At 36.0% G+C, this 72,089-nt stretch overlaps 2 pseudogenes across 1 annotated transcript; one reads left to right on the forward strand and one right to left on the reverse strand.

The window, feature by feature from the left end:
• The first annotated feature begins 12,030 nt into the window (after positions 1 to 12,030).
• On the forward strand, positions 12,031 to 12,772 carry LOC143616568 (ubiquitin-like protein-NEDD8-like protein RUB3; annotated as a pseudogene).
• Positions 12,773 to 12,966: 194 nt separating this feature from the next.
• LOC143616569 (long chain acyl-CoA synthetase 7, peroxisomal-like) lies at positions 12,967 to 19,835 on the reverse strand (annotated as a pseudogene). The gene is made up of 21 exons (XR_013150679.1): positions 19,598 to 19,835; positions 19,399 to 19,477; positions 19,252 to 19,323; positions 19,078 to 19,159; positions 18,902 to 19,007; positions 18,754 to 18,830; positions 18,630 to 18,674; positions 18,460 to 18,546; positions 17,733 to 17,822; positions 17,572 to 17,651; positions 17,269 to 17,362; positions 16,763 to 16,851; positions 16,600 to 16,688; positions 15,181 to 15,310; positions 14,971 to 15,089; positions 14,665 to 14,788; positions 14,492 to 14,578; positions 14,128 to 14,231; positions 13,963 to 14,048; positions 13,633 to 13,893; positions 12,967 to 13,332 (listed from the first exon to the last, which is right to left on the reverse strand). The product of XR_013150679.1 is annotated as a long chain acyl-CoA synthetase 7, peroxisomal-like (transcript).
• Positions 19,836 to 72,089: the final 52,254 nt, after the last annotated feature.

Below are 72,089 nucleotides of genomic sequence, written 5' to 3' on the forward strand. Positions count from 1 at the left end.
AGTAAAGCACCAGTTAATTTGAATATAATATAATATATATAAGAAAGCCCAAACTGTTCTTGTGAGATAAACAATTAAGTCATAGCATTTACACAATTCAAACATATAATAAAGAAATGGCTAAACTGTTGCCATGCGAATTGGGCATTGGTTACCAAAAATGAGTTGTCGGTGAAACCATTGTCATGCGATTGGACGCCGGCCACTACGACAGTCGTATGATCATATTACTATGATGGACCTCTCCGAATGCGGTAAAAATAAAGCAAGTAAGCAAATTGCAAGTTAGGCATAAACTGATATACACACAAGGATAACAGATGCTAATGTGGAATTATGGATAATAATAATAATAATAATATAATAATAATAATAATAATAATAATAAGAAGAAAAAGAAGAAGGTACTGTAAATACGCATATGTCCCCAGAAGATTAAAATGAGTAAAATAGGGGAGTGAGATACTCACCTTATCAGATAAGCAAACGAGAACGAATTCAATAAGAAATTAATTAAGCGTCGCGCTTTTTGAGAATTACCGACGAGTAATCCTAATAAATAGTAATAACTATGGATTAATATGGATTCCATAATTAATATAAATTTGAGACTGAATGATTATCGGTGGTTTGTGAAATAATAATTTATTTAATTTTTAATGTATATATAACGACTATTTTTAATTAAAGTTTTTAAATAACAAAAAATAGCATCTAACTATTTATTTAAAATATATTTGTTTATAAATATACTTGAATAAATAATTATATTTCAAATGTTAAATAATAATATGTGTTTTTAAGTATTTAATTTAAATTAAATATACATTTAATATATATATATATATATATATATATGTTAAATAAAACCTTTAATATATAAACTAATTATATATACATACATATATATACACACACACACACATACATATATATATATATATATATATATATATATATATATACGGTTTTATGAGACGGACCAAAAAACGTAACTTAAACGATGCCGGTTAGTAAAATAAATGTTTATTTTTGAGTTATTATTAATTATATTAAATATTACACCTAAAAATCAACAAATACCAAAAATCAACTAAAAAGACGGGCTAGGGGGTTCGAACCCGCGCCCCAACCGTCTTAAACCCATAGAACATACACACCCTAGCCAACAGTGCTAGGGTGGTGTTAGTTGGTTAACATATGAGGTGGTTTATTATATACAGAAACAGATTAAACCATACTTCAATCAAGAACCCTAACAATTCAATTCGTTAAATCGTTTGACGTTTGATCAAATTGACCAAGGGCTATTGTTAAACGATTAGAGGCGACCCTAATGCATAATTTAATTACCTTAATCAGTGTGTTATTGATTGTGAACGTGATCAAGCAGGCGACAGCTAAGGATAATCAAGAACACAATGATTTTGTTGATGATAATCCAATTATTTAGGCAGATTTGCATTTTGGTCCATGTACTAGAGACGTAGAAACAAAATAGGTTTAAAGTATTGTTTAGGGTTAAAATTGTATATAATTAAAAGTTATATTGATAAATTAAATGAATATAACAAATATTAATAATAAAGTGATAATTACCCAGTCATAGAAACAGATAGGGTAATAGATATTAAAACGATAAGCGAATAGTTTGGGTTGTTACATACCAAGCCCTTGGAGCTTGCTTGAGTCCATTGAGGCTTTGTTTAACTTGTAGACATAGTCTGGATTGAAAGCATCTTCAAACCCTTGTGTTTGTGTAACATACACGTCTTTTTGAATGCCATCCATAAAGGAAGGCAACTTTGACATTCATTTGGTACACTTTGATGTTATGAGTGGTTGAATATTAAAAAAATAGCATGATTGCTTCAAGTCTTGCGGTTGGGCAGGATGAAACACATGAGGATAAATGTCATTTATAGTGTTTGATTACTGATGGGGAAACAATTGTTAATGGTGCAGTCATTGGGGGTAAACAACTGTTTCGAGAAACAACTGATGAACTTCCAAAAGTGGGATGAGGAAGTTCATTTTGAAAATCAATTGATTGAACATCAGAAGTTACAGAACCTTGAATTCCTTGATCAGCAGTTTGCACATGATCAGTAGCTTGAATGAAAGTGTTGATGGTTTCTATAGTTGAATCTTCAAAGAAATATAGATCTTCAAATTCAAAACCTGCATCAACAAATTCATTAGTTTTCGGCTCATATCTTAAGATATCCAGATTAAACTATTGGGTTTTAACAAGATTATCAAAGTCCATATAACCCATTATATGTAAAAACGCAGCGGATAATAAAGTTTTAAATATTGTTAGTTTGATAAATATAAAACCGATTTTATATAGATTAACCCAATGCCCGGATCCATATACAAAATACATGCTATCAAAACAACCATAGGGTGTTTAGCATTCTACCTTCAAGTCCGAAAGATAAACAGGATGAAGGATATGAACGTCTAGAATCCAAAGAAGGAGTCCTCAAGCTTGTATACCCAACGAGCTCCAACAAAACACCTTGATTGCTAGGGTCCTTACACTTGATGCAAGAACAAAACCGATTTTGTTGTTCTTCTTCTTGTTCTCGGCCTCAAGGAAGAAAGAAAGAAGAGAAGTGTGTGTAAGAGAGAGTGTGTAGATATTATTCACCCAAGAATAATCATCTACCAATGGATGACCATGCATGTCTTGAAAGAAATAAAAGGAGGAGAGAGAAGAGGGAGGAATTTTCCCACCCAAATTTCAAATCCACTTTTTAATTACTTACAATTATTTACTTATAGTACTTATGTTATAAAACATATCATAAGTAACATGCAATATGTTATTTAACCAATTTAAATAACATCTCTCAAAATATAAATTATCCATATAATTTATTTAACACAAATGCAAATATTTAGAAAACCAATTTCCAAATATTATAAGTGTTGATAATCATTACTTAGATCATATCTAATAATAATTATCATGGTGTTTGTCTTGCTTGTTATTGGGTATGACCCGACTTGGATCAATACGTACTAGCCACATCAACTCTAATATGTGTCTTGGGCAGATCAATTCCAACATAAACAAATTAGCATAATCATTAGGAATTTTTAAAATAGGCATTCCATTCAATTTAACATTTAATGTTTCTTCTATAGCTTTCTCTCTAGAATTGAAAACACTATAAGCTTTAAAAGTGAAGAATAGCCTAGAAAATAATCACAATATACCTTGGCTGTAAAATTTGATATTGAATCTTTCAAATTTAAACTAAACATGGACAACCAAAGGCTTTGAAAAAGGAGATTAATGGTTTAATTTTATAAAGAATTTCATAGGCAGTTTTCTCATGCCTTTGATTTATTAAAATCTTGTTTTTAACATAACATGCAGTGTTAACTGCTTCAGCCAAAACATTTAAAGGTAGCCCTGAATCAGCAAGCATGGATATAGCAGCTTCAATGAGTGTCGTGTTTTTGCCTTTCTACTACTCCATCATGCTAAGGCTGCCTTGGAATGCTGAGTTGTCTAATGATGCCTTTGGAGATATAGAAAGTATTTAGAACTTCATTCTAACATTTAGTTCAGTTGTCACTCCTTAGGATTTTGACTGGTTGATCAAATTATTTCTCCATTTGTACAATGAAGTTTTTAATATTTTCAGTTGTTTCATCATTTGAATCCAAGAAGAATGTCGAAGTGAATCTTGAATAATCATCTACAAGCACAAGACAATACCTTTTCTTTCCAATACTCAGTATTCTAACTGATCCAAAAAGGTCCACGTGTAAGAGATTAAAACAAGCAGTAGTTTTGGATTCTTCAATGGATTTGTAAGAAACATTGTTTTGTTTTCCTTTCAAACATGCAACATAGTTTTTACCATAGGCATATTCTTTGTTAGGTAGACCTCTAACCAGTTGGTTCTTGGTTAGATTGTTAGTTATTTTCAAATTAACATGTCCCAATTACTTCTACCAAAAGCATTTTCCTTAGTTCATGGCCAATTGACGAAAACATGTTGCAATAGGAATTTTGTTTTCCTTATGCATGTCTACAACATAGACATTAATGCTTATATTTGCAGTTAACAAAGTGTATTCTGCAATCAGTTTTTCAATTTGCTTAGCCAAATTAGAGTTGACAATTTTGCATGTTTTCTTAGTGAAGAAGGCACTATACCCTTTATCACATATTTGTGATACACTTAACAAATTGAATTTCAATTTGTCAATTATATATACATTGTCAAATGTTAACTTACCTGTTTCTACTTTAACTGAGCCTAATACATTTCCTTTTTCATATTTCCAAAAGATACAACTCCCCTTCCATGTTTCTTGAATTCAGAGAGATGAGATTTGTTTACTGTCATGTGCCTAAAGACTCCACTATTCACGTATCATAAACTTCCAATGCATGCGAAAGCTCTCTGCACATAAAACGAAACTTAATTAGAAGGATTAACCCAAGACGTGTTGGTCTGGGTTGCTCATCAGAAGAAGATACACCATTTTTTGTTAAAGATTCTTAAAAAGAATTATCAACTGTTTTTGATTTTCCATTAACATCTTAATCTCAGCACTTTGTGAAACTGCTATTTGATTCAAAACAGTTGTTTGTTGTGGTAAGATCTTATTTGGTGGTGCATCTGTTACTTGAACAATTCTTGAGTTTGGGATGTTCTTTAAAGCCATAGAAACAGGTGTTTATTCAAATTGAACTTTCTTTTTAGGTGTAGAAATTTGACTTTCATGAACACATCAGGAGTCGCAATAGTTTTCTTGTGATAAACAACCTTTAAAAATTTGTAATCTTCAGTTAGATGATTGTTTTTTCTTGCATACATCACATGGATTTGGAAACAAAGATTTCTTTTAACCATATTTAAATTTACTTTTCTTGGACACACATAATCTATCAACAAATATTGTTCCTGGTGACTTGTATCCAAGTACAAAAGTTGGATGATGTTCAACTTGATTAACCTCTGAATCATTGCCCTTGACTTAAGTTACAACTTATCTTGGAACAAATGCGGGTGCAGTTGCAATTAGTCTATTGGATTCGATTCTCTTGGGATACCAGTTGTTTGAGTTGAAACAACTGTTGTGGTATTCATGTCAGTTGTTTTGATTGAATCATCAGTTGTTTTTGAAACTGCTGATTGGCAGTGGTCAACACTTGAATTTTGACCAGTCAATTTTGTAATGGTAATTTTTTTGATCCCATTCAATAAGTCATTTGTTTGAAGTCAATTTCCAGTTTTATCTTGAAACAAGAATTTGTTTGCATTATTCAAGTTTTGAGAAATAATTGAATGGTTATGATAAAAAAACTGAGTTTTAACCACTTGGATCAGCAAATGAAAGTGGTTTGAATCCTTGTGATGCATCAGTTGTTTGATACCAGTTCTCTATATCATCTTGACTAACAAGTTTTAGTGAAACAACTGATGAAACTTATTTTTGAAATATTGCTTCTTCTACTTCAAGTTCATCAACACAATTGTAAAGGATAATTGGAGTATAATTCTAAGGTTTTTCAATATGATTATATCCAATACCAAATTTCACATTGCTGCTGGGTTGTTTGCTCAATAGCATTTGAGAACCCTTACTGGTTTCAATCCATTTGTGGCAGTTTACTTGACTTTGTTCTAATGATTTCTTGCACTAATTGCATTTGTTTAACAGGTTGTCATCATTAGCATATTTATCTGATAAGTCATGTTTTAATTTCAAAAACTTTCATTTAATTTGACATTCAAGTCATCTTTAGATATTGAAACTACTTATTCAAGTTCTACAACTTGATTTATCAATTTTAACTTAGCAAGTTTTATGTTAGCAAATGCAATAATGCAATTATTTGAACACAATTTTTGACAAATCTCAGAAGTTACCTCATCAACAGCAGTTATAAGTGCTTTGTCATCAGCAGTTTGTATATCAACACTATTATATCATTTGTCATAAGCACTTTCACGATTTCATTATTAAAATCATCTTTCATTTTCTTTTCATCATTTGATTCAACTTCCACAACCACAAGAGCAACATCTTGTGTGCTCATCTCTTCAGGCAAGTTGATCCAATTTACAAATTCTTGTGTAATAACTTATTAGAAAAAATTTTAAACTATTAAGGTAATACAAAATTATAATTATCTGATATTCCCAAATTATAAAAAAATATATGCTCAAAGAATAATTATTAATAAAACTGAAAAATTAAGCTGCTATCGGTAACCATACAATAGAATTGGGCCAAATTAGCAATTTGTATTTATCTTACTATAACGCATAAAAGAGTTTCACATGGCATCATTTTAGGGTGTCCATATGGATGCCAACTCATTTGCATGTCACATATTTCATTTCCTATTAATGTCAAATCACCCGATTCCATTATATAAACCTCATCATTATAAACCCTAATAATCATTTTTATTTATCTCTCTCTCTCTCTTGCGGATTGCCCACCTCTGCCGAATGTCTATTCCATTTTTCTAACAATGTAGTTTTTATATTCTAATGGTTGAATCTCATATATTATTTGTTATTGTCGATGTCAATTCATTATCTTTGTCGTTTTTATTTGTATTTTTTTTAATTATTCTATGATTATTATATAATCTAGTTAGGTTTTACATCAAAATCCAAGATCCAATAGAAATGTTGAAGTTTCTCTAATTGCTCTATCTTCCATACAATGAGTGGCTTATTTAGATTGTGATTACAATTGGTATATGATTTAATCTGTTAATTATTCCGGTTACATCCATTGGTAATTGTTACTAAACCAAAATATACGTTTTTATTTTTTAATTTAGCTTATGGCCGCCAAACTTAGTAAAATAGCTAATTTCATGGAAGGAGTATTTGCTGCAAAAAAAGGTTTGTTTTTGTACAACAATGGATGTTAAGTTACAATTATTTATGTATTTATGTATGTTACACAATTCATGTAATTTAAATCATTTTTATATAATGAATCTTCTATTGTTGTTGGTCAAATTCGATTTAATATATTTCCAGAATGCAACGTTATTGGTCAAATTCCATCTAATATAAGAGGGTAAAAATTCGATTTAATTAGAAAACTTCCAAATACAACTTTTCATTTTTATATTTGACTATTTTGTAATTATGACTAAATGTCAAGATTAATATATGAAATAAACCACCAATTTTAATGTTTCAAAAATTAAAATCATTTCCATAATTTTTCGAAGTGTTTTAACTAACCTATTTAATTTAACTTTTTAGTTATCGTTATATTATTTTGTAAAATTAGTATAACAAAACTTTATTCTTTTGATATTTTTATTAGAGTTAAGTGTCATTTTAGTACCTTTGGTTTGGTCATATACACAACTTTAAAACATATTCTTTATTTTGTGCAAATGGCTACCTCAGTTTCAAAAAAACTTGCATTTTTAGTACTTTTTTCTAACCCCGTCAACTTTTTATGTTAAGTTAGGGATAATTTGGTAACTTCGTTTTTTTCTTTGTTTATTTCTTTTCTTTTAAACGTTTATATCTTGTAAACCCTAATTCCCCAAATCATAACATCAAAATCCAAATCCTAAATCCCCAAACCCTTTCTCCATATAATCATAGGGTTTGAATTTTTATGATATTTAGGGATTTAGAATTTGGATTTTGATGATATGATTTGTGGATTTAAAGTTTACAAGATATAAGCGTTTAAAAAAAAGAAAAAAACAAAGAAAATAATGAAGATATCAAATTATCCTTGACTTAACGGAAAAAATAGACGAGGTTAGAAAAAAATGTATTAAAAATGCAAGTTTTTTGAAACTGAGGTAGCCATTTGCACAAAATAAAAATAGGTACTAAAGTTGCGTAGTTGGCCAAACCGCATGTACTAAAATGACACTTAACTCTATTTTTTTATTATTCATTGTAATCAATCTTCTATTTGAAATTCAAATTAATTTACATGATCATTATAATTTACATTTAATCTCAGAGAACATTATTTCACCAATGTGAACGATATTTAAAAAACTCTTATAGTTTTCAATATCATCAAACTTTACATTTTCATATAATACCCATTTATTTATTTGGGTTTTATATAATACCCATAACTTATGCTTAATATTGATAACATATCTAAACCCATTTTTAAAACGGAATTTGACCTATCTTGATACTAAGTTTTAATTTTTTTTTATACTCTCCAATCTCAACAGGTTTTCATTCTTAATATTTTACCATTTAATTTTGACACAAGTACAAAATTTAAAATCAAATCGGTTAATTTGAAAACTTCAAAAATTATGAAAAAGTTTTTGTTTTTTGAAACATTAAAATGATGGGTTTATTTTAGAAAATAATTTTGGCATTTATTGCAAGATTAATAAGTGGGCAAATATACAAAATGGAAAGCTTGTTGAGAGTGGAGAGAATCAAAACATTTAAAAGTTTGTTAAAAGATTGGTCAAATTCTGAATTTTAAATGGGTTTACATATCATGAATATTAAGCATATGTTAAGGGTATTATATAAAACTGGAATATATAAATGTACATTTTCTTATTAACAAAATTTTAATTTAACTTTTATGTTAGATATATTAAATCGAATGTTAGGGTTCACTTTTATAAATAATAAAAACAATTCTAAACAGTAAAGTTGTGTTCTACTAATTTAACTAAATAATATAACGATAATTACAAAAGTTAAAATTAAATCGATTAATTATAAAACTTCAAAAAAGTAAGGAAATGATAAAAGTATTATTTTTTACATTTAGGCATAATTGAAAAGGGATTACTCCATAGAATAGTAACCAACTTTGAAAGTTGTTCCAATCAGGTCATTGAACTTTCATTTTTGTTCCAATCCTAGATATTTTACCTGGATAGCAGGTAATCTAGGTTTTTTTTTTAATTTTTCAGTGTTTTTACTTTACATAATAACTTGAAAAAAAAATGTAAAATTCCGAAAATTTGAAAAAAAAAAGTTCGGAAAATTACAATAAACTGCAAAAATTGAAAAAAAAAATTGTTCAAAATCTTTTTTGGAAAATTGCAATAAATTGGCAAATGGGATGTGTTGGGTTGGGTCAAAACGGGTCATGGGTCGGAACGTGTTAAGGTTGAAACGGGTTTGGGTCGAAACATGCAACTTAAAAAAAGGGTTGTTTTGGTTCGGGTCAGAACGGTTAGGGTCAACAGGTTCGGGTTAGAACGGGTCAAAACGGGTTTCGGGTCAGTTTTTTTTGGACCAACTAATTTTCAACACGTTACAGCTCGTTTTAACAGCAAAAGCTCGTTTAGGCGATTTTTTCAGTTCGTTTCAGCACCCAACAGCTCGTTTAAAGCGATTTTTCAGTTTGTTTCAGCACCTAATAGGTCGTTTAAGCGATTTTTCAATTCGTTTAAGCACCTAACAGCTCGTTTAAGCGATTTTTCGATTCGTTTCAGCACCTAACAGCTCGTTTAAGCGAATTTTCATTTCGTTTCAGCACCTAACAGCTCGTTTAAGCGCGTGCTGAAACAAGCTGTTAGGTGCTGAAACGAACTGAAAAATCGCTTAACGAACTGTTAGGTGCTGAAACGAACTGAAGAATCGCTTAAACGAGCTGTTAGGTGCTGAAATGAAATGAAAATTCGCTTAAAAAAGTTGTTAGGTGCTGAAACAAACTGAAAAATCGCTTAAACGAGTTGTTACGTGCAGAAACAAGCTGTTAAGTGCTGAAACGAACTGAAAAATCGCTTAAACGAGCTGTTAGGTGCTGAAACGAACTGAAGAATCACTTAAACGATCTGTTAGATGCTGAAACGAACTGAAAATTCGCTTAAACAAACTGTTAGGTGCTGAAACGAACTGAAAAATCGCTTAAACGAGCTGTTAGGTGCTGAAACGAACTGAAAAATCGCTTAAACGAGCTGTTATGTGCTGAAACGAATTGAAAAATCGCTTAAACGAGCTGTTAGGTGCTGAAACGAACTGAAAAATAGCTTAAACTAGCTGCTAGGTTCTGAAACGAACTGAAAAATCGCTTAAACGAGCTGTTAAGTGCTGAAATGAACTGAAAATTTGACCCTAACTCGTTTCAATCCTAACCCGTTCTGACCCATAACCCGTTTCGACCCAACCCAACCCAACCCAACCCATTTACCACCTATACCTGACAATATAACTAAGCAGATTGTAATTTATTGCAATTTTCCAAAAAAAAAATTGAACATTTTTGCATTCTTTTTTTCAATTTTTGCAATTTATTGCAATTTTCAGAACTTTGTTTTTGCAAATTTTCGGAATTCTAAAATTATATTTCGCATTTTTACTAATTTTCGCCACCTTTAAAAGTTTAAAAGTTATTATGCAAAGTAAAAACATTGAAAAACTAAAAACAAAAAACCTATATTACCTGCTATCCAAGTAAAATATTTAGGCTCGGAACAAAAAAGAAAGTTCAATGACCTGATTAGAAAAAAAGTTTTTATCATTGACCTGATAGGAACAACTTTCAAAGTTGGTAACTATTTTGTGGAGTAATCCCCTAAACTAATTAGTAAAACTAGTAAAAAAAAATTGATTATAATGACTATGTTCATCTTAAATTGAAGTATAAAATTATATATACAATAGAAATAAATAAAGGTACATTTTATTATAAAGATCTTTTAAATTTAATTGTTGTTTTAGTTATTTTAAAAGACTTTTTAGTTAGATGTATTAAGTTAAATTAAAATAATAAAGTTGTATTCTGCTAACTTTATTAATTAATTCTACTTTTGATTGAGGATGATATGACAACATTGTTATTGTATAATAGGGAAATATGTTCTAGTTATCCTAATTTCTTATGCAGGAAGCATACCTCAAAAAGATGATTAATAGTATGTTCATTGGGAGCATACAAGTAAAGCTATGAACATTAATTTTTTATTATGTAACACTCATGGGGTGATCTGTTAAAAATGTGTTGAATAACCATCAAGTCGTTTAGTCATTCAGATAGTGACTGGCGTTTTTTTAGCTATGCATTACACACCTCATGTGGATCTAGCTTTCAACAGCGTAGAACACATCTACCTACACAAGCTCGATCAGGAAAGCATATGAACTTGACTGAAGTGAATGACCAGCCCCGGGCCGGGGTAAAAGAAAATTGCGGCGGATCAACCCACTCGTAGGACTGGTTCACCATTCATTCAGAGGGCCCGAGCCACGGAATGAATCGAGGAACTAAGGACGTTTCCAATACCGATAGAGACATTAGAGTGATGAGTCTGAAGCAGATCGAGAAAGTTGATCACGTCTTTTATTAAGTTTTTCTTTTACTTTTTATGTTGATATAACTAAACTTGATAAAGATTGTGAGTCGTGCGGGTTTGGGTGAGGATTTATTTTGAATGGTACAACTGATGTTCAACAATAATTTTCCTAATGTCTTTGTCTTTTGACTTATCGTGTTATATATTTGTTTCTATTTTAGTGATTCTGTAAGAAATAAGACATTCTGGATGTTGCAAAATTTTTTGGGCATATAATACATGACTTCATTAGATGATGAAGTTTCTATTAATATGTCTATTTTGTTTCATGGTTTAAGCTAAAAAAAAGGTTTTAAGTTGTCATTTTATATTGTTTGCCTTTGTATGATTTTTTTTTTCAATAAACAACAGTGTATACCTTATAATTAATGTAATATTATTCGTTATTAAAAGTGATACATTTTTTAAAATATTTATTTTAAAATATTTAGCATACATATATATGATGTTTTTTAAAAAAAATTTCACATGTGTAACACGGGGTACTAAGCTAGTTTATATAATATAGTAAGGAGAACCACATATTTTCTCCTAAAATTTACACTAGTGGCACGTGCTACAACTGAAGTGCCGAAGGACCACAATTCCTTGCATTTTCTCCATATTCCAACCATCAGAATTGGTAAAACTCTTTCTCTCAAACACACAAACAAACAACACACCAGATTGAATGCTACATCTTCTAACCCTTTGTTCTTGAATTTCTTATCTTCATGGATTTGTTTTTTGATGCCGACAAAGGCATGCCCTTCACACTTGAAGTTGGCTACTTTGATACCACTCAAGAAATCAAACAAAAGGTGACAAACTACCATGGCATTCCTCTTCAACAACAAACCCTAAAATTTGACACCAAAACCCTACCAGACGATCTCAACATTAACACGCCCGACATCTTAGACGGCTCACGTCTTAAGCTTATCACTGCCACCACTGATCTTCAACAGCCACTGTCGAAGAAACCCATTCACCACCTTCTGCCGACAAGATGAAAATCATTGTGAACCCGTCTGGTGTGTCAATGGAAATGGACAAGAATGATTCAGTTCTAAGAATTAAAGAGAAGATGAATGAAATGGAAGGGATCCCGTTAGGCAGAATAGTAGTTTATGCAAATGGGATTGAATGGCATGATCACAAGAGTTTGCATGAGTGCCAACTTGTAGATGGTTCGGAAGTGGATATGACACATGCACTGCCTCCTTGTGGTATAAACATGAAGGTGTATGTCATGTAAAAATGTGGGGAAAAGATTGCACCGGAGGTGAATCCGTCTAGCAATGTGAGCGAGTTGACAAAGGAGCTGGAGAAGGTAAGACATCAAGGGGTGGGATTTAAGTTACTTGAAGAAGGATATTTCTTCATATACAAACAAAATGTGATGGAAGAAGATCACGAGTTGGACAAGATGATGTCATTGAAATCTTTAATGGGTGTATCACCGTTGGATCTTGAAAACACATCATCATTTAACTATTTACTTAGGGGCCGACTGACTTTGGAGCAACCTTACAAGCTATTATGCGACCTGGAAACGCGCATGGGTTCAAGTCACAAACACAACCCTTAAATAAATGCAGATCAGATGCGTGCATCAAGCCAAAAGTTGGTCCGACTTACCCTGGACGCAAGTGAGGGCATCGTGCACCAAGTTCGCTCATTTATTTTACTTTTCCTTTATCATTATTTCTAATAAATTTTTATATTTAAGGTGATTTAATATTGAGACTAAAAATGTGAGAACCTACAAGATCTGAGCTATGATTTGGAGGATGATCAAATAACTCTCTAAAAAGCATTTTTTTTTAATTCCCTTTTAAACAGCAAAAATAAATGCGAGTGAATTACTAGAAACAAAAAGAGAAGGTTCACTAATAAAAATGGTCCTTTACAAGATAGCATTCAAATGTAATTCAACCTCATAACGGTTTAAGGGTGGGATCCGTTGTTGAAAGCTCTGCATACATGTTCGATATTTCCTTTGCAACATACGCCTTTGCCTGCGGTCTCTTCACCTGAAACAAATACATACCCCAACTCCTTCAAAATTTATTTCTCTTTTATTTGCTTGTGATGAGTATTGGATTATATGATTATTTAAGGTTTATTAGTATGAGCCCACGGCCCCAGTTAAAGTTTTATTGAGTGGCTAAGAGACTTTGTTTATGATGATTGCTAAAGATTGTCTTACTATTGTGTAAAGATCATAAGAAACACTAGAAACCTAAGTTGGACCCGTGGGCTCATACTAATAAACCCTAAATGATAATATATTCCATTATGTAAAGATCTAAGATAAACAATGATAACAATACCTTGAAGGTTGGACTAAGAAGACCATTCTCCACAGTGAATGGCTCTGGCACTAAGGTCACAGCTTTTGCAAACTCAAAGCCTCTTATTAGCTGCAGAAAACAAGATACGTATATCAGATGTGATGAAAATATATTAAACTCAAAAGTGAGACTGAAACTAATTGTCAAAATCACCTGAGCTTCTCTGGCTACAGCGTCCATTTCAGCTAAAACAGCTGCCTTTGCCCTTGGATCATTACATAATTGTCCTAAATCATCATACTGCATAAAACGCATTTCCATAAATCTTACAACCAAAAACTATTTTTAAAGCAGTAGAGCTGAAAGTACCTTTATGCCCTCAGATGCCGCCCATTCCTTCATTACGTCTGGATCAACAGATATGATTGCTACCAAAGATGAGTTCAAGCTGTCACCTATATCAGACATGAACAGTCAGCATTATAAAAGTAGCTAACGAGTGTTTTGATAGCAATATGATGATTAGTTTCTTACCATACACAAAACACTGAGCAACAAATTTACATTTAGCATATACATTTTCAATTTTATCAGGTGCTATGTACTCTCCTTGTGCCAGCTTAAATATGTTCTTTTTCCTGTCACAAACAAAAATAAACTTTGAATAGATTATCAAAATTCAGTGCACAAACACCATCATTGCAAATAGAGGTGTAAACAGGCCTATTATTTATGTAAATATAACAACTTTTATTTTATAGAATAGATATATAACTACGTGATATACATTATATGTGGTATTATCTTATTAAAAATAACAATATATGTTATGTTGGATATAAAACTATAATCACAAATACATACTTCAAATTATTTAAGAGTTCATAATGAGCTTTACCTGTCAATAATTTTAAGGCGGCCTTCAGGTAACCACATACCAATGTCCCCTGTATGAAGCCAGCCCTCATCATCAACTACTTCTCTTCTGCTCAATCATTTCAAACTTCAAATCAGTTAAACAAACCAACACAGTTTCATTTTCCAAAACAGAAATTTAAGTTAGTTACAAACGTTTGGACTTCATCTTTGTAGTAGCCTTGAAAAACACTAGCCCCCCTCACACAGATTTCTCCTCGAGGGTTCGGTTGATCATCAGAAGCGTAATTCATTTCAGGAACATCAGCTAGTTTTACTTCTGAAAAGATGCTCAAAATTGAAAAAAACAGAGTCAGTTAGAAAATACTGTCCTCAGACCCTACCATAGCTTTGCTATTGGTGGGATATACTGAGTACGATGATGATGATACGATGATGAGTTAGAAAATACTGCATTTGCTGGTTTATTATAAAAAAGAATAGGAAAAAGAAAAAACTGACCGCATGAAGGATTAGGAGAACCAACATGGCCAGTCAAGTTATCAGTATCTTCCATGACAGTTATGATACATGCAGTTTCAGTCATGCCATAACCTTCAATAACTTGGCACCCAAAGCATCTGTAATATTTAATTCAATAATGACAAATGTTAACGATTATTAGTTAGTAAAGTAAAAGATAGTATGAATAGAATAGATTATTTAACTTACACTTTTAGAAAGTCCATGATATCAGGAGATAAAGGTGAAGCACCTGAGCCCAAGAAACGAACCCGGCCTCCCATTTTTGCCTTTATTTTATTGAATACCAATCTATCCCAAATTGGTGATGGCTTTCGACCTACACATACACAATCATATTCTTAACGTCTCAAACTTTTAACACTACCTTAGATATGATTACAAATATTATACTATTTCAACAGTAATAATTTCTTTTTTAAATAAGTGATTTGAGACGATTTATGTTTAATAAGCAGGCCTGATTTTGTATTTCGTTTGCATCTCTTGATTGTTATTAGCATTATCATCATAATTATTATTTTGTTAGTGATTTAAGTTCCAAGTAGCTAGAGTTTTGTTATAATCATAAAACCTAGAATCCTAGATAACTACTGTCGAAGCACGAAATGAATCTGACCTGATCCATGACGATGTTTTCACAGATTTTGAGATGAACGAACCATGTCTTGATCTTCTTCTTCTTCTGCTTGAGACCTGCAATTTTAAACCTAAAATCCAGGTCTGTAATCTAGATCTAGATCTGTAAATCAGATCTGGATAGATTTGAAGCTCGGAGCAGATTTAAAACCATCACAGATCCGGAGACTTGATCATTCGAGTCCGGCAGTTTCTTTTCGCACAGATCTGGAAGCCTCTTTTAGATCTATGGATCTTTTTGAGCTTTAATAGAACAAGCCTTGAAGCCTTTTTCTGTAAACTTCCAGATCTGGGTTTTTTCCTGGGAGAGATCTGACAGCCGAGATGAAGATCGAAGGGTAGTTCGTTGCCGTCCCACGGATGGCGCCAATGTCGAAGCACGAAATGAATCTGACCTGATCCATGACGATGTTTCCACGGATTTTGAGATGAACGAACCACGTCTTGATCTTCTTCTTCTGCTTGAGACCTGCAATGGTTTTTCGGGGGTGTGGAGGTGACTGCTAAGAAATCCTGAGGATCTCTTGTTTACAGACACAAAAAAGTGGTGGTGGCTCTTATTGAGCATGGCCCTTGAATAAGGAGGTGGAGACCTCCTTATATAGAGAGCCTCATGGCCACCATCATGGTACCCTAATGGGCCTAGCCCAGTTAGGGTTACCTCCACAAAACCCCCTCAGCCCAATAACATTGTATTAGTCCACGTAATAAAATAAGCCAAACATAATAGATTTAGGGTCGTAAAACCGGGTTTTAGTACCATACCCCTACAACTACATCTTAAGATATTAAAGATTAATTGCAAGTCTTTTTTAAGCTAAACTGCAAATTCGATAGGTACTGTGATATGCTCCCTATGTGTATATATTTACAAATTTTGATCAATGAAAGCTGAAGAAATATTTCATGATCTTCAACTATCTTTAAATGCAATGTTGCTAGTATAGACATATAGAGATGAAAGCATACCACTCATTATTGCCTGCTTCTTGGAATTGTATGCAGCATTAAATAATCTTTGCTTTAAAACCCCTGACGTGTTTACAGCATTCACAATCCTATACGAAAACAACACAGCAAGCTTTAACATTTAGAATAAAATGGTTTAATTGTGTATTTGAAATGGGTGTACCCGGCATATATGCTACTGTAAAGACGAGGAACACTGCAGAAAATTGTTGGTCTGAGAACTGCCAAGTCGTCCATCAATTTTAAATTACCCTACACACAACACAGACAAATAAGAAAAAGTGCCAACATATGTTTACAAAAACTTTATTATAACATAAACAATCTAATCTGTTTTAGTAAAACCAAAAGACTGCCTGTTTAAAAGGGTTAAACAAGTTTCGTGTGAGTTTCGATTCGTGACAGAAACTGTCACCTCCTCATTTATGCATTTAAATACACTTGTGATAACTTTCAACCTGTTTGGCCCCTTTGACCCATTTTCTTTTTAGCTAAATCCATTAGATCCACTACAGATAAAACATAATCCTAATAGACCAATGTATATGGATCAAAATTGGCATCACTAATGCACACCTATATATATATATATATTTAACATTTATGCAACAGAAGGAATAGTAGATCTCAATTATAAAACTAAAATCAAGCAACAAATGTGACACATACCCCTTGGTAAAAACCAACAGCAAGACCACAGTATACTGACATAATTTGATTAGCTCGCTCGTAGATATGCGCCAACGGAAGATAAGATATATAACTGTCCAAAATAGCAATTAAAATAAAACAATTAATAAAGCAAAAGGCTGTTATGCATTTTAAGTACATTGAAGCGACTTTCGACCCGTTTTCATTTTAACAGGTTAGAATTCAACTTTCACCAATCAATAATTTAACTCATACACAGATCTAACTTGCCAAACTTAATAAGCAATGATCAATATATTTAGTAATGAAATAGAAGCACACATGTCTGATGAGTAGAACTTAATCATCAGGGTCGAGGCTGCAACACTTGCAATCAGATTTTCATGTGTAAGAACCACACCCTGCACATATAGCATTAGTAAAATGATATAAATTTTTCTCTAGTCAAGCCAGTAAATATAAGTAAAACTAAAAAACGCCACCTTCGGTGTTCCAGTAGTGCCACTTGTGTAGCATATCGTAGCAATTTCAATTGCTTTTGGAGGACAAACAGGTTTCAAATTACTATAACCCTACATGAAAATCAATTGCAAATAATATTAGAAAGGTTAACACTTATTAATCATCAGTTAAACAATAAAAGTTGCGGAAATGGTCCCCATTGTATGAGAGCATATTGCAAGTTTTTGTTCCAAGATATAAATATTGCAAACTTAGTCCAAGCGTTTGTGAAAGGGTTGCATATTTACCCCCCACCGTTAATTCGAGTTAGTTTTTAATAAAAAATGATGTCATGTGCCATTCATGTGAGGGTAATTGTGTCTTTTCAAACATTCCATTCATGTGAGGATACTCTTATCAAACTCCAGAACTCCTAATGTCGCCGTTACCACCTTTGATTATGCATTAAACCTTCGATTTTGCACTGATAGAAGGTGATGAAGTCGACACTAGGAGTTGTGTAGTTTGAAAGAGTATTTTATTAGGGTTCCAAATTTGAAAAGACAAAATTACCCTCACACGAATTACATATTACTTTTTCGTTAAAACTAAACAGGAGTGACGGTGAGGAGTGGGGACTAAATGTGAATGTATGGACTAAGTTTACCATTTTTAAAATAAGGGGACCAAGCTTGCAATATGCGCAAACCACGGGGACGATTTGCACAGTTTTCTAGTTAAACAAATATAATAAAACTTTGAACCAACCTGGCTGACAAGTTTTGAATATGATACAAGTTGAACACCCGATGTTGCTGGAAGTGAGGGAAGGTGTTCATCAGTCCCTCCAACTACCTGCCACATGGATATCAGAACTTAATATTATTAAATAGCAAAGTGACATTTATATCAGCAAATGATTGATTTAGAAAACATACCACTATTATGCGTACACTACCAATTTCAGATAAGAAGCTCAACAACTGCAAGTTAAGAAAACACTCAATTCTTCAAGGAAGAAAGTTTCATACAAATGTGATCTTGGATATAAATCTAACTTACAACATTCAATGTATTTGGCACACAAAAAACGGCCTGCACATCAGCATGATTTATGATATACTTAACAGCATCAGGGCCTACATAAAGCAGGAGTATTAAACGATTTACATTTAATTTGATATTTATTTACCAAAGCACACTTACACACCAAGAGTGTCATATAAAGGCACCGAAACATATGAGTATGCTGAACATGCGTGATCAACAACCAGCCACTCGGGTCTGTTTATAAAATAAAGTCCTACACGTGCTCTCTGCACCAAAACAACCACTCAGTATATATGAGAATAAGTAAATTAAGAGAAAAAAAACAAATGTACATACTTTTGATAATCCATGATACAGGAGACCAGATCCTATTGCAGATCGAGCTGTGGCTGTTTCTCCATATGTCATCCACTTGTACCTTCGGGTACAAGTTTAATATGTTAATAGCTACTTTAACCACCAATACCGGAAGTATATGTATATCATTAATAAAGAGTACAGTACACTCACTCTCCAACGGTTCCATCTACTCGTACGCGTGAACCTAAGTACTTGTAATCCGGGAATGTATCAACCGCATGTCTGAAAACAGTAGGCTTTATGTAAATAGAGCACAAGTTTAATCTAATTTCAACAGGGGATATGATTGAGGCTCACACAAAGTTGTCATGCAACGTTTCAATCTCCGGATGATTAGGGAATCTGGTAACAAGCTTTCAGAGGAGAATGTGCAGATCTGCCATGACTCTGAAGTCAGTTACATGAATAATAATAATAATAATAATAATAATAATAATAAAACTGTTTACTGGTATGTATGTTATGCATGCATGTATGTATGTATGTATGTAACAACCTGTACACATTCCACTTTCCGATCTGCAGAACATGATTATTACTGGTAATTGGATAGAGTAATGAGAAAGGAAAGAAATTGATGATTACCGTCAACGAATTCACCGGCAGTAGCATTAAGTTGAATCTGCGAGGAGGAGAAGAAGGAGTTGGTGGAGTTCCGAAGATGAGTTTGAATTGCAGTAAGGCGTCTGGTAGCAACTGAATTTGAATTTGAATCATCCTCCATTATTATGAACATGAATCAGTTAGGGTTTTGGTGGTCGAAATGAAATGATCGTCGGTTAATATTTAATAATAATACTAACAATAATATAAAGAGTAAGGGGCACGCAAGTCTATGATGAAGGTGACTGAATAAATAAAGATAAAGATAATGATAATAATGATAATTGTGGAGGAGGAGGAGGAGGAGGAGGAGGATATAGATATACATTGAGTCGAGTGAGATTTGGGGAATTGGATAAGCGTTAGGTTAAAAATGATGAACCAACAAACAATTACATCATAGAGATTGAACAATGAGCCGTGTGGGGGTGTGTGTTCATGGGTATATTTGTATTACTAATAAAATGGGAGGAAGGAAAATCCAAATCCAAATCCAAATCCAAATCCAAAAATTAATTCACTAATTGTCTTTTTCTTTTTAGAGATTAAGATAGAATATATTATTACTAAACACTGATTAGTGATCTAACTATTTTATTTTTATACTCGACTACGTTAAGTGCAAGGCCACATAAAATATTCATGCCCCTTAATTTCACGTAAGCATCATATTATTCACTTTATTCTTTCTTACTCCATTTCGACTAAGGAAAATAGTTTAACCCCGCTTAACTCTCTCTATTAATTTAAAAAAAATTCTTAATATTGTGTGTGAGTGTAGAAGATTGTAAAGCTTTTTAAAACTTTAATCCCATCACGTATTAACATCCCTTAACCCATGAAGAGAGTGGCGTCTCATTCAACCTTTGCCAAATCAGCTTTAACGCCATAGACGTTAAGGTATACACTTAAAAAAATTGAACCAATGTCTAACTGTAGTTGAAAACGTATTTTATTTTGTTACCAAATTAAACAAGAGAAGGTGAATACATTTGAGAAATGGGAACGAAAATGTACACAAAAGATACGAGACATGGACTTCACGATTAAGTTTTCAAGTGTTTGAACCACAACCACTTATATATTCTCTCCCAAAGTTTATGGTTTATATAACACGAATAATAGAGGGGTCCAACACTTTATAAGTTTTACTTAAAGCATTTCATAAGTCAGATTCCAAACACAAGTAACCACTTTGGGGACTTAAAGAAACACTAAGTCTAACCTTATATGATTAAACATAATATCTCACCCAAGAAGAGATTACGGACAATAATGAGTTCCAACAGGCGATTCACCAGTAAAACCGAACACCATAAACTCGTTACGAGAAGAGGAATAGGGGGTCTTCTCGTAACCACCCTCCCGCTTGAGAACCAGTATGGTAAGTGGTCGGAATATATTTAGAGAGTTTAGAGATTGTATTTATAGCTGAAGGGGGAGAAGGGTTGGGCCAGCTGTCCCACTCAATGGAAGCTTCTATTCTCATAGTTGAGTATGATGGCCTTTCCTGATTAATTGGACAGTCTAGCCAGTGATATTCTTTCTTTCTGTGCAAGTATTGTGCTGGCCCATTCTCATTGGACCATTGTGCATCCATACAATTGCTAGGTTATTGAGCAGTGGTATCCTGTCACGTGTCTTTGCCTGTGGTGGTACTCTCTCCGTGTTTTGTTACTTATTATTATTATGAGTGTGTCCTCCGCGGTGGGCTTGTGGCGCCTTCGCGGGCGATGGTCTTTCTGCGGGTTCTTTGTTTTGACTTGTATGGTGTGTTTGGTACCGTACCTCACAAGTCCCCCCCAGTCCATTGTTGCTTCCATGATTCATTTCTTGGGAGGAATATTGGACTTATTATCTGTTTTTGTTTTTTTGTTTTCGGCGGTTATGCATGTGGGTACTTATGGGAGTAATTACTGGTTGTCTTGTCTGCATCTAGTTGGGATGATGTCATCGTGCATGTTGGATTGCTGCTCATTTACTTCAGGTAGGTATAAATGTTTTTGCATGCTGACGCATTGAATTCTCTGTTTCCGCGTCTCGTGCCCGCTTTTTTATTGGTTACCCACGGATCGAATCTCCAGCTGTCCAACTACCGAATTTATATTTCTGGGTATAAATAGTTGTTAGATGAATACTTTCATTCATTTTATTTATGGGTGCTTCTTTTCTTTCCTCCTTTTCCTTCTTTGGATATCAACTTCTTTGTGCAATTTGGCTATCTTAACTGGTGTATTGCATGGTCCAAAATTATTGTGTGTATTCCTCGGGTCTCCCTTGGTGAGTTATCGAGGCGTTTTCGGACAAGGCTTCATCCCATCAAGTATCTTTGCTTAGGTTTTCTATGTAAGAATTGGTATTCCGAGTATCTCTTGGGGTATTGTTCAGCGATGTATTGAAAATCGTTGGGTTAAAAATCTCTTTTACTTATGTATCCTTCTGGTGGATCATTCCGTGATGTTTTCCTCGCAGGTCTACCGTTGTGTAAAATTCCATTAAGTCTGAGTAGTAACTGAGTGGTAGTTGGATCTTTTGATATGGATAAGATTTTACCGCAAGTGGGCCTAACTGTACAGACGTTAGACGAGGCCTTTGTCAGTAAGGTCTTTTCAACTGTGCGCGCGTGTTGTCTACGCGCCCACTTGGTTTGGATTTTTCAACTTCCCACGTGACGTGTCACTTTTTTATTGGACCTCCGATTTTTCTGGAAATCTCGATTTTAACCCTAACCGCCACAGGCGATTAGTATAAATAGGTCGTTTTCTCTTCTTACATATCATTCTTCTCTTATTCCTTCTTCTTTTTTTCATATTTCTCTTATATTTTCGTCTATCTTTTATACTTTAATGGGTTCTTCGTCAACCGGTAAGAAATCCGGCAAGGGGAAGGGTAAGAAGAAAACCAGTGGGTCCTCTATTCATGATTTCGTCATTAAGTGGTGTTGGTCCGGCTATGAAACTATTATCTCGTCGTATCACATATCTCCGTTGTGGGGGCCGAAGTTCCCACAGAGAGGTAGCACTGCCATGGATGCTCCTCCGGGCAAGCTAACTCTGTATTCTGAGTTTTTTGGCCATGGGAATTTTCGTCTTCCTATTACCACGTTTGTTCGTGATGTTTTGTTATACTACATTTTGCATATTACCCGGGTTCATCCGCTGGGTATGATTCGTTTACGTCATTTCGAGTTTTTTGTCCTAGTCAGCTTATTGTGCCTACTTTGATAAGTTCTTGGTATTCTACAAGATGTATACCAAGGGTGGTTGGTATGGTTTCCTTCTTCGTGACAAGGAAGTAACTTTCGTCAGAGATGCTCTGTGAAGCCTCCACTAATGGAAACAAAGGTTCTTTTTCATTAACACCAGTGCCATTCCCATACCAATGAACTACCGGGATCCGTCTGTTCCCATTGAAGATGAGCCTCCGCGCGATTTCCAAGATCAGTATTGGTACAAGACTCTTACCACGCGGGAGACTCCTCTGTGTTTCATTCAAGAGTATGCTTTGGTTGCTGTTGGGACGAGTCAGATTTGGTCTCGGCCTCACAAGACTCCAATCTATGGTTGTGACAGCCTTTGTAAGTGTTGTTTAATTTTGATTTGTTGTGGGTTTTCGGTGAATCTATTTTTTCTGTTATACGTAGCTATGGACAGTGTCATCAATTATCTTTTCAAGGATGGACCTGAAATCATGACTCACCATGATTTGCTGGAGGGGGAAGTCCCCATTCTTGAGGAAACTCGCGAAAATTTTTTGTTTTCGTTAGTTGTTGCTGAGGGCGCCGGTGAGCCGATTCTTAACCCCCGGCCTTTAATTGCTATGGTCGCGGATGGTGTGCAAGTGATCCTATCGACTAGTGAAGAGTCTAAGAATTCACCGCGCCACTCTCCTGATTCTCACGATTTTCATTTGGAAGGTCCACTATCACAGTATATTGTTGATGTCATTGGTTCTCCCAGCAAGAAGGCTAGTAAAAAGAAGAAACGTTAGGAGAGTCCTATTGTTGATCATGTTTGTGTTGAGTCTGTGAAGCCGACTGCGGAACCTGCTGCTTCGGAGAGTTCACTTAACCTGGACCTTATTTCTCCTATCAGATAAAAGGCTAAGCTCAGTGAGAAGCTAGCGGAGAAGTCTTCTTCTTCCGCAGGTTTGACTTTTGGTATTTCTTTCTAGCCTATGTTTCTGTTCTAACTTTGTATTCTTGTAAGCTCAGTGAAGAAGACTATTAAGTGGGTCGTCTGGTGGACCCGTTTTGAAAGAAAAGGTTGTTCACCAACCCTCCCCGCCTCCTGCTGTTGAGGAAATTCCTATCAATATGTCATCTCAGTCTCCTTCGTCTATTAGAGATGCGGAAGCTGAAGAAGAGGAGGTAGAGATTGTTCAGGAACATGAGGACGTCAGTAGCCGTTTGCCTACTCCTCGGCACTCAACTTTTCAAGATCCTTATTCTGTTCGGGTTGATCCCATTGTTGGTGATGTTGGTGTTGGCGGGAGTATTCTTGGTCCTAGTGATAGTGGAAGTGGTTGACATGGTGGCGATGGTGGTGAGGTGGGGGTCCTTTCTTTGGCCCACATCCTCGTGGTGATGGTGGTTTCTACGTACGCTTTTGGATTCTTACTCCTCGGTATCGCTTTCAGGATCTTGGAGTGTGCAAGATTTTCTCAATCATTGCTTCCCTCACGCGGAGGTTGATTATCAACGTGGTCATGCCCGGGATAACTTATATGATGATTACAACCGCGAGAGGTTATTAAAGGAGGCTGAAGATCACCGCCGGGAAGCGCAGACTGCTGAGTGGAACTTGGCCATAGCTCACTAAGAATTGACATCCGCTCAGGCCACTCATAGTGAAGTTGTGAAGCACTTGGAGGATTCTTGTCAACGCGAGAATGTTCGACTACTAGGTGTCCGGGACAAGCTCCGGAGGGTGGAGTCTAAGTTGGAAGTGTCTAATGATGCCCTTGCCGTGCTACGGGAGCATGCGGCGGCTCATGAAGCCGTTGTGAAAGATAAAGACACCTTCATTGCAGACCTTACCCCGTCCTTGGCTACCCGTGATGGTGTTATTCAATAGAAGGATGAGGAGTTGGCTCATGTGCGGGCTGAGTTGGATGAGTTGAGGGTGGAGGTGACCTCCAAGGATGTGCAGTTGGAGACTCTGGCCAAAGAGAATGCATTTCTCCAAGCTGTTAGGGACGGCCAGGCGGATCAGCTCCGCATGAGTGATCTCACTATCCAAGCTTTGCAAGCGGATCAGAAGTGGCTGATGGCCGACTTCGTCCGTGAGGCATGTTCTTGTTTTATCTTTAAATAATTTCTTTACTAATCTCTTTCGTTCATAACATTATTATTGCCTCTCAAATCGTTGGCCGAGTTAAGGATGGTCCCGAGCTTACCGACTACATCGCGGATCTTTTGGCTGCAACTCGTTAATCTAGACGGAAAGCTGGTTTCCAGAAGGCTCACGATCTTCCTGCCACTGATCGCCCGTTGACCGACTTCGCATAGCACAAGATCGATTGTGAACAGAGATATAACGACCTGCAGGTGAAGTATGACATCTTATCTTTTGGTGTGGTCAAGACTGTCGCCAAGCTAGCTGAAAAACCTGACGGGTTTACTCGACTTAAAGCTGCTTTTGCTGGGCTTAGCGGGCCTTCTGGTAGTGGCCATGGTGGTACTGATGGCAGCGGTGATGAAGACGATGATGATGACGAGCATGAGGAGGAGGATGAAGAGATGGTGGACTACGATTGAGATCGTAGTATTAGTTTGTGATCTTTTGATGGTTGGGTGCGGACTCTGATATGCCGCTGACCCAGTTTCGTTAATCTATGTTTAGTGTAAATGTTTTGAACATGTTGGATGCGGACTCAGATGTTCCGCTGATCTCGCTTTTTTGTTTCTCAAGGGTGCGGATCGTCGGTTCCTCTTATGTTAATAATATAACCCGTTTGGTATATTTTGTCTGACCATTTCAATTTTGCTTTTCTGTTACGCGTTTGTTGTCAGCGTCATAAGAATATGTTGAAAAGTTAAATAATAAGAGAGGATTTCATTAAATTGAAACAAAAATGGCCCTTGGCCCGTTTAGTACATGGTCTTTGTTTTCAAAGGTAGCACTTCCGCAGCTGCACTGCGTTCCATGTCCTTGGGATTGGTGACCCATCTAGCTTTTCTAGGGAATATGCCCTTATACCTAGTATTTGGGAAATCGCATAGGGGCCTTCCCACTTTGATGCCAACTCTCCTGGTGGCTCCGCGTTGGATGATTCTCTATTGTGGAACACGTATTCACCGACTTTGAACGTGCTTGTCTTTACCCTACTGTTATAATATTTTTCGAGCTGGCGTTTGTATTTTTCTTCTTTAATTGCTACCAGTTCTCTCCTTTCTTCAAAAAGGTCTAAATTCAAGCGCAATTCAGACTCATTGTCTTTTTCGACCAGTAGTACCCTGGCGGAGGGAAGCCCTATTTACGCTGCATCATAACTTTTGTCCCATAAGTGAGACTGAATGGGGTTTCGTCGTGGCTTATTCTCTTCAGAGTTCTATATGCCCATAGTACATGTGGTAGTTCGTCTACCCATCCGCCCTTTTTAGTCCCAATTTGGATTTAATCCCTTCTAGAATGGTGCGGTTGGCCATTTCTACTTGGCCGTTGCCTTGCGGGTGTGCAACCGATGTGAACACCTGTTTTATTTGAAGTTCCGTGAGCCATTCCTAAAGAGACTTTTCTATAGATTGGGTACCGTTATCACTGACTATCGTCTAGGTAGTCCGATGCGACATATGACGAACTCCGTATGAATATTTTGATCATGGCGGTACTGATGGATGCTAAGGGTTTTGCTTCGACCCACTTTGTGAAGTAATTGATTGCGACTACCAAAAATTTAACCTTTTGGGGCACTTCTGGGAATGGGCTCATAATGTCGATGGCCATTTCTGAAATGGCCATGAGGAAGACAATGGAATCAGACCATTCTTGGGTCGGAGGGTATTTGGTGCATGCCGTTGGCATGAGTTGCACTTCCGCAGTTCCTTCACGACATCTATGTGCATGCCTGGCCAGTAAAAGCCGACATTGGTGATTTTGCCATGACCATCCTGGGCCCCGCATGTATCCCACAGATCCCTTCATGGATTTCCCGTATCAGGTAATTAGCGTCTTCGGCGTCTAAGCAGTGTAGTTGCGGACCTAAAAATGATATCCTGTATAGGATCCCATCTTTCATCTGATATTGCAATGCTTTTTGTCGTATCTTCTGAGCCTCCACTTTTTCCTATGACAATATACCTTCTGCGAGGTATGTCTTAATGGGATTCATCTATGATTCTTCTAAACTATGTGTGATGCAGACTTGTCTCGACGGAACTGATGGTTTTGCCAATGTTTCTACTCTGACTTCTTTGGCCAGGTGTTTGAAACTGGTTGCTGCTAGCTTGCTTAGCATGTCAGCTGACTTTTTTCGCTTCTCTTGATGTGTTTCACTCTACCGGACTTTAATTTTCGGACCAATTGTTTAGCTTGCTCAAAGTATGACACCATGACTCCGTCTTTAGCTTCGTATGAACCATTGACTTGGTTGGCTATGAGCATTGAATCAACTTGTTCTTCGAAATGTTGTGTTCCAGATTTGTAAGCTATGCATAGCCCAGCTAGAAATACTTCATACTCCGCTTCGACTTTTGTGCTTTTAAAATCCAGGAGGATAGTACATGTGAACTCTTATTTACTTGGGCTAACTAGTTTCATTCCGGCCCCTGATCCATCGTCGTTAGGTTCTCCATCGGTGAACAACAACCATGCCTCACTTTCTTCAATGGTCACAATAAGTTTTTCTTCCTCTTAGCACTCATCTTCCTTCTCGGAAGATACCTCCGTGATGAAGTCCGCCAGAACTTGTCCTTTGATTATTGGCCTGGGTTTGTACTAGAGAGTATGTTCTCCTAGTTCAATGGCCCGTTTTGCAGTCGTCCTGATAGTTCTGGTTTCCGGAGCACATTTTGAATTTTGTAGTTTGTCAACACACTGATTGGGTGGCCGTGGAAGTACATGCGAAGGCGCCTTGACGCGTATGCCAGTGCTAGGACCATGTGTTCCATGATGGAGTATCTTGTTTTCGCATCTGTGAGTGTCTTGCTGACGAAATAGATCGGTGTTTGGATCTTTCCACGATCTACTAGTAGCACTGCTCCTGTGCTTTGGTTGATGTGGACAGGTACATAATTAGCTCCTCGCCTTTCTACGGGACAGTCAGTAGTGGCAATTCGATCAGACATTTCTTTACTTCTTGGAAAGCTTGTTCCACCTCTGATGTCCATCGGAACTGTGATTTTTTTATGCAGTTCCGCAACGTAGACACGAACGAGAAGGACTTGGTGGCATGATTTACCACGAATATGTTCATTACCACCGGTCTCCCATTTAGGGTTTGTACCGCTTTTAGTGACTTTGGAGAGGGCATGCGGGAGATTGCTTGTACTTTTTCAGGATTGGTCTTAAATCCGTTTTTTGTGAAAATCACCCCGAGGAATTTGCCTTCTTCCATCCTAAACGAGCACTTGCTCGGGTTTAATTTCATGCTGATCTTACGCAGCTTCTGGAAAGTATCTTCGATATCCCGTAACATTTGGTCTTCTTATAAGCTTATAATGACCAAATCGTCCATGTATATGTAACAATTCGGGTTTTCTTCTTGTATTTATACCCGACCCGTTTAAGGGTTCAGGTCACAAATTAGATAAAACCGACGCATATATTGAGTATATTTTTTTATTGTTATAGTTTTTCTTTTATTATTTAATAGTTAAACATTTAAACTTACAAGAAGATGACAATTCCCACTCGAACTCAAACTTTAACCCATTCTCGTTTCCACCTATAAACTCCAGGGACCTATTATGTAAGTTCTAATATTAAAATAACTTATTATAACCCAAACCACCTCCTGGTCCGACCAGTTGACCCAAAAACCCGACCCGCGCACCCAAAAGTCTTCAAAACCTCCAATTCCCGCTCGTTTATGATCGATTAATTTAGGCATTTGGCATATTCCATCGAATAAACGCGTAACCGACACCTAATTATAGTAGGAGCGTGTAATTAGTCCGTGATTTGATAAACTAACCATTTTAAGCCTAAACAAACCCTAATTTCGTGATCTATATAACCCCCTTGTTATGAACCAATTAAACTTGCAGAAACCTTCTACTACCCGTCGCCAACAATTCCCCTAAACTCAATTTCATTTAAAACCCCAACCCATCACCTAATTAAACCCATTTTGGCCGCAACCTAGCTCGATCAATTACACCATTGAGCCAAACGTTTTAATTCAATTAAAAGGTACGTATAGAATCGCGATATGCCATAGATCAATAGCCCTAAACTTGTTTGATCGAACATGAACCAGATTATCCAATTGATTAATCTAGGGTTCATGTCCCATTAAAGACGCGTTTATAGTTTTTCAATCTGCAAGTTTAACAACTGGCCAGGTTGGCTTAGTTGGTTGGTTCATTGATTGGTAAAGACTGGGTCGCGGGTTCGAACCCGACCCAGCACATTTTTAAGCTTTTATTTTTCTTTCTTTTGTTAACTTAAGGGTTTTGTTCCTTTTAATATTATTAAATAAATCTCTACACAATTAATCATTTAAATATTATTAACCGACACTTTAAGCCGTTTTTTCCGTCATCCTAAAACCCGGTTTTCTTTTATATATTGTTATATAGAAAAAATATATTAAGTAATAAATGATGTTTTTCTTAAAACCGAACCTCTAGGTCTCACGAAACCCGGTTTTTATAGCTTTATATTTTTAAAAACTTTTTAATCAAATTTTTACATTTACTACATATAATACAATATGTTGATAAACCGAACTTAAATTAATAATAAATCTTCTTTTAAAACTCCACGTTAATTTATATATATTACAAATATTTATCTTAGTTATCAAACATAAATAATTAATAATAATGATGATTAAACACTAATAATAATAATAATAGTTATAATAATTATAATAATAACATTTATAAATATAACAATAACCATTATATTTAACGTTAATGTAACTTTCAATATTTCTAACCTCATCGAGACCCAAGATCCGTCATATTAAGTTGTCATTTATAGTTAACTCACTTTATTATTATTAACAACTAGGATTAATTGTTGGCCAATCTCGAGGAGCTTGACCATTTTCATCCTAGCATGTTTCTTTTATTATCTCGTCCCCGTTTATCCTACGCTATAAGATGAGTTTACATATCCCCCTTTTTCATCTTTTAAATTTTTGGGGGTGTCATGTATACCCTATTTAAATTACTCATTTTTATTTCCACATCTATTCAAAACACAATTCAATATATGTTTATGTGTGATTATTGCATGCTCTATGATAATGCTTTATGTGCTTATATGTTTATTTTATGTTTGGTGGTTGGTATCTCATCCTCATCTATCCTCATTTAGTATGATCATACATTTACCCAAGTACATTGATTTCGTATCAATAGGAACGGGTCCACATCTATTTAGTTGTTTACATTTTCATAAAAATTGTAATACTCATCATTTACATATGAATTGTGGTTTTTATCTATATATGTATCTCAACTAAAACTTATGTATTCTCACCAACATTCGTGTTGACAAACTTTATTTTTATACATGCTACAGGTACAAGTAATTTACAATGTTCAAGATCGAATAAATTAGTTTTACCTTAGGATATTATTCAAAATACAAAACATGATGTAATTGTTGTTTATTATTGAATTTGTGTACTTGTTAATGTTAATGAAATTAAATAATTATTGTCGCTTTAATTAGTGTATTTTGAGCTACTGTCCAATCAATACGTTACGCTCCAGCATGTTCCGCCTTTGGTCGGGGTGTGACAGTATACTTCCAAGTTATTTCCAATCTGTTCCCCGAACTGCTTGTCCATCAGGCATTGATAAGTAGCTCCCGCGTTTTTTTAATCCGAATGGCATCATTTATAACAAAATGTGCCTTTCTCTGTGTAGAAAGCTATCTTAATCTCTTTCTGCCATATGAATCTGATGGTAGCCTTTGTATGCATCCAAGAAACATTTGAAGCGATATGGGGCTACCGCGTCCACTTTCAGGTCTATCTCAAACAATGGGTAGTAATCTTTGGGACATGCTTTGTTCGAATCCTTATAATCAATGCACATTCGCCATGCTCCCTTACTTTTTGGTACCATAACTGGGTTTGCAACCCATGTCTGGTACCGTACCTCTATTACGATGCATGCTTTCAGCAGCTCACTCACATGATCATTCATTGCTTTGGTCTGCTCCAGACCCATCTTTCGTCATTTCTGGACAATTTGTGTGAATACTAGATTAACCTTCAGATCGTGTTTTTCTGTCTTGCACGTAACACCTACCATGTCAGCGGATTGCCATGCGAACATGTCCACATTTCTGAAAAACAGCTGCTTCAAGTGTGAAACTACGTCGCCTAACAAAGTTGGTCCGATGGTGATGGTTTGTTCCGCGAACTTGGCATTGAGCATCCATATTTCAGGTTCTATGTGACTTGTTGTCTTCTGCACCTTTGTGGGTTTTGACCTTTCCGCGATGTCATACCCCGACTTAGGGTCTAGGCGTGTGACCAATAGTTGTTACCTGGTATTGTAAATATATCAGAGTGCGAGTTGTTTTTAGTGGAAGACTTTGTTTATAAGAAAATATTTTTTTATTTTGAAAACTTCTCGGATATTAAGTATCTGAGTGCTTTCAAATAAAATACTAATTTATATCAAAAACTTCTCGGGTAGTGAATATCCAAATGTTTGATTTATAGATTTTGGTAAACTTGTTTACAATAATTAAATAATTAAAATGAGCCATATCCATATAGTGAGCCTCTAACTACATGAGTGGGTCTAATCCTTGCTACCTATACTATACTTGTTTTCCTGAAATGTTAATAAAATACGTTAGCATACATGCTGGTGAACACGTTAACACAAAATATTTTAATACTTAATTATCCCCTCAAGACATAACTAGGTCTCGGCCCAACGTGGCTTAGGAAATAATCAAATTCTGAAATCTAAATGACAATTACAAACTCCAGCTCAACTCAAAACCGCTTAGCAAACACCGCGGCGTTCGAGGTTACTTAGCTATCATCAGTGATACGTGATTACCCTCTCTCAGAAATTACTTAGGTTCGGCCCGTCATGGCAGATGCATAACCAAGTGTGGCATGGTGTGCCCACTGACTAACCACATATGAAAGGATCCTGACAAACGTATACGACAACCTGAGGGCCAGCGATTACTTTTGTTCCTAACGTTTTAGAGATACGTAATCTCATGTAATCAATTTAATTGACTTGATTAAACTAGTTATAAAAGTTTGGGGCGTATTCACTTTTGTTATGATCAGTGCAGTTCACTGATATACTCGTCTTCTTACCTCGGACCTATAGTACGAGAATAAAATACTAGATCAACGTCAACGATCTAGCTTTAGACTTTTAGTCTATTTGCATAATCACTACCTTGATAATCATTTCTCTTTTATAAAATACTTGGACCTTTAGTCCAAGAGGTTTCATTATTTAAACACTACGTTTCTTCTTCATGAAGAAACGTATATACTAAGTTTTTTTTATTTCTTAAGAAACATCATAAAATATTTATAATTATAAAGAAATAATAGTATATCTATACTCTCGTCTTATAAACTACATTTCACTTATTATATAATCAAGGTATAGACTATACCTTTAACTAGGGTCTAAGCTTTATATAATAAAATAATCGGGTATAAACCCTACCTTAAAACGTATTCGAGTATAATACTTAAAAGATGATTGGGTAGTACTTCTACTACATGTCGTCGGGTGTCTGGGAAACGAAACGTCGGAGCTCCGAGTGACGTCGGGACTCCAACTTGATGGCATGAACTTCGAGACGAACACCAAGTTTGGAACACCTTCATTGAGTGGACGGGCCCTTATACTTATAGTTGAGACGCGAAATACCTCTTAAGCTCCGATGAATCGTTATATGTAATGTGTAAGCACCTGGTTATTTTCTTAACTGGGCCATCAATTTCTAGCAAAGCTACCTGTAGCACCCCGTAACCGCAGCGGAAACGTAACCGGGATGCAACAGACACCTCTGATATCAACCACATTGTTAATAAAGAAAACTGAATACATTAATATACTTCAAATTACATTATCTCGTATTTCATTACCGTCTAGGTGATACACACATCATACGATACGATACATAATTCTATTTATTATAATGTATCCTAACATCCCGCACGCAAATCTTACACACATCAAGCACTTACCACGTAAGCAATCACTTCATCTTAATTGTACCTGAAAAGCATGTGAGAAAACGGGTCAACTACGAATAGTTGGTGAGTTTCATAATTTGAGTAAACCATGATAAATCAATATCAAAATATAATATTATCGATGTAATTATGCTGAGCCCACAAATGAAACCTCTGTTAACCCAGTACTGTACCCGTTCCGGGGGCAATGTTAACCCAGAAACACTTCTAGGGACATCTGGGGACACTGTTAACCCAGTACTGTTCCCATTCCGGGGGCAATGTTAACCCAGAAATGTTAACCGGTACATCTGGGGAGACTGTTAACCCAGTACTGTACCCATTCCGGGGGCAATGTTAACCCAGAAACACTTCTAGGGACATCTGGGGACACTGTTAACCCAGTACTGTTTCCATTCCGTACGATTCCCGTACAATCAAATATTTATAAATACACGCAAACCCATGCGTTCAGTATGTACTTAAACATTTCAATAGTAACATGCTTTCCGCCCCGGGAAAATATTTAAAAACAATTCAGAAAAAGGGGCTCGTGAAACTCACCTTAGCACATGCAAGCAGGTAACAACAATCATTATCAGTTAACACGTCCAATCTGTAATATGATCCATACGATCGTTATTATACAATTATTGTTTATATAATCTTTAACCGTGTTAACCGGTACATCTGGGGACACTGTTAACCCAGTACTATACCCATTCCGGGGGCAATGTTAACCCAGAAACACTTCTCCGGACTCAGATTGTGATATCGTTTAGAGTTTACTAGTCAAAATTAGTATTAGTCGTTTTTCCCGTTTTGCGTAGGGATGGCAACGGGGCGGTTTCGGGGCGGGGAATGCCAATCCCATACCCGCCCCGGTTTATAAAACCCATTACCAAAACCGTCTAAAAACCCGCGGGGACTAAACGGGGAATCCCCATCGGGTATTCGGGGAACCCGTCTAGCATAAATGGTTTTTAAACGGGCTAAATTCCCCGTGGGGATCCCCATTTAACCGTCGGGTTCACCGTTTAAAACCCGATTGTAAGAAAATGATACAAAATTACAATACAATATTAATACACAAAAAGTTCAATATCCAAACACATTACACATACAAAAGACATTATTAATACATAAAAATGTTTATTTCTCCCATCACAACGGAAATTAACTTCATGATTGATCCTTCTTACACGTCCATACCGCACCCATTCAACCATTCAAACACTTGTCACGCCGGATTGCTATGATAATCAAACATTAACATATTAATTGGAAACTATATAAGAATCAATGTTAAACCATATTAAAATGTAAACGATAAACCATATATATATGTATTACCTCAATACCATCGTCACAATCATATTCAATAGTTTGGCAATATGCCTCGGATTCTTCTGAACAAGTTGCTATATTCATATCACAAAAGTCAAAAGTTTATATAGTAGCTAAGTTAAAAATAAAAAATAAAATGTTTGTTTACCTTTGATTTCATTCAACAACCAACTTTGGGCGCACATTAACGCTTCCAATGTTTTTGGGTAAATGGCCAAATGGGAAAGTAGGAAACTGGTTTTAAACGGGTATACGGGAAAATGGGTTAGGCAGCCTTATTGGGAAAATAAATAATAAATAATGTATTATATATAAATATAAAAATTATATTTAATTAAACGGGTTTTAAACGGGTATACGGGGCGGGTATACGGGGCGGGTACAGGCTATACCATACCCGCCCCGAAACCGATTAACTTAAACGGGGAAACCCCGAACCCGGACCCGTCCCCGATTAAGTGTCCCCGAACCCGCCCCGTTCGGGGCGGGTTTCGGTTTTCCCCATCGGGTTTGGTTTTTTTTGCCATCCCTAGTTTTGCGTGCCTAGCACGGTTATCCGTTTTTACGTTTCAAAAATAAGTTTGGTCACGCACGACCCGAAAATAGTTGTTGACTGATAATTTAATTAATGTTGTGAAATTAGAGCTCGGTTTAGACGCCCCGATTGGCCGCGGGACCCGTTTCCGTCTTTAGTGTACCGGAAACTGTTAAATCGTTTAAAATTACCCAAATCATCCGAATTATTTTCGGATGATTTATTTTTACTTGTTTAACTCAGTTATATGAAAATAGTTCATTTTAGGGTTTTCATACACCAGTCAGCTCGTCTACCCGAACTTTCCTGGTTTACGCGTTTTATATTATAAAAGTTTACTTTTATTCCAAATAAATATCCGTTTAATCTCGGATCTTGAAATTTTGCACAAATCACTTTTTGACAGTGGGGAATTTTATAAAAATATTTCCAGAATTAATTTTTATATTTAAATTTTATTTATCTATTTTTAAACACCATTTAAACACTAAATTTGTCGTAAATACCAAAAGATCTTAGAAAAATCCCAAATTTTTCCTGGATGTCCCCTGCCATCCACATAGTCCCCTGTAATTTTTCCAGAACCAAAATATCTTTTTACATGCCATTTTCACTAAAACCGAGCTAGAAAGCCCTAGAACTCGTTTAATCGAAAAGCCTACTTAGACTTCTCCAACTGACTTAAAGTTTTGTGTGTGACTTTTAAATGATATAAAAAGCTAATCTGCAATTTTCCAGAATTTTTCATGATATTTAACTATTTTTCACCATTTTTAGCCAAAACAGAGCATTAAATTCACCAAATATTCATCCTTTGTCCAAAAATTACCAAAATTTCACAGAACTTATATTTTCATGTATTTAATACCTATGTAAAATTTCATGACCTATCTCTAAACCATCAACAATCTGTCCAAAAACTCCAAAACCGAACATAAACCGAATATACCTTTCGATCTCCGCCACTACAAGCTACAAACTCGTTTTTCCGCCTTATCTACCACTAAATACAGAACCTACAACCAACATACCACAATACCAAGCAAGTTACACTCACGATCAAGCCTCTTACACTATAGTTTCGGTTATTGTTTCGAAATTAAAGTTTAAACCGTAAAAATTCGTTTTTGGTTCGTTTAACTCCTTTCTTGGACCAAGATCCCTTGTATAACCCGTATACATCACTTGATCATGCAAGAATCGGTTTTCATCTTTGAAACCTTATTTTCTTGCAAATAAACTCAAAGAAACGAAGATGAACACGTACATAACTCGATTTTTACCTCGGTTTTCTTGCTAAAAATCTCGGGTTTTCGATCATGAAGTTGAGAGAGAAGGAAGATCTTGAAGATTTGATGCAAAAAAAAGAAATGAAAGGCAAGGGGGATAACCCCCAAGCCGATCGGAGTTATGAGGGGGGTGGGGTGGGACCCACCTCTCCATTTCTAACCACATATTCGGATTTCGGCAATCTGGATAATGTTTTGGATAATCTGGTTCAGTTTGTTTTTCGGTTAAATGTTTAATTTGGCTTAAAACGAGGCTAAAATGGTCGTTTTCGGCTTAAAAATGAAATTTATATAAAACCGATTTATAAACTTTAAAAACTTAAACCATGACATTTATTAACTTAAAACATCATATTATTAATAATTGTGTATCTTTTTTGGCTTGATCGCTCGTCTCTTGCTTGGTTTGGTATTAAAGGTTTCGTTTAATGTACCGACGTACCATTAAATCGAAAAATTCTTTTTCTGTGCCGTACTTTACTTATCCCGAAGCATTAATGCTTCGTAAAATCACTAAATATTATAGATATCGTCTATAATTGAACCCTCGATTCGTTCGGGTTTCAATAACTATCGATCGATTAATCGCATAATCAATACGATGAATTATATATTCACGTACAATCAATACAGTGAAACATGTATTCTCGTATAATTACTATGGTAATTCATGTACCCGACATTAAATATAACGTAACTATTGTCGACCGGTTAGGGTATCCTTGGTTTCCTCGGAATCGTTACACTACCCGTAGAGTTTTACCGGCTAGAATTTACACTTCTCTCACGTCTTATATTCTACAAGGCTATCTTTGTTTTCTCTCTTTCTCTGGTGCTCGACAACATATTTTCCTAAAACTGTTCTTAGATTATTTCTTCATTTTGAAGATTATTCAAGTAACATATTTATATGATATTTGGTGGTGGTGAAAAAAATATGAAAAGCTCTCATGCTTGTTTATATATATATATATATATATATATATATATATATATATATAAAAGATAATGGAATGAGTATGATGACACTTGATAAACGATTATTCACACGCGTCATTCAAAATGGTGATCCACCATTTTTCTTATTTTGTTATACTTGAGTTTTGTATTACTATTATGTTTAATTAAATAAAAGAATAGTAATTAAGTCGGCAGTAGAGACTAGAGAATTTGCTTTCGTTATACTTAAGATTTATATTTATATTTCACCCCTTCTAGTTTACTCATGAACCGAAACTATCCATCAAGTCCTCTTCCTATTATTTCGTTTTCTTTTTCTTTTGTTTCATATGTGGCTTAACTCATAATTCATTATATATATATATATGCTGAAATATTGATAAGAAATTTGTGCTACAAACCAATGTGGACTCTCAAAAATTGATAACTTCATCATGAAGATGCCACATATATTTGTTATAAATAACTTCTTCTTCTTCTTATTATAATTGTCATCTTTGACCTATATGACTTTGATAATTTTATACGTTCGTATACATATTTCATAATTTAAGTGATCATTTATTTTGCTAAACGTTCGAATAGTAATATTTAGAATATAAATTAAAACATTTATTTGTATTCAGAAAATGAGCACACTATATATTTAAACACACTTTTTATGTCGGTTATTACTCTTTGGTCCATAAACTTTTTAGAAGTTGTTATTTTTGGCATGGAATTTTGATGGGTGTTACACTCGACCAGATAAACTTTATTTGTTCTAATCAATGTGATCCCTGTTGACGTCCATTATGCCATGTACGGTGGACGGATTTGCAGTGAAATCTCCGATCGCTTCTCTTCCCAAGATCACATCATGCTTGGACTTCACCGGTAGTACTAGAAATTCTACCTCTTCGGTTCTCGAGTGTTTGCCATCACTCAGTGTTACGGTTCTCGAGTGTTTTCCATCACTCAACGTTACTGTGAACTTTAATTGTCCCAGCGGATGCGTTATTTCATTCAAGAATCCTGAGACGAGTGCGTTGACCGGTTCCAGCCTTGCAATGTCTTCTGCGTCTAGTTGATCAAAACATTGTTGGTACATGATGTCTGAAGTGTTGCCTTGGTCAGTGAAGACATAGGTGCTTCGGCAATGTCCTATCAGCGCGGTGATAATTAGTGGCTGTTTCAGACATGGACCTTCCTTGATCCGCGGGAAGTTTACCGGCTCCTCTTTCCAGGCTTCACTACTTGGTGTTTGCCTTTTCGCACTGTTATTCAGTCCACTTTGTATCGTGTGTGTGTTCAGATTCTTTATCTGTTTTCTTGATGGACCATCGTCTCTGTTTGGGCCCTGGTTTCTGGCGTGCTTCTTGACCTCTATAACCAAATGTTCGAGTTTTCTGGATTCACCACGTTTTCGATCTCATTCTTTATATTCATGCAATCATCTATGTTGTGGTTGATGTCTTCATGAAATTTACAGTACTTTGATTTATCCAAATTCTTTCTCTTGAGATAGATTTGGGTGTCCGGAAGTCGACATTCTCAGTTTCCAAGATGGGATGGGGTTTTCGCCAGTGGGGTCCATTCCCTGTTCTTGTATCCCCGGCTTCGGTCGTTTTGTTTTTCTCCTATCAGTGGTCGAGGAGCTGGGGGTTAAGTTGATGTTTCGGTCGAGGGTTGGATTCTAGACCATATTGGCCCTCGTTCCTTCTTGTTATTCTTGAATGTTTTTGGCTCTTTTCTGTTGTCAACTCTGGAGTATCCTCATCCACATAAGGATTTGTCGGTGTCAGCGTACACTTTGGCTACGCTCATAAGTTATTTCCATGATTTTGGCATGCCATCCCTCCCCGACAAGCATCGGATAAGGTCATCGCTCCGCACTCCCTGGCGTAAACCAGCTCTCATCATGTCTTCTCTTACCCCTCTTATTTTGAGGCCTTCAGTGTTGAACTGCGTGATAAAATCCTTGATTGATTCGTTCTCTCGGTGGAACACGGTTAGTATATCGGCAAGGTCGTGGCTGTGCCTCAGCTGCTGACTGAAATGTAGGGAGAATTTAGCTACCAGATCCTCGAAGCTCGTGATTTGGCCTTCTGGGAGTCTTTCAAACCATTCCCTGGCCGCGCCATGGAGGGTGAGGGAGAACATATGGCACCATACGTGCTATGTCCTTCCTGCCACTCCTCCGGCTGATATGGAACTTTGCAAATGATCACTTGGGTCAGTCATTCCATTGTATTTTCCTACCGCCGAAGGTAGTTTTGAGTTATAAGGTAGTGGAGCTTCTGCTATCTTCTGTATGAACTTCGATCTTTCTGCGAAAGCCTTTGGCCTATAGGGTTTTGAGAAATTCACATCCGTGTCAGGATAATTGTTCAAATTTATTTCCATCGCGTTTGGTCTCTAGGCCCGAGGCTTTCCCCATAGCTTCTGTTTTTGCCTCCAGGCTTTTCCCGTGTGCGTTTCTTGACTTAGCCACTCGACTTAAGTTAGGGGACCTTTCTTGGCTCCTGCCTTGTTTCTTCTGCTAGTCTTTGTGGCTTTCAGGTCTTTTGTTTTCGTGTCGGCGAGGGTGTCTCTTGTCATCAAATGATTCTGCTCCATCTCTTAAGAAAACAATGGTTCGCGGGGTGTTCCTCTTTGCATGTTTTCTCGCTTGTTGTTCCAACTTTCTTTCGAACTCTCTACTATATCTTTCTTGTTCCTTCTTTAGCCACATTACTGGGTCCTCGTCCTCTTCATCTATTGCAAATGGACTTCTTTGACCGCCAGTACGGGTTTCCACGAAATGGAACGAGGCGTCTTGTTGAGGGTGTTCTATCTTGATATAGTCTTCCCTTTGTCTCGAACTTCCTTTCGGGTCCCCATCTAAGTTGGGTCCTGCACGGATGGAAGATTGAGGTGTCGTAGGTGGAGGTCTTCCAGAACTCATGACGTGATTTTTGGTTTTAGCCGATACGGATGGCTCCAAATAAGAAACAGTAAGTCTAACCCGATATGGTTAAACATAATATCTCACTCAAGAAGAGATTACAGACAAATAATGAGTTCCAATAGGCGATTCACTTGTAAAACTGAACACCGTGAGCTCGATACGAGAAGGGGAATAGGGGGTCTTCTTGTAGCCATTCTCTCGCTTGAGAATCAATATGGTAAGTTTTTGGAATATATTTAGAGAGTTTAGAGAGTGTGGATTTGGATCCCTTTATCGTTAAAACTCATCTTGTTTTATTACCGATAGGGGGAGAAGGGTTGGGCCAGATGTCCCACTCAATGGAAGTTTCTATTCTCATGGTTGAGTATGGTGGTCTTTCCAGATAGGTAGGACAGTCTAGCCAGTGATATTTTTATTCTTTCTATGCAAGTATTGTGTTGGCCCATTCTCATTGGTCCATCGTGCATCCATACAATTTCCAGGTTATTGTGCAGTGGTATCCTGCCACGTGTCTTGCTTGTGGTGTTAATCCCGCTTTGTTTTGTTACTTCTTGTTATTATGAGTTGTCTTCCGCGGTGGGCTTGTGGCTCCTTTGCGGACAATGGTCCATCCGTGGGTTCTTTCTTTTGACTTGTATGTTGTGTTTGGTACCTTACCCCCACATGAACATATCATTCCATCGTGTTTCAATTATTAAGTTGTATTTTTTCTACATGGTCTAAAACCCTTTATCTTGGTGATCCACCTCACAAACATCCGAAAAAGCTTCTTATACATATTCTAAAAATGACTTGGTATTTAAAAGTAGGGGCATTTACATATATCCCTTTCCTAGAACATTCTTATTTTATTATCATTAGTTTCTAAGATTCGCGCGTTGCAACTGCACTATTAAAACAAACAAAAATAGATATAACAGCGTTGAACCATTGTTGGGTTGCCAATTCCATCAAATAAATTTATAAATGTGAACTTACCGTGTCACACAGTATTATGAATAGAAAGAATAGTATGAGTGGAGTTAAGGTTCGTGCACACAGTGATAGCTGATAGCAATTACGACCTGATATTCCAAGCCGGTCATAGCCATGTGAAATCCAATTGGGTCGGCGTTGGTCGGGCAGTACCATGTCAAGCGGAATTAACCCATGAGAGTACTAGTCCCACTTCAGCAAGCTTGAGTCCTACATGCTTCATGCACCTAAGTGCTTATTATCCCATGTTTTACATTACTTCCTTAGCTTTTTTATTTTCATTATTTTAATATTTGTTTTCATGTTGCTTGAGTCCACTAATTAAGAAGTTGCATAACCATATTTACTTTCGTATGTAAACCGTATGAGAAGATGTAATGGATAGATGAGTATTATGAATGAAGTTAAAATGTTTGGTTTATCTCATGTGTTTGTGAGTTAAACTGCATGCTAGTTTAAATTCGGTACATTTGAATGGCGTTTTGGAGCCTGAACTAGAATTGAGTGGTGATTTTGGTATCTTGTTTGACCTATGGATCTATCCCTTTTTATATTTGACTCTAAATTTATTTGTTACCGATTGATCTGCTATCAAAAGCGGTTTAACAACTTAGTATCCAAGGAAAATTTATAACGCTTATTCGTAACAGGGGTTTTGTGTAAATTATTATAAACTAGTGTTATACCCGGCGCTTGGTAAACCTTGGGCGATGATAAACCTAAACGTTGTCAGGCCCGGGCATTGTGGCGGTAAGTCGAAGCAAATTCGGTTGGTTTCGGTTAAGTGTATTATGACCTCGGAACTAAAAACCAAAAATAAAACAAAATCATAAAAAATGAGGTGGATCAATTAAGCAGCGTTAGTCGGTAACACTCGGGCGTTGGAAAAATCGGAGCATTGCCGATTCCAGAAGTTGAGGCGTTGAGTCTACGTAAATTCGGCTGATTTCCATCATATTTGTTACGATACAGAAATTAAAACAAAATGCAGCGAGTTTACATGAATTCTTTCGTTTTACATTATATTCGTCAGGGTAACAGAACCAAAACAAAAATAAATAAAAATTCAAGGATCAATATGGTGCCGTCAAGTGGGCCAATCGACACTTACCGGCGCCAAAGTTTATAATTGTTATATATAACTAGTTTATTACCCGACGCGTTGCGCCGAGATAGTTCAAATATGTTTATGTACCTATCACGTGGCGGTAGTGCACTAATGTGGATTCGGTTGGTATCGACATAAATTAAAAAAATAAAATTAAGTTGTTAACACAGATGATAGTAACAATGCTCCTATAACTTATAATAAAAATTAACATTAAAAAAGTTAGTAACGGTAACTGTTGGAAGGTGACACCCAATTCATCAAAAACCTTAAAGGAAAATTATGAACCCCATACACGTTCGTCCCTCCCGTGCATGGTCTTGATTGTTTATGTGTCTTTTAAGATAAACATTGATCAAGAAAGAGCACATCCACATGCATCTACATCACTAAGTAGACTCCAAATTATCATCTACACAACCACCATTATCCATTTGACCAACCGTCTTAGATTGACGATGGTAATATATTATTTATTAATAATAATATACTCCAAAATAACATTTACACGGCCACAATAATCTTCTATGTTTTTGATAGGATATTTTGTGGCTGTGTAGATGCTATTTTCGGACTCCATCGTCATTATTCTTCAAAGCATAACAAAACTTTTGTGGTGGTGTACCCGTTGTGGTGGTTTGATTAGTAAGGTTGAGTGTGTTTGATTTTGTTTTGAGGGAGAATGGTTAAAAGGGCACCTACTTTTAAAACTTGATATTTAGATCATATCTGCGGCGGATAGGCCTCCATGCCGCGAATATGATCTAAATCCGATCATATTCGCCGCGTGAAGGTCTATCTTCTGCGAATATATGATCTAAAAGTCAAATCATAATAAATCAATCAATCAATCAATCAATCATACCCAGTGAAGTACCACCAATAGTATAGCTATAAGTAGGGTCTGGGGAGGGTGGGATGTAGGCACACCGTACCTCTATCCACATGGATAGAGAGGTGGCTTCCAGAGAGACCCTCAGCTCTAAAATACATATGTATGAAACAATACAAAGGAGATCAGAGTTCAACAGTAGTAGTAATAATAATAATAATGATGATGATGACAATAATAGTAATAACAATAATAATAATATTAATACTATTTATGTAGAGAGAATATTATTATGGTGTGTGTTTAAAATAAGGTAAATAGAGGCCCTAGGGTATTCTTTTCTCCCTAAAAATTCTTAACTTTAATTCTACTTCTCCAAGAATTCATATCCTCAACCATGTCCTCGGAGAGGTTTAGGTCTATCAAATTCTGCTTAATCCTTTCATCCCAAGTCAATTTTGGTCGTCCTCTACCCCTTTTCCCCTCTATAGTAATGTTTTCTACTGATCTAACAGGATTCGTCGTTTGTCTTCTCTTCACATGTCCAAACCATCTCAATCTCCACTCTCTTATCTTGTTTGCTATGTTCGCTACTCCTAATCTCTCTCGAAACACAACGTTTCTTATTCGGTCTAACCTTGTGTGCCTACACATCCAACGTAGCATTCTCATTTCTGCTACCTCCAACTTCCGCACTTGGGCCATCTTGATGGCCCAACAATCTGTTCCATATAGCATTGCAGGTCTAACTGCAACCCTATAAAATTTTCCCTTTAGTTTAGTTGGGAAACTCTTGTCGCACAATATACCTGTGGCTACTTTTCAACTACCCCATCCTACCTGAACTCGATGGGTCACATCATTGTCTAATTCCCCATCGCTCTGAACAAATGATCCTAGATACTTGAACCTCTGCGGAACCACCTGCCATTCAATGGTAATATGTGCGTCCTCATTGTCATTTTCCCCTCCAAAAGCACAGTGTAGGTACTCCGTCTTAGATCGACTGATCCTTAAACCTTTTGTCTTTAAGGTTGTACGCTACTCCTCGAGTCTCATGTTTAGATCTTGTTTTCTCTCAGCAAGTAACACAATATCGTCTGCGAACATCATGCACCATGGGAGCGTCCCCTGAATCGACTTTGACAACTCGTCCAAGACTACTGCAAAAAGAAACGGACTCAGCGCTGACCCCTGGTGAAGACCTACCTCTACGGGGAAAAAATTAGTATTACCCACTGGCGCACGGACACTTGTTGCACTGCTGGTATACATATCCATAATTATCTCTATGTATTTCCTGGGTACTCCTCTACCCTCCAAGCACTCCCAAAGCACCTGTCGTGGCACACTGTCGTAGGCCTTTTCTAGGTCAATAAACACCATATGCTGGTCACGCTTCTTCTCCCTATACTTTTCCATCAATTTTCTTATAAGGTGTATTGCCTCTGTGGTAGAACGACCCGGCATGAATCCAAATTGGTTCACCGTAACCTGAGTTTCTCGTCTAAGTCTAACCTCAATCACTCTTTACCATAGCTTCATAGTATGACTCAGTAGTTTGATTCCTCGGTAGTTACCACAACATTGGGCGTCTCCTTTGTTCTTATAGATAGGTACTACGACGCTGGTCCTCCATTGGTCTGGCATCTTACCAGATTTAAGGATACTATTGAACAGAGTAGTTAACCACATGACCCCTTCCTCTCCCAAACACTTCCACACCTCGATGGGTATGTTGTCTGGGCCAACCGCCTTAGCTCTTCCCATCCTCCTCAGTGCAGTCTGCACCTCTTCTCGTGCGATCCGACGGCAGTAGCAGTTATTCGGTTGTTGTCGTTGGGAGGTTGTGTTGTCATGTTCTTCTTGGTAAATTTTCCGATTGTTGAAAAGATTGTGGAAATAGGTTTGCCATCTTAGCTTGATGTCCTGCTCCTTGACTAGTACATGCCCATCTGTATCCTTTATGAACTTCACTGGCCCTAGATCTTGCCTTTTACGCTCCCTGGCTTTGGCAATCTTAAACATAGCATGTTCCCCCTCTTTTGTTTCTAAACGTTCATACATCCGTTTATAAGCCGCGTTCTTTGCTTCCGCCACTGCCTTCTTCGCCTCTCTCTTGGCCGTTTTGTAGGTCTCCCTCAATTCTACGCGCTCCTCCTCATTCGTGCACCTCATAAGCTCCCTAAAACATCCTTGCTTGTCCCTTATCTTATCTTGTAGAGCCTCGTTCCACTACCAAGACTCCTTATGCCCACCTGCTTTTCCTGTTGTGACCCCTAGAGTCTCCTTTGCTATTTACATGATCTTTGTAACCAAATCATAATAAATAATAATATTAATTTTCTATAATAATATTAGTTTTGTATTTTTGTTATATAATTACATAATATTCTTTTTAATTCATTATTTAATAATATTTTTATTTTTATTTACTAAAATCTAATAATATTTTTATAATAATATTATTTTTCAATTTTTATTATATCATTATACATTATATTATTATTGTTATTATAAAATATTGTACTATTACATAATACTATATTCAATACATTTTTATTATTAGATATTTTTTAATAAATTCTCAAATATTAAAAAAACAATAATTTTTATGATACAACATCTACAATAATATGTTGATGAAAAAACAATAACTTTTATGATACAACGTCTACAATAACTTTTAGGAAACCAATGTCGGCTACGGTCGGTTGGTTGTTAGATGAACGTTTCAGTGGTTTAGGTATCTTAAACCGGAGCTAATACTGAGACTAGAAACAAGACAACGAATGGATGTGGGTTTCGGGTGTTGGTTTCCGTGACGAAGATGGGGTGTATGAGCTATCTCTGGGGTCCCGTGATGAGGATGATGTGTACGAGTGTAAGTCCCCCCAGGGCGTCGCCGATCGATACGAGATCCGCACGAGGTCTAGGAGTGCGGAATCCTCCTAGACTCGTTTAATGGTGTAGAAGACGAAGAACACGATTGCACACATACAAACACACGAACAAACACACGAATGGGATAAACAAATCTGCAGATCCTTTATATAATCAAAACCACGTTACATACCGAACATAAACCAAAACACGTCCGACCCGAGGTGAGCTCTACCTCGGGTCGTCCCACACGACTCTCCCTCTCTGTTTCTCTCTAGACAATTGAACTGTAACACAAATCTCTCTAACTTTCTGGATTCACAAACCTAACCAAGACACACATATATATATAAACAACTTCACGGGCTTGGGCCTGTAGGCGAAGTTGTTCTAACTTCGCCTATGGCAGAAGTTGTTACAACTTCGCCTATGGCGAAGTTGTTCTAACTTAGGCGAAGTTGTCCTAACTTCGTACATCGTTTCCGCTGATCAGAATTGCATAGCGACGGTCACAAAATGCACCAACAGACTCCCCTTTGACCGTTGCTCTCAATTCTAACAAACATAAAAGATCATCTGTTACAATACATGCACCAACAGACTCCCTCTTAACTGATGATCTTCTGTTTGCTCTTCAACCAGCCGTGCCTGAAACTGTCTTGTAGCTTCACAAATCTACCAATCACCCAGCGTCTTCCATATCAGATCTCCCCTTCAGTGTAAGCTTCTCCGACTATATAGATTGAGGTCTTTGAAATGCATGCATCCCCGTGCCTAATTGATCATCTCAACCAATCACGTGAGTCCTTCTGACTTCACAACACGTGAAGTTGGGCTCCCTCCACAACTTCACCAACACGCCGGCATACGATAAAGTTTAATCTTCAACTACTCAACATCAAGTGATCAATTTCATCACAAAACCACCTTGACAGAATCTAACACACATGACCATTAATTAATCCGAAGCATCTTCAATCACCAGGGATAACGATCAAGAACATATAACACTTTAATTCCTGATTAAATCCAACTTGTTCCAGAATTTTCACTTTAATATAAAAAGCATCACGTTTCAGGATCTAATTCTCGAACGCCTTGAAAATAACATAAATAATATGCTCTGACCGTAATCCAGTAATGACGAAAACCTTCAGTTCAATTTGACTTTCTTCAGTTGGTCAACCCCGAACAACAACAATTTCATTTTCCACAAACACCCAAATATGTGTCAATATCCAATTTCAATCAATATCCCATTCACAAACTCAACTCCATATCCAGAGTTGACACGTAAGACCAAGAGATAACAAGTTTCACTCGTTGACGGAACAACGTCTTCGGTCTCACAATAATCGTGTACACCTGGCCATACAGACGAAAACTCCAAACACTTTTTTTTTTTTTAACTTCGCTCCTCCGTAACTTCGCCTGTCCATAACTTCGCCTGACAGATAACTTCGCCTGAGAGCGAACTTGTGAGGTAGGCGAAGTTGTGAATAACTTCGCTTAACCTTATATCTTCGCCTAAACCCTAAAATTTAAGCGAAAACTTCGCCTGATCCCCATAACTTCGCCTGTGGCGCTGATCGGCCAGAAACGCATCAGAAACGTGCCAGAAACACCAAAACGCAGATCTCGAACCATAGCATAAGAGCCTAAGGCTCTGATACCACTTGTAAGTCCCCCCGGGGCGTCGCCGATCGATACGAGATCCGCACGAGGTCTAGGAGTGCGGAATCCTCCTAGACTCGTTTAATGGTGTAGAAGACGAAGAACACGATTGCACACATACAAACACAAGAACAAACACACGAATGGGATAAACAAATCTGCAGATCCTTTATATAATCGAAACCACGTTACATACCGAACATAAACCAAAACACGTCCGACCCGAGGTGAGCTCTACCTCGGGTCGTCCCACACGACTCTCCCTCTCTGTTTCTCTCTAGACAATTGAACTGTAACACAAATCTCTTTAACTTTCTGGATTCACAAACCTAACCAAGACACACATATATATATATATATATAAACAACTTCACGGGCTTGGGCCTGTAGGCGAAGTTGTTCTAACTTCGCCTATGGCAGAAGTTGTTACAACTTCGCCAGGCGAAGTTGTTCTAACTTCGCCTATGGCGAAGTTGTCCTAACTTCGTACATCGTTTCCGCTGATCAGAATTGCATAGCGACGGTCACAAAATGCACCAACAACGAGTTGTGTCTGGGGGATCATGTGACGAGGAAGAGGCGTACGAGGTGTATCTGGGGGTTGCTGTTTCTGGCTTGTTAGTTTAGATTCGGACGCCCCCGAGGTTGCTATCTTTTCTCAGGCTCTTTCTTGTTTGATTTGCCCGGAAGAGCAGACATTATCTTCGAGAAAATACCTTTTTTTTTATTTTGGATGTTTAGTCCCATAACTATTTCTTTCACATCTTCTAGTTCCGATTGATAGTCTGGTTCTTCGTTTCGAACAAACGTCGGACTGAAATTGAGCTTCCTTCAAAAAAGGTCTATATCTTTTAATGGAATGTGTATATTGGTAGTAGTGCACTAGCTAAGCCGACAAGCACACAGAAACCCCACGGATGTAAATAACTGGTGGCCGCACGAATCCCGTGTATTTTCCAATGTGTCAAGCAGGTTCATCTGTTTTTCAAGTTTCATGAGAACTATAATCGACACCCTATTATGTATCTTTTGAAACAATTGCAACAAAGGTTGCACCAATTTCTTCCATTTGGGAATTAACGACTTGAAGGGCACACGTCGCAATGTAGTAGCGTATTGTTCGGCCCCGGAAGGTACCTCTTGAAGTTTTTCTACTGGCTCTCAACTCGGTTTGTTGTATATTCGTCGAAGTTTCGGCGGTCGTCAATCCAGCATGATGCGAAATTTTGTTTGTATGACACCAACCAGTTGTCACGATTATAATACCAAGCCTCTAAAAACAAAATTATAAAAAAAAATATGTAGTGTAAAACTAGAATCTAAAGTAAATGTATATGGGTGAAAGACTCACTGCGTCTCCCGTGTCCAGCTAACGTAGCTTCCATTTGACCGTAGTTATAGTCGAAGTCAGTTGTTGTCGGTGATGAGTATAACACTTTTTACCAGTAAGAGAAGTGTTTAAAGATATTTGCCTGACAAAGACTCTTATGCTCTTTCTTTTTGTTCTCTATGATGTGCTACCTACATAGGTTTTTGCGAGCATCGCCTTAAGTCGCTCGAGGGCCAACGTGAAGTTATCCTCTCGTTTACCAATGATAACCACGTGCGCAATACAGAAAAACTTCAATGTCGACGTCACACCAACAAAAATTGTCACTTATAAATGTTGGTGTTGTACATCGTGTCAATCAACAACACATCTGGAAATGCACGCCACATCGTATACCACTTTTCATGATAAAACAATACATCATATGTCTTGTCGGTGGAAGGATTCTCCCAGGTGTAAAAGACGAACCCATGGGGTAGGCGAAAGTTTTTAAGTACCTGCATTGGGTTTAATAAAATTTTATTTAATATTAAAAATATCCATATTGGTTTTCAACTACCTTCATGGGGGTGTCGCCAATTTGTAACAACCGAGCCCCGGTGCGGAAGCCTGAATAATCGTTATTAACGGTGGAGCTCGTATCCGGGTTAGGATCGTAACACGTATTCACTCTTGAACGATAATAATGGACGGATGTGGAGAGATCGTTGCGATTAACAATAATCAATAAAGTAGGATGAACAATTGTATGTGATCGAAACACAATAGATAGATGTAGTAGTATGATTTTATTAACTGAATGATTGTCATGAAGAACACTCATACATACATTCATACATACATACAAAGGAACGGCTACCCGGGGAGAGCTCTTCCCCGGGGGCAAACTCTCCTAATACAATAATAAATCTCACAATGCACACATGACCTAAACAAATGACCTAAATCATCTATTTATACTAGTCTTGTGCCTTGGTCTTCACTCCACTGCCACTTGGATAAGACCAAAGGAATATAATAAAATAAAATATTTCACCCGTCAAATGCTTCAGTTACTCGTTATAATATCTTGTTGTCTTTCTTTAATTTCTTATTATAAATGAGTAACGATTCGATGCGTCGGTCTAAAATATAATACCCAACAATCTCCCCCTTAGACCGATGCCATCGAATCACTTTCACGATCACCTCATAACCCGATGCCTTTCATAGAACTTCTCCCCCTCACAATAAGCGTCTCCCATTTTTCATTTCAAATCATCTTCTCTTTATCTCTTTCGGATATAGTTGTATAGGCATAAAATCGAGGATTCAAACTTCAATGATCAACTACGAGTTAATCCGAAACCGCAAAAGGAAATCAACTCAAAGTTTTTTTTAAAGTGAGTCTTTCACTTGATAGAACCAAAATTTGCAATGAAATTCCATATAATTTTTCTCCCCCAATTTTGTTGCAGTGTCATAACGCATCATTTTTTCTCTTACAGCAGCAGTTGCAGTAGCATTTGCACCTTCTTCAACAGCAGTTTGTGGACAATTCTTGATGGAGTTCCACATATCAATATCATTGTAGCATACGGCTGCTTCAAAGAGTACTTTCCATTTGATAAAGTTTTCTTGTCCATACAACCTTGATATCTTGTTAGTAGACACCTTTTGTTCCTCATATCCAGACATTTTAAAAAAAATCAGTTTCTTTAAAAAAAAATTTCAAAATAATTAGATCTGAAAACAGAATGCTCAGATCTGATGTGTCTGATGTGATTAGAACAAGATTTAGATATAAAGATTAGAACTTTAATTGAAATAAGGAAGAGAAAACACCGGTAGATTGTAGATCTGGAAAGAAAAATGAAAAACAGGGCTGCTGACGTCACAAATCAATAGAACAGTGGTCTGCTTACGTCATTCTTCTTTAAATCTTCAATCAGCAACAATCTTTCCAAAATAGCAGTAACCAAGCTCTGATACCACTTGTCGGAACCGAGCCCCGGTGCGGAAGTGTGAATAATCGTTATTAACGGTGGAGCTCGTATCCGGGTTAGGATCGTAACACGTATTCCCTCTTGAACGATAATAATGGACGGATGTGGAGAGATCGTTGCGATTAACAATAATCAATAAAGTACTATGAACAATTGTATGTGATCGAAACATAATAGATAGATGTAGTAGTATGATTTTATTAACCGATTGATTGTCATGAAGAACACTCATACATACATTCATACATACAAAGGAACGGCCACCCGGGGAGAGCTCTTCCCCGGGGGCAAACTCTCCTAATACAATAATAAATCTCACAATGCACACATGACCTAAACAAATGACCTAAATCATCTATTTATACTAGTCTTGTGCCTTGGTCTTCACTCCACCGCCACTTGGATAAGACCAAAGGAATATAATAAAATAAAATATTTCACCCGTCAAATGCTTCAATTACTCGTTATAATATCTTGTTGTCTTTCTTTAATTTCTTATTATAAACGAGTAACAATTCGATGCGTCGGTCTAAAATATAATACCCAACACAATTTTATCTTGGTCTTTAACGATCTTCACGACGTTGTATATGTCCTTAACAATACATTTTTTACCGGGAAACAGTTTCTTTAAGGCTGACTTAATTTGACTAGATTGAACTCCCTCCCGAGATAACGTCACAACCAAATCAAGTTCCTCGTCGATCATTTTTCTTAGAGGCGTGTGCCCCACCTTAAAGACAATGAGATCGTGGTTGTGCATCTCATTGACTACCTCCACCCTCCAACAGTTATCACACCACCCAAAACCTTAATTTAACAACGAAAGACTTAATCAACTAATTTGGGTAGTAACAGACGCCGTTTAGCCATCAATATTTAAGCACAACATATTCACATAAAAGTTGGACGTTTATTCATTATAAAATGTCGTAAATCACACGTGTCAGAGTACACAGTTTATTTAAAATACAAGTCCAACATTTAGATATTACACATGTTTCACACATCATCTCAAGGAAGCACCCGTTTTTTCCTTTACCTGAAAAACACATTTAAAATATCTCAACACAATGGTTGGTGATTTCTCAATTTTTAAAACTTATATTTTGAAACAAAGCTTTTCTTGGTTTCATAAGTACCACTACGACCCAAAGTTAACGTTTGCTGAAATAACAAAAATAGCATTAACGACTTACAGTCGTAACAATATTTAAAAGCAAAATTCCTTTGTTAAAGTGATGTTTCGTCCTTATTGGCACGAAACTAATTGTCACATCGAAACTAATCTTTGTCCCATGTGATCCATTAGACCTCTTTCGCTTAACAAATGTGATAGTTATTAACTAGCTCAGAATATAACAAATGTATGACTCCCTTAAACCTATAATCAAATCATACAATAATTCGAAATACTTACATTTACCCCACCGGCACGACCGGTGATGATAAGGTGTTACCCTGATAGATCTATCAATATTTCTATGCATGTTCAATAGTTAATGATTATAACGCTGCAGTAATTCTCTTGATTATTTCCCTCGACAACCCGACCACGTTAGTTAACACCTGTCAGATTTAAAGTCATTACAATACCACAATTGCCAAAATAAAACGCGTTTTAGACCCAAACGTGTCCCCCCCCCCCACAAAAAAAAACATTTATAAATCATTTAAAAACATTTAAAAATTGGGATTTATGAGAGACTCACCTTTGTCTCGGCACAATTAACAGATACGAGATTACACACAAACAGTTGATGCAAGATGACACACAATTAAAAGATACGAGGTGCCTTTATGAGAAACGAGGATCTTAATAACAGTCATCCAATGATAACCGGATTCCTATGTTTAATACAAAATATACACATAAACACATATATAAGTAGGAACATATCCTAAATTAACTCGTTTATCCTCACATGTCTTATTTGACATAATTGTAATGATTAAATTACCAACTTCTATTGTTTTAAAAAAGTGGTAACTGAATAGAGTTTTTCAAAATATAATTATAAACAACTTAGTTTCAAACAATCGTTGTAAAACTAATACATATCTCGATACTAAACATGGAAGTTATTTAGTAAATATATATATATTTATTGTAAATTATAATAACCTCTTATTAACCTATTTTTGTCCAAATATCATATATATATATATATATATATATATATATATATATATATATATATATATATCATAAATTTATACGAAATCGTCCAAGTCTCAATTGTACCATTTTTATCACTCGATATTAACTAACGGTTTTTCTAAATAATTATTGACAACATTTTCATTGTACAAGTTGTTTCAGATAACAATATTTATACTAATATCTTGTTATCTAAATTTTTCAACACTTAATATATAAATGATATACCTCGTCGCGTACGGTTTGACTCTAGAAACCTGATCAAAACCCGCATGCAATGTGATATGGATATACCAACGCGTTTGTTTTTGTGTCACGAACTTCTCTCCGGTCTTGGATCATTCGTAAGGCACCTCAAAACCTACATGCAACTCGTTTTAAGAAACTATTTTCGTTCTAAAATCTGACCATCAAATTACAAAGCTTATAACTAACCATCCAAACACCTGATCATCAATTCTTCTAATAAATAAAAGATCTATATGTTAGAAAGTTTCACTGGAAACTTCTGCCCGATCTGACGGTCAGATCTCCAGGAATCTGCATTTCTTTAGAGCTACGTTTTCAAAATCCGCCTAGCGAACGGAACACGAAAACAGGTTTATAAACCCAACTTAAGAAACTCCAATCCTTATCTCCACTGTTAAAAAATGTTTATTTATGGAGTATGAACCCTTTGTAAAAACAAAAAGATGATCGGACCGATGGATCTTCCGTTATAGAACGATCTTTGCGGACATGCAAAACTAATACAATATGTCTAGGTTTGAAAGCATGTTTATAACCCACTTAAGCTCATATTTAGAACGAACAGATCTTACCATCGTGTTCAGGACATCGAAAAATGGTGTTGGGTAGAAAACGGGTTTTGGCCGCCACCGAACCACCGCGCTGGACCACCACCGACCGCCACACACCACCACCAGCCACCGCGCACCACCACCGGAATTTTCTAGCCTCTCTTTACTTTATTTCTCTCAAAATTCTTTGCATAATTATTATCATGAAGATAGAGTGTGAAGAGATGGCTTTACATAGCCGAGTATTATTTTTGTGGTCTCCGTTCACGTTTCGGTCTCTTGTTTCAACGAACTTGCTACTTCAAGTGGTGTTGTATTTCCAAATGCATTTTGTCAATATATTTTTTATAGTTCTTGACTTAAATTTGTCTCCTTAACTTATTATTTATGCTAATGAGTTATTATTGATCGTTTCCCGATGTCGGATTTATGCTACTCTAGGCTTAATGAAACTAGTGTAGTTATTTTTCCCAAAAACAACTCATCCAAACTTATGGTGTCTATTTGATTTGTTTGATACAAGTAATAAATCTCAAATACGGCGACATGCTATCAACTTTTACAAGCTAATCGGTACATGTGCATTAACGACAGTGTAGAAAATAGTAACTTGCATTTTCCCACTTCGTTATAACTCGGAATTGAGTCATGTTTTGGTTGGCGTTCTCGCTTTCAATTCTCTACAGTATTCAATTGGATTCAAACATGAAAATTTTCTCGAATGCCAGGAAGAATATTCACACGTTGAACTGAAAACGTCTGTGTCTTCTTTACTTATCACCAAAATTTCTTTACTACGTCTGACTTTTCATGCGTTTTAAAAAATATAAATTCCCATCATTCTTAGTATAAAATATAATATTTAATTTAAGGGTCTTCATTTTCACATAACCCACTCTAAACATGTCTTAAACTCGTTTATGAAATATAATAACAATTTTTATTTTGCTGGGTATCAGAATAGTCACATCCTGCGTTGTGCCTCCCTATGAGTTTGATGGGCAAACCTTTTAATACTCCCAGTATGCCTCACTGTAACATCTTGAAAATTTCTCATTTTAGTTTAGGCCAAAAATGTCAATTTTCAAAGATAAAGGACTGAAAATGAAAATTCTGTGTCTCTAAATCCATCGCGTTGCGCGATGTATATTTTCAACAAAAATGAGGAAATGGAGTTGTCACGCTAATCGATGGCCAAACCAGAAGAACCATTGCGATATGCGAAGACCCCATTAAGCAATTGGGTACACGTGTCTAACCATGTGGCTCGATTTCACAAACTGTAGCGTTGCGTATCGCGACAGCCACATAACATCCCCATCGCGATATGCGACGGGTTCAAACTTCGCCTATAAAAGAGGGTCTATGGGGGCTTGAGCTCATTTAATCCCAAAACACTTTCCTAAACACACACATAGCCTAGGAATCCGTGTACCAACCTTCCCGGGGAACCGACGACCCGTTTCCTCGAAGTACGTGCAAGTTATGAAGCCCCAAAGCCCTTCTAACGTCCAACCCCTCTCTATTTTTTATTATAAAAAATCTACCAGCGAGTTGTTGCTCTTTTCTTATTAGTCTTATTCTCAATTGATCATTTAAGGTATGGGTTACATTTAATATATTCTAATATATATAGTTATTATAGCTTAGGACCTAGTCGAGGTTATAGTCTGTAACCATGAAAGATTACTATGTTCAAAATAAGATTTTTCAAAATAAATGGCTTTAATTCGATAAAGAAGTAATCTTAGCAAAAATATATATTTTAACGGCCAAGTTGTAACTAGAAAGGGGATATCACTAGTAGTGAGTTTCTTGCATAAGGAAAGTAATTCATACAAATCTCAGTCAGCTGCTGGACCAGTTTACTTACCTGGAGAAGCTCACAAATATGTTATAATGTATTAGGCCAAAGCATGCTATTTCAAATGTCATATATATACTAGTATGTTTTCACAAACAACCGTAATTTTATCAAACTTCACCCAAACTTAAGGTTTGCAGCTTATTCAAGAAACACAATCCACGTATTTATACAAACCTATTTAACTATAGGTTAACATCATACAAACAGGAAAGGTTTTCAAACATCATCGAACCAAAAATCATAGGTGAATACGTTATACCTTTACAAACATACATTTTTTTTCTCTCGTAGTAAATTAATTGTTTACTACAAAGAGTCAGATAAACATTTGCATGAGATTACATGATATCTAAAATCGTTATAATACAAGTTAGTAAATAAAAACAAATCAAACCGATTACACATGTGTCTGGATCCAAACAAAACTGATTAAGCAGGCATGCAAACAAAGTCACTCATAACAAGTTCTCCAAACAAGGGCTACATGGCTCGGGGAACTCATGTGGTGTGTGTAGGACGGTGGCACAAATACCGAGAATGACATGCATTTCTGTTGAGTTTGTAACAAAAAACTATATTTGTATTTACCGACTGTTATAAATCTTTTAACCGTTAGTCAACGTTTCGCCAGCTCATTGCTGACGTATCCACCCCCTCACATTGTAGGTTTTTTAATGTATTAGCTATATCAAGGATTTAAGAGTCATGAAGATAGATGATCACAATACAAGATGGATCAATTTTATAATATGTAATCCATGCAATAATACAAAACAATATATTTGTACCTTAATACTTGGGTTTTTAATTACCGAGTAAGTTTGCAATGTGAATTAATATTTTATTGAAGTCTTCCGCTAAAATAAACCCGCAGCTCTAATATATATTCAAAAAACCGGTACTAACCGATCGTCACACTCCTAGGCCTTAAATTGGGGTGTTACAGGTTGGTATCAGAGCCGTCAGTTTCAACGATTTAAGTATTAATATGTTAGCACATAAGCTTTAACCACTTGTTTAAATAAGTAGGGAAAAACAAAGATTGGTAGTCTACATATCCTTAAGTATAATATGTGTATATGTCTTATACAAACTACTTTGGGCACAGACGTCGAGTAGCTAGACGTTCAAAACCCTGCACCTAAACCTGAGCCATCGGACATGGCCCGTAATACAGTTATTATACAAGACTTTTCGGTCAAGAGCAACCGGCATATCCCATCATGACGTACACGACGTACGTTCCTGGCAGTCCAAAAATGCCGATAGAGATATCATGTGATACTTCTGAAAACATTCCACAATACTCTCCATCTGAAATTCCGACTTACCACCCATACGAGGAAATGGAAGTTCGGAGTAATATTAAATAGGAACTCAATACAGATTCATCCAGTTGGATGAACTGTCATTTCATCAAAGTAAATGGCACTTTGGATCACCAGCACCCAATTATCAAATTCTGCAAGCGAAAGCAGGACCAAGCCGAAAGTCGAAAATGAGGGTTACTATGCCTCATGACAAACTACCATTTCAAATGCCTACTAGTTATCCATCTGAGCATGAGTATGAAGAGGATCGAGAATCTCGTGGATCTCCAGTCCACATACTACCTTTACAGGATATATTCCAACAATCTTTGAGCAGGAAAACGAAATTCAGGAAAAGGCCCGACTGGTTGAATAATTTTAAACCAACAACATCCCAAATAAAGAAATGTAAGTTTATATAGAAAAACCACATATGTATACAAAGGAAACAACCTACCTTTTTCCAGTAGTATCAGCACTCGTAGGATACCCGAATCAATCGAATGCTGTGATGGATAAATTAAGAAACGAGAGAATTGAGAAAAGGAAAATAGGCAATAAGATCCTGAAAGGTGTGATAACATAAAAAATCTTGTCAAAAAGTGGACTAGAGATTAAGAAATGATGTTTTTTAGTTAAAGCATGTTTTTAATTATGTGCCAATGTATTATAAAGAAATGTGAAATAAATAAAGGCGATGTATGTGCTTCATTATGAAACCGTTTATTTTACTTATTTGTAGAATGTTTGGAGAAATAATCAAGGGAGTCAAAACAATAACCGAGTAAAGACTCCTTAAAATAATAAAACATACCTAAAGAATACGTGGTATGGATCCATAATATGATTAAGGAAACAATAACCCCACTGATAAAAATGATACAAGATAACTCAATATTCAAAGAGCACTAAAAAATCAACTAAACGATCCAAACCAAGCCAAAGTATATCATTTCATTAAAAGAAAGAAACTAAAGAGACAAAAGAAACAAAAGGAAAAAAATATGAAGGATATGAAAGTTCAACGGCTGACAATGAACTAAGTAAAGCAAAGAAAATAAAAGTTAGAAAGGGTTGCACTTTTAAAGATTTTCAAGTTTATAAACCAAAAGAATTTTATGGTGACAAGGGTACCATAGTTGCTCTTCATTGGTTAGAGGAGATGGAGTCAATTTTAATAATAAGCATGTGTACTGAAGAGGAAAAATCCAATATACATCTCAAATGTTCAAAGGGGAGGCGCTGGAGTGGTTAAATACCTTAGTTGAAGTTAAGGGTAGAAACAATATGTACAATTTAGAATTGAAAACTTTCAAAGAGCTTATTAAGCAAAAATTTTGTCTGATTTACAATATTAATCAAATTCAAAGCAAACTACGGAATCATAAAGTGATCGGAACCAATCTTAAGGAATATAATACACAATTCCTTGAGTATCGCAAGCTAGTACCACATTTTGTTACACTCGAGTACGATAAGGTCACTCGTTACATCTATGGTTTACTTAAGGAGATTCGTGATCATGTCCGTTCACATATGCCATCAACTACCGAATCTACTATGGAACTTGTTGGGAATCTAATGAATGGTATATTCAGAACCCGTTATGAAGAGAAAAAGAACATTGGGAAAAGAAACAGAATGGTGATGGAAGAAAAAAGTTTCATAAGAAGAAGGTGGGGTCGTTTTTTCCTACATGTCCGGTTTATAAGAATTGTGGGTAAAGGCATGTTGGAAAGTGTTTGAGAGCGGTAATCAAGACTGATGTTCGCAAGTATGATCCGTCTGCAACTTGTAACTTGTGTAAGAGACCTGGTCACATGGATGAGGATTGTAGAAAGAAAACCACGTTGTGATTCGATTTTGGTGAAAAAGGGCACTTTAACTCGCGGTGCACTACAAAGAAGCAGGTTTCGACGTAATATGAGGAATGGATTGGTTATTCATTAACCAAGTCCATATGTTATGTCAAGAAAAATCCATCGACATCCTAACCCCAAATAAGAAAGTCATTCGTATAGCTGGAGACAAAGAGGCAAGAGGAATTGAATCATATTAAAAATCAAAGCAAGTCGTTATTTAGGTAAGGGATGCCTCGCATCCATAGCCTATGTAACCAAAGAACCCGAACCTAAGAAAATTGAAGAAGTCCCAATTGTTTATGAAATCAAAGATGTATTTCCCGATGAACTACTTGGAATCCCACCAGACAGAGAAGTTGAATTTAGAATAGATTTACTCCCACGAATAGCGCCAATTACTAAATCTCTTATAGATTAGTACCGACTGAAATGAAAGAGTTGAAGAAACAATTAGTTGAGTTGTTGGAGAAATGATTTATGCGATCAAGTTCTTCACCACGGGGAGTTCTAATTTTGTTCGTGAAAAAGAAAGATGGATCGATGGAATGTGCATAGACGATCGTGAGCTACACAAGGTTACAATAAAAAACAGATTCCCACTACAAAGAATCGATGATCTGTTTGAACAACTCCAAAGAGCAAGTTACTTTTCAAAAATTGATCTCAGATCAGGATATGATCAGCTAAAGGTTCAAGAAGATGACATTTTGAAGAAAACATTCAGAACCAGATACGGACATTATGAGTTCATAATTATGCCATATAGACTCAGTAATGCTCTGACAGCATTCATAAATATGATGAACCTAATCTGTAAACCTTATGTTGATAAGCTTGTTGTTGTCTTCATTGATGACATTCTTATTTACTCCAAGTTAAAAGAAGATCACTAAGCTCATCTAAGAATCATGCTAAAAACATTAAGAAAAGAAAAATTGTACGCCAAAATTTTAAAGTGTGAATTATGGTTGCCAGAATTGCAATTTCTTGGTCATATTGTAAATGAATCCAAGTTGATCTAGCAAAGACTAAGGTTATTACCAAATGGGAAACACCCATGACCCCAACACAATTCAGAAGATTCTAGGATTGGCTACTTACTACCGAAGGTTCATTCAAAATTTCTCCAGAATAGTCGTCCCTTTAACTTCACTGATCAGGAAATCTGTCAAGTTTGAATGGGGACCAAAACAAGAAGAAGCATTCGAAACCCTTAAGAAGAAACTCACAAATGCACCTATCTTAACCTTGCCTGAAGTTTTAGATAACTTTTCCGTATACTGTGATGCCTCGCACACAGGTATGGGATGTGTCTTAGTGCAAATTCAAGGAAAGACAATTATTGCTTATGCTTCAAGACAACTAATGGTTCATGACAAAACCTACACCACACACGATCTCGAGCCAGGAGCTATAATTTTTGCATTGAAGTGATGGCGACACTATCTATATGGTGTCAGATTCACAATATATACCGATCACAAGAGTCTGAAGCATATATTTGATCAAAAGGAGTTGAATATGATGCAGAGACGTTGGCTGGAAATTCTTAATGACTACGATTGTGAAATTGTATAGCATGAAGGAAAACCGAATGTAGTGTAAAATGGCTGAAGCAGAAAGGAACACCAAAAGCCTAAAAGAGTTTGAGATCTTGGTTCGAGCTCTTATATTAGAACTTCAAATCGATTTTTCACTCCAATTAATGAAGCACAAAAGTTGGCACCAGAATAAGGAAACATAAAGGCTGGAAAAGAAAACGGTACTATAGATCAATTAGTCAAGGGCGAAGATGAAATACTTAGGTTAAGTAAAAGAATCTGGGTACCAATGGTAGGAAATTTACGAGAAATTATATTTGAGGAAGCTCATAAGTCAAAGTATATGATGCATCCAGGCAGTGATAAGATGTATCCTAACCTCAAAGATGATTACTGGTGGATTGGTATGAAGAAATAAATTACGTGCTCCAAAATCAAAGCAAACCATCAGAATCTGTTAGGTTTATTACAACAACCTGAGAAACCAATATGAAAATGGGATATAAAAACTATGTATTTCATCATGAAGTTACCAAAAACTTTTCGTCAAAATGATGCAATCTTGGTTGTTGTAGATAGACTTACTAAGTCTACCCATTTTACAGCAATACAAAAATCATTCAGTATGAATATACTAGCACAGTTATACATAGAAAATATTGTATCTTTACATGGTGTGCCACTATCCATCATTTCCGATAGAGATAGTCATTTTACCTCAAATTTTTGGAAAAGCTTTCAAAAGACAATGGGTATGCACTTGAACTTAAGTACGGCCTATCACCCTCAAACATATGGACAAAGTGAAAGGACTATTCTAACCTTGGAGGTAGTTGGGACACTCACGTATCCCTAATGGAATTCTCGTATAACAATAGTTTCATATGATTATTTGTCGGTCCCGTATATCTCACTTAATTGCTCAATCACTCACTATCGTAACCCACATAAACGTGTTGACAAGAAGGTTATGACATACTGTTTTTGTGAAAAGAAAAAAGAATATTCAAGGCAATAACAATAATACTCTTAGTATTGCTCAATAGACAAAAAAGTAACACACACTAAGAAACTCAAAAGATTTCCATTTAGTATTGTGAAGGATACAAACAAAAATCAGTTAGGGTTCCTAGGTGGAATGTTGGATTTATGGAAGCTTTTCCGTACAAGATAAAGACAGCCGTCAAATCACTATATTCTCTCAGTGTCCGTTGTCTCGAATCTATCATAGGCGTGCCCAAAAGTTTCCTTTTATATGCACACCCTGACACATGACATTCCTTCTAAAACCCTAATCATTGATACTAAACATATTCAAACATATTACAAAAGTTTCTAAGTGTAAACAAGTGTTCGAGTAAGCTTTGCAACTTTTGTCTTTGTCGAGCAGACCTGGTAACCATTAAGTTTGCTCGGGAATAGTTCTCCGAGTAAGTTTTACTTAGAATATTTTCCTTAGAAAATATTCATCAAGTAGACTTGAATCCTCTTGACCATATCAAACTTTGATCGATAAGGTCCTACGAGCAAACTTGTTCTTCAAAGATCCCTTCAACCTTTTGTTACTTCACTTATTTGAACAAAACAAAGTGTGTTGGTGACACTGTAGCTTGCTCGAGGTTGAACCTTGCTCATTAGAATTCCTTAAGTAATTTTTTCATCAACTTCCTTTAAGTTTGATGGGTCCATTGTTTATTATGAATAAACCTTGCTTGATCCACCAAAATACTTGGTTTTAGCTTGGCTTAGTTAAGAGTTTACTCTGAAACAAACCTTGCTTGACTTGAAGAACAACCTTGCTTGATGAAGTGTAGTTTGCTCAAACTAACACTTAAGAAGAATTCCAGAAGATAACTTTTCTTGAAGAGCAAAATACCTTGCTTGACTAAGTTTTAACTTGCTCGGATGTCCAGGTTTTCTCGGTTTCCATACTTAACCATTTTCCTAGGAGGTTGAGAAGATTTCAATATTCCTTTAGTCCTTTCTCATCCCAATAATCTCCCCCTAGATTGGAACATCCTCAGCTATATCAAAACACCTAATGGTTACATACAATTTTCAAAATACACATCAAATTCTCAAAAAGTGAAATTACATAACATAATGAAAAATTTACAAATGATAATTCTGCCACTTGGACATTACAAAGCAAATTCAAATAATAAAGAAAAAGAATGTCTTTAGTGTCTTGAACTTGAAGCTCCTTTCCTTCTATCAAGTCTAACTGCAGCAGCTCTCTCCTTAAATAAGAAGATCTCCCTGTGGTGTGGATGTTGAGAGGGTAGATTCCATCTGATTATATCCTCCAAACCCTCCATATGAAGAAATTCCATATATGTGTCATGTTGAATGATGCCCAAGGCTAGTCCATCAGAATTTCTCAAAACAAAAGATTGATCCATTGTCTTAAAAACAATATTAGAAATTCTCCCATTCTTCTGGACTTCGTAGTTAGGCCTGGTAATCTGCTGCCTCATGCTCAGACACTCTTTCATATTGGAAAGAGGATTAGAGTATCCGGTCTTTTGTTTGTAGGAGGCTTCTATCATCCTAATGTCACTCATCCTCCTCTGCCTTTTATTTATTTCAAAGTTTGAGAGCACTAGTTTTCTCTTCTTGTTTAACAAAGGAAATCATTTCCTAGATTGGTCTTTTAAATACTTGGAAAGCTCATTCCTTTGTTGGCCTGCAAATTTCTGCATATCATGATAATAATAAAAATTCATACTGGCCATTTCCTCCAATTGTTCTCTCTCGAAGTCTTGAAAATCATCTTTAAATACTATTTGCTTCAAGTCACCACTAGTCACCACTACTTTCATAGTCTTTGTTCTCCCATCAAAATACATTTTCTTAGGTAGGTCCACCTCAGATGGTGGCCTTTGTTGTCTCTGATGTGTGGCTCTAGTGGTTGGAATTGGTACACTTACAGTGGAAGACCTTGGAGTGTATTTCTTTTTGGGAATTGGTCTTCTCACATGCCCAGTTTGTTCAAACATACTTATGATTTGTTCTTTAGTAACCATTACAAGCTTTAAATAATCTCCACATCCTTTTGCCATTGTAGTGATCATCTCCATTACTTCATCATCAGTTGGACCAACATGAATAGATCTTTGACTTTGAACTGCTTCACCCCTTGATCCACACTAAAATTACAACAATCTTCTCTCCCCTACCTCCAGTTTCTCCCATTCTTCCTTTTAAGAGAAAATAGTTCTTTTAGTTGGCCCTTCCAAGATTATCAAATACACCTTCAGCCATGCCCTTACTCAACATTACCTTTAAGATTTTGATTTTATTCTCATCTTCCCAGGGCATTAGATTCTTCTTCACAACGGGCTCTTCCTTCACAGACACTAGTGGAGGAGTCTGAGTGGACTTTGACTTGCCCTTTGCCTCATTGAATTTTGCCTTCTTAGAATCATAAAAGGATAGTTTCTCACTTATGCTCATGTTTTTTATCTTCTCCCCCTCTCCCCTAGCAGACATCAATCTCTCCAACAGTTTTACCTGCTCATCCTCCCAGGCTTTCTTTTTCCTTTTCAGCCAAAGTTATCAATTTTGGTTTCTTTTTGCTAGAGGTTGACTGAATTATATTTGAGATCTTATTAAACTATTCTTCAACTTCTTTCTTGCTCAATTTCTCCACATCATCTATGGCCATAACATGATTAACCAAGTATTTGCCCTTGCCACCATATTTGTTGTAGAGGTTTTCCAATTTGTCTTGTTGATCAGCTGCTTTCTTTTTCATTCTCTCCCATTCCTCTTTCTTAATTCTTTCTTTGGTTGACTTGCAGACACTCTTAAATTCCTCAAATTTCATGTGACTCAGTTTTTTTTCTGAGAAACCATGAAGTCTTAAGTATGCAAGGAACCTTTGAGTGTCTATGTTTCTCTTTTCCCTTTTTTTTTTCAAATCCATCACTTCCTCATCAAGTAACACTTGCACTCCTCATTAGTCATTAGAGCCAAGGTCTCAAATTTGTATCCATGATTCATCAGTCCTATAATCTTTGGATCTTCCTTTTTAGCTTCATCCAACATGATTTGAATATTTTCCTTACGGGCATCAGTCATATCCACATGTGGGGAATCAACTATATCATCATCAGCTTCAGACAAATCAATTAGTGCTTCAATTTTTGGTTCATCCACTTTGGGCTTTTTTTCAGTATCAACAGGCTAAACAGCTTGAAGAGGTAAAACATTGATTGGACTCTTATTCTTCTTTGGCATGGTTCATCAGAACTTTCATCTTTCTTTTGCCTATTCCTCTTTATCACATATTTCTTGGCATACTTGTTCAAGTAATCATCATCGCAACTTTCTTTATTCTTCCTTATATCATCAATGATATGCTGATCCCATATCATAGCCAAATTCTGAGCCACTGTTTTTGCATCATATTCATAAGTAACCAAATGCTTATCATCATCTTATTTTTCAGTCTTATCAGAAGTGGCTTGTTTAGGCTTAGGTGATTTAGATCATGTTTCATATGTTTTTGGGGGTGCTGGAATTGACATAAGACAACAGCTAATGATTTGTCAGCCTCTTCAGTTTGCTGTAATCTTAGCAATTCCTCTATCACCTCTTGTTCTAATTCTCCATTGTTTTCATCAAGACTTTTCTTCAACTCCATTTCTTCTAAAAAAATCCTTTGATCTTCAAGTTCCTTGTCGGATAGGAATCTTGAAATCATCTTCCTTTGCATCCACTCCCCCACAATCTCATCATGTCTTTTAACAGATTGTTCAGCAGATTCATCAACCATCAACACTTCATCACTTGATTTAACATTATTGGTTTTCAAAGGATGTTGTGGATCTTCATTTTTAGCAACATTTTTTTCCTTTTAACTTCCTCTTTTCCTCATCTACAGTCAAGAGTTTTGATGGACCTATTTCCCTCATCACAGTTGGTTCATCAGGAAATTCATCAATCTCATTAAATAAATCATTGAGTTTGTTATCTTCCACAACTTCCTTCTCCTTTTCCAACACGGTTTCAACATTATCAAATTCACCATATAGGATATTCAGATCATCTTCATCATTCACATCCTCCTCCTCCTCTTCCTCTTCATTCACTACAACATTTTCACCATCCTCTTCTACCACTTTCTCATATACATTCTCAGTATCATCATTTTCAACAACATTATAGTCTTGCTCAACACCATAAGACTCATTAGCCTCATATCCATCCTCTTCTTTCTCCTCATCATCATCCTCCTCACCACTACTTCCATAAATATCAACAAGTGTTTTAAGAACATCCACATCATCCTTAGTGGTAGCAGGTGGATTCTCCCCCTGTTTTGGTACAGTTGGGGTCTTCTCAACCTCAGAGACCAGGGATTGTATCCTTTGAAGAGTCTGCTCTAGTTGGGATTCCAAATCAGCATTCGTATTCTTCACCTTCTTATTCTCCTTCTTTAGTTCATTATTTTAAGCTTTTAATTCAACATTTTCAAGTACTAGATCAAACTTTCGGCTCAGTAAGTGATGGGAAGAGACATGTGAGATTTGGGTAAGGTTAGATATTTGTGGGGAGTTTGAAGGTGAGAAAGGGAATTGATTAGGGATTTGAGTTTGTTGTATTTCATGGGTTGGGGATTGGTATGGTGTATTGGGCTGGTTTATGAGATGGCTTGTTATCTGTTTAGAAATATATGGTTCATGTTCAGGCTGGTCTTGATGTTGTTTTAAGGTTTGGGTTTGTGTTGGGGATTGGGTTAGGGTTTGTGGTGGGGATTGGGTTTGGTTTAAGGTTTAGGTATGTGTTGGGGATTGGGTTCGGGTTTGGGTTTGTGGTGGGGATTGAGTTTGGATTGGTGGTGATGTTGTTGGGGATGGAATATAAGGGTCATTGGTTTGGTATTGGGTTGGTGAATGGTCTTGGATTAATGGTTGGTTGTGGGGTGAGGTGGGTGGTGTAGGAATGGGTTGGTTTAATGTCCCCCCTGAGCCTAATTCAAAATGTTTGTTACTACAATATGAACAACATCATCAATATTTTCCGCGTTCACAACCATCTGATCACCATTCATTACCTCTAGCATCATTTCCATTAACTCCACCATTAGCATCAACATCATAATTAGATTCATCATCATTATCATTGTCCTCCTTCTCGGAAATCACCCTAGGTGATTCTGGTACCTCCATAATTTACATGTTGTCATCAACCAACCATGGCAAAAATATCAAATTCAACATTTGGATCAAAGTTGCTTGTGGCCACCAACCTTGCTATCCTCCAGTATACATTTGGATCTTGTAAAGCATGTGTTGTTCCCAAGGTTGGTAAATCGAGGCTCACAATGTTGAAAATAATTTGCAAGATTCTGGGATAGACTAAAAATCTATCAGTCCGAGCTTTCCTCAAGTTTGTCACCAAACCATCAAAAAATTAGTCTTGAAAAGTTAAATGGTTGGTTGTATATGATTGCAATTGTGTCATTAGCAATGCTCCTGCTCATGAGGGTCCATGTTCCCCTCCGTGGTGTGAATCCCTGTATGATATGATGTATCGAGAATTGGTACAGGTTGGGAAACATGCCCTTCTTAAACTGTCCCTTATGGACATCTCCCTGGTAACCTATTAATTCTTGAAAGATTCTCAACGAGCGGTTGGTAGAAAAACGTATGGGAGCTTCAACATCGTCATGCAACAGGAGAATGGCTCTTATCAATTGTTCGATAATAATCACTTCATTCCAGCCACAGTAGCCTCAATACGCCTACCAAGTTCATCATCTTCCAGTTTAGCGGAATTCTAGAAAAACGATTAGTTATAAAGTAGTGAAAAATGATTGTATATGACGGGGCTTTCAGTCAGTGAAAAATGAAGATTAGACCGTTGCATCCATCTAGTCATCAACTCAACAGGTCTATTGTCAACAGTGACCTGGAGCAGAGCACACATGTTGTGCTTTTTCTGTAACGGATTCGTCATATCTGTACACGCATACACAAGAACACATTAAAAGAAACGATTAGTTATAAAGTTCACAGCTTTATCATGTAATAAGTTATAATTTGAAGAAAAAAATGAAAGATAGTCTTTAAGAAACTGTTCTTTGACAAATTTATAACCTACACACAAAACAGAGATGTTAGTGATAATGAAGTTAAAGCCCTAAATCCGTACAATGAGTGTCGGAAAACATTCAATTGAAGCTTACCGAGTTGGGTTTAGTTGGCTGACAAATTTAGGTTAGGATTATGAATAAACGATTAGGATTCTAGGTAATGAGCAAACTGGCAATAATGCAATTAGGAAAGAGGGAAAAGAGTGAAATGAAAATTTTTCTAAGTACCTCTTTTATAGTGTACCTTTGCCAATTTGAAAGTGGGTTTTAAATGAATTTTGTCGTTTTGCGCATGAATACTGTCAAAAACTTAATTTTAAAATTACCAGTATAAAGCTTGCTCGATAAAGTACTTTTTCAAAAGCTTGCTCGAACCCAAAGTATGCTCAGGTGTTTTAAAGTAATTAAAAATAAACTAAGTGGATAAACTGAAGGAAGCTTACTCGAACATACAAGATTGCTCGAGAACTAAATCACAAGATAAATAATTAAGTATAATTCATCAAATAGGAAACCTTACTCGAAATCAATAAAGAATCCAAAAATGATAACTTAGAAATATTTCTAATTTGTCAACCTTATTCGAATACCTTACACTTACTAACCTTACTCGATTAGACTTAGAAAAGTTAAGAAACAACAAATTTCAGACATATTCACTCAAGTATACTCGAAAGTAGAGTTTACTCGATAATATTTCAAAAGTTCAAAGTATACTTGAGAAGACTTGTTATCCTTTGATATACAAGTGTGCTCATAGCATAAAGTGTACTCGGAAGGTAAAGTTTACTTGTGATTTTCTGAAATAAACAATTATGCTCGATAAACAAAGTTTACTCGAAAACACTTATGATTCTAGAAAACAAAATTTAATTTAATGAAGTATGCTAAACAAACACCCATATCAACTAAAAAAATCAAGTATACTTGAAACAAGTATTTAAAACATATTCATATAAGTATCACATAGTTATCAAGTGTGCTTGATAAAGACAATTTTCTAAACAACCAAGTTTACTCGAAAGTAAATAATTATCAAACTGTACTCGATAATACATGAATAACTCTCTTAAGAATAAATAAGGATCAAGTATGCTCGAATGATTTAAACTTCAAATAACATCTAAGTTTACTCGAAAGTTTGAAAACATCAAAGTATACTCTAAATTACATATGCATACATATTCAAGGTAAAATTCAACACTTTTTGACTAAAACTTTTCATAAAGCAGTTTTCTCAGAAAATCTCGGAGTTTAAGAGAAAATGGTGCATAATGAGATCAAAGTTTAGTAATTTCCTTCAAAATCTTTTTCTCTTTTCTGAAAAGATCTCAACATGGGATCATATTGATTAAGTCTCATTTCAATACTTCATTCTCAGCATTATTATGACAGATCAGGCATGTTTATAACAGGTCTAGACTTAGCATGAATTTCATTACATATTGGTGATATGCTTAGAGGTCAATTAGTTTGCATAAAACAAAAATGGATAACACTTATTGCACTATGATGTCCCATATCTCTTCTCAAAGCTTATTTGGCTTTCCCCAGATCACCACAAATTGACTTCAACCCCCTGATATTTGGTCAAAATATTTTTATGATAGAACATTTAAAATTTCTTTATGAATTTTTCTTTTCAAAACTTTCAAACATATTGAGGTTGAACGTTGGACTTACATGCCACGCAGTTCAAACTTACAAGCCTTTCATTCAAGGTGTTTAAGGACTTATTTTGTTGCCCCACCTCTATAGTTCTATAATTAACCCTCATGTTTTCATTTTCTTTCAAAATTTGTGAGCATGTATCAACTATTGGTTGAATAATAAAAATTTTGCTCACAATTTTTCTTTGTCATATACATAAGATGTTTCACTTTTGGTGACCAAAAACCAACAGGCTCGTGTATGACTGGGTAATCACTTTTCGGCCTATAATTCGGAGAGATTTATCTTGAATCATGCTTATTCAACAATGTATCCCCGCATTAAGTTTATAATTTTCATTATGTTTATATCACCTCAGTTTTTACACATCATGGAAAGCAACCATACATATTAATGACTGCACTAATAGTCTTTTTAGCTCATTAAATCCATATGGTTGGTATAAATAATCAATCACTATCATTTCCCAAAGGTTGGATCAATTTTCATTGAAAACGTTTTTGAGCTTCTACAAAGATTTGAACTGAATAATCTTATCATATCTCGGCACCATCAACGTGCTCAATTTGTCAAAAATGTTTTTGTGAAAATTTTCTTGAGAGATTTTCATTTAAGCATGCAATTTTAACACAAAGAAAAATTTTGACACAAGAAAAAGGTAATGTTAGAACACGTTAATCCAATACACAGATCTTAGATCTGATATATATATATATATATATATATATATATAATTAACCCTAAATCAGGATCTAGTTCATAATTACGCTTGATTGTATGTTATATATGACGAAAATCATTACGCCTTGATCGCATATACCTTACGATTCAGAAAAACGGATTATAATTGAGAATAAAGATGATCGGATTTTCAGAGAAAATTTTGGCAGAGTGACGTTTCTTAATGAAGAAAAAAAGGGTGAATAGTGAAGACGAATCGCCTTCACATATTCCTATATACTCTCACCATGCAATGTTCCCAATGTAATGAATCATATGATTTGCTTGAATTTTGAATTAACGAATCAGGTGATTCGTTAAGGAAAATTAACACCTGCCATAACGAATGAGATTTTATTCTTGACTAATTCGTTAACTATGCATAACGAAATAAGTGTCATTCGTTACAGAGTGCGTAAGCGAATTAGGATACCTTAATTCCTTATTCATAATTAACGAAATACCCTTTATTTAATTTTAAATGAATTAACAAGTTAATAAATAAATTAAATATTTATATAAATTAAAGAATTAAATAATGCAAATCTAACTTAAAAAGACTTACTGAGGATCTTTATCTCGATAATAGAATACCTTAAATCGTTGCACGTTTTGAAACAAATAACTTAAAATAAATAATTTAAATTAATAATAAATGTTAGTACACGATTTTGTTGTCCGTAGCAATCGAATAAGTTAAAATTTCTTTTTTTATTAAAATGAAAAAACTATTTACAAAAGAAAATATCCGAAAATGAAAAACATGGAAGAAAATATTTTTGTGTTTTTGTATGGTTTCTCAAAAGCAATACATATTTTTGGATTTTTGTTGAGTTTGAGTAGAGAATCATATTGACTGAATTGTCCTTCCATCTCAGTTTTATATTTCAGCGATATTATGACTGACGTTAAGTCGGTCATTGATATTGTTGTCCACTTAAATCTTATGACAAGCCTTCAAGCATTTTTGTGATATGATTAATGGTTTAATTAGCGCACAGAATATCAGAAACTATCAGCCTCTAATCCTGGTTCAAGCTTAATTTGATTTTTTCCAAATCACCCTAATTTGACTTAAACCATTATAGTGTTGATCAAAATTTTTGACGATTTTAGAACTTTTGAGCAATGCATCAAGTTTCTTTTACTGTGAGTGAGTATGCACGAGTCCATCTTATCGGCTTACATACATTGTATCCCCTGGGGTCCGTTTCTTATTGGCAATAAGATGCACGCAAGGGAGGAACAGATGTATGACTAACAACGGATTTTGATCAAGTTAGTAATTTGGATTGTACGAAGTACAGTAGTGATCAAGTTTAATGACTTTGGGTTTGCTCTGAAAGCGAGTGAAATATTCATGTTTATGATTACCCAGATGATTAAGCCGCATAAAGACTCACAGTGTCTAGAATCCTAACGCTTGTTATTTGCTTTATTATATTTTTGGGTGATCAACAACTATAAGGCTTGAGTAAGACCGGTTATTACATTTCTGTCATCCTCGCCAAATTTTTTTCTAGAGACTAACACCTCTTTCAATTTGAATTTTCTTTATGTTTATATCACATACTTTACTCTAACAGCTTGTTTAAGACCTATCAATGCACAAATGATTAAGCACCCTGTCTTTTAAGCTTATTTCTTGCTGGATTTGGGATCAATCATTCAATGTACTATCATTTTCTCTTTTGCTTCAAAAACTCAAAATTTTGAGGAGCATAAAACAAAATGAATTTAAACGCCTCAGTTACTTTCAGTCTATAGATTAATGGCTATCCTATCAATCTACAAGTAGATAACAAGACCAAAACATGCAAGCATGCTCCACAAACTTAAATAACCGACATTATTTTGAGCGAGAAAATAAAAATAAAAGGCATAACGAACACCCCAAATACTTTCCATTGTCAGGTAAATGGCTATCCCGAATATTTACAAGAAATTTTCAGGACCAAAACATATACAAATATATGTCCTTCAAAAAGAAGTAGTTGACATATTTTTCAGCGAACGTATGCAAAAATCTTTTTGGTTTTTCTCTATACATACTTAAAACACAATCTTTTTTTCTTTTTCAGATTTTTCTATACAAACGAGAAATTCACAATCTTTTTAATTTTTCAAAATTTTCTTATAAATAAAACTAAAAAT

The sequence above is a fragment of the Bidens hawaiensis genome, unplaced genomic scaffold (genome assembly GCF_021521415.1).
Source record: "Bidens hawaiensis isolate Kalapana, Puna unplaced genomic scaffold, B.hawaiensis_p1.1 tig00048163_1, whole genome shotgun sequence".
Lineage (NCBI taxonomy): Eukaryota > Viridiplantae > Streptophyta > Magnoliopsida > Asterales > Asteraceae > Bidens > Bidens hawaiensis.